The 72,089-nt window shown below is 37.2% G+C and overlaps 2 protein-coding genes and 1 pseudogene across 2 annotated transcripts; all 3 read right to left on the reverse strand.

The window, feature by feature from the left end:
• Positions 1 to 4,940: 4,940 nt before the first annotated feature.
• LOC128134264 (uncharacterized) lies at positions 4,941 to 5,339 on the reverse strand. Its single transcript, XM_052771805.1, has one exon. The coding sequence runs from the start codon at positions 5,337 to 5,339 to the stop codon at positions 4,941 to 4,943; it is 399 nt and encodes a 132-aa protein (XP_052627765.1).
• Positions 5,340 to 34,594: 29,255 nt separating this feature from the next.
• Positions 34,595 to 35,383, reverse strand: LOC111897199 (uncharacterized). Its single transcript, XM_023893149.2, has 3 exons — positions 35,300 to 35,383; positions 34,949 to 35,219; positions 34,595 to 34,809 (listed from the first exon to the last, which is right to left on the reverse strand). The coding sequence occupies exons 1-3, from the start codon at positions 35,381 to 35,383 to the stop codon at positions 34,595 to 34,597; spliced, it is 570 nt and encodes a 189-aa protein (XP_023748917.2).
• A 31,899-nt stretch (positions 35,384 to 67,282) lies between these two features.
• Positions 67,283 to 72,089, reverse strand: part of LOC111897197 (uncharacterized) — an 18,209-nt pseudogene continuing 13,402 nt past the window's right edge.

Here is a 72,089-nt window from a genome sequence, read left to right on the forward strand (position 1 = left end):
GGGCCATTAGTGGGATTTTATGGATTTTTTGGTTTTGGATCTTGTTGGATTCGGGCTTGGGCCTTAGTTAAGAATCTTGTTGGGCCAGGGGTCAAGTGGTCATTTTATACCAAGTATGGATTATGGATCATGGTTTGGAACCTAATTGCCAATTAGGTGATATTTTGCTATTGTTAGCTCGAGAAGTTGTTAGGGTAGCAGCTAAGGATTTCTTGCAGTGAGCTTCAGCGTTTAAGGTGAATCTCCCTTCGTAGAATTCGTGGGTCGAAGGCACCAATGCCAGCCCACTAGTGATGTCGATAGTAAGATAATTGTCTTTGTGATAATTGTTTGGTTTGCCAGTATTCATTGATGTGTACGTGATTATTTTCTTATGTTATTATGTGGTAGTGGTAGGAGGTGAAATAGACCCAGTATCCGTTTATAATAAACCGAAGGGGAGGCCAACACCCATTTATTCTCGACAGTATTCGGTTGAAATAGACCGAAGGGGAGGCCAACACCTAGATATACTTGGCAATATTTGGTTGAAATGGATCGAAGGGGAGGCCAACACCCAGATATGCTCGGCAGTATCCGGTTGAAATAGACCGAAGGAAAGGCCAGCTCCCAAATATGCTTGGAAGTGTGTTTATTGTATGGTATGCAATATTTGGAGATCTCACTAAGATTTGTGCTTACGGTTTTCATTTTATGTTTCAGGTACTCTAGTTTTTAGATGAAAGAGCTCAGGATGATCGCAACGCATACACCCCTGTTTTCCGCAATAAGTGATCTTTGGGAACGAACTCTGATAAATGTTTTTATTTAAATGTTTTTTCAATGTTTGGAAAAAGTCATAATGGTGTTTTGCTTATAATAAAAACAAAATTTTTACTTTGGATTTTTGGGATGTTTCAAGTTGGTATCAGAGCCTTGGTTTGAGGGATTCGGGCATACTCTAGGGTGTGCCTGAACTCAAACTGAGGGTTTGGTGAAATTTTTTATAAAATGAACATTTAATTAAAAAGGAATTTCTAATCAAAGAAAAAGGTCTGATGCGTGCAATTGGCCGAGCTCAAGTAAGTTTTCCCAAAATACCCATACATGTTATATGTTATGTTTTTATATGTGAATCTGTGGAATCGGATGCTAGTTAGGGCTAAGGATCTGCTCAGTTTTTGCAAGCTAGAATGCTAGGAGAGATGCATTTGTATTCCTATTGTATGATCTTGTCGACTTGCATGATAGTTCTGATTAGCCAATGATAGTTTGGCTTGATATGTGATGCCTAGTAGCATAGGAAGCATTGGATGCCAGTTTGGGCGTGATTTGTAGGAGTAAGGCAATCAGTAGCGGGAGTAGGAGCTCCTAGTATGAGTTGTATTATTTGGGATTGGACTGATACTACACGAATGTTTCTTTCTTTGTGCTTTGTGGAACTCATAATTGACGTGAGCTAGTTATTGAGTGAATATGTCAAGTCACATGTGGCAAAGGTTGGATAATCTCAGAGTGACGGATTTGACCCTATTGCACAGATCTCGTTTGAGTCTAACCGTTGTAGGGATGAGTCTGTTACTCAAAGGATTATCTAAGCTATGTTGCATGCGATTGTGTTCATAAGGTAGCTAACTGATATTATGAAGAGCTCTTCAGCAGCTGATAGCAGGGTGAGGTCGGGAACCTAGGAAAGCCTAGGGACTGCTTCAGTGGTTTTTTTGTGAGGGTTAGCAAGTGCTGGTGTATGGAATTGAGAAGGTGACTGTGACATCCCCAAATTTCACGGCCAGAAAAGACCGGTCTTTTTATGCTTTATTCTAAAATCAGAGTATATTTTTAAAGAAATGTGTTGCGGAATTTGTACCAAAAAATATGATAAAGAATTTATCAAAGCATTTCCGAAGAAATTTATTTTCATTAAATTACAAATCTCTGGATGTCAATGTCAGTACAGATCAAAAGCATAAACAAAAACAACATAGGCCTCACAAATATTCCTTTATTTTTACTGGCATATAATCCATAATCTCTCATCAGATCTTCGCATCTATACTCTTGTGTCAGTACCTGTAATACAAAAAACTGAGTGAGTCAGTCTTGGGAGCCTGGTGACCACGTAGGGTTTTAAACCCCCAATAAAGAAGTTTATTATTTTCAATAACCATTCAACCTGATTACCCATTCTCGTTACCCTTACTTTACGTCCCTAAAGCATCTATTATAAGGGACCTAGCCTAAGGACTTTTTCATCGGGATGACAACACTGCTTAGGGGATTCCTCAACAAACAATGTCAAATAAGGCAACCATGAGGGGGATGGAGTACACCTAGTGAACACATAGTTCAAATAAACACCTATAGGTTGCGAGCCAACTAGAGTTCCATTGGATTGTCTAGAAAAGTATGTGGTCGTCATCCATACTCCGCTAGATGACTAGATCATCGTCAACATCGAGGCCTCTCATCATTTTATTTCATCAATTATCAACTATTTCATATACCCATGTTTTACCCAACATATTTGTAGCTATAAAATACATATACAGTTTAGATCTGAAAAAAACCGGTTTAAATCTTTCATCCAACATAGATCTCAAGATATAAAACACATATACAATTTAGATCTGAAAAAAGGGTTTAAATCTTTCATCCAACATAGATCTCAAGATATAAAATACATATACAGTTTAGATCTGAAAAAAAAGGGTTTAAATCTTTCATCCAGCATAAATCTCAAGAGATATATATATATATATATATATATATATATATATATATATAGATAATATGCACACATATCACGTAATTTATACAAAATACTTCATATCTATGTTTAAGATGAAAGTAACTATGCATTCACTTGATAAGGTGGTGATTCCAACTTGGACAGCGCTTCGCTTCGATGAAACTGGAAGGTTTGCTTGAATACCGGGCTCTACGGGGGCAGAGTTCCTAGCCTAATAACGCTTTTTCTTGGAGGCTCCGGGTGCTCCAGGGCTTTATTATAGTGCTAGGGAAGTTTCCTATGCTTGGGGGTGTTTGGGAGGTTTCGAGAGAGAGAGCAGAGAGAAAGAATTGGTTTAATGTGTGAAGAATAAAGGAACTCTCAGTTGTTATTTATAGGCTGGAAATGAGTCCAAATCGTCGAGTTTTTCCTCCAATTCGTCGATTTGGTGCCACTTGTCACCATCTGGTGGCAAAGCATGGGGAGAAAGAAAGGGCTCAGATTGCGCCACGTCACCCACTTGAGAGCAACACCTTCCGACTTCTAAATTCCATAACTTTGGCATACGAGCTCCGTTTTCGACGTTCTTTATATCCACGCGTAGGTGGGAACGTACTCTACAACTTTCTCTTAGACTATGTCAGCTATTTTTGAATTTATTTTTAAAGATATATTTTTAACATGTCGGGACAAAAAAAAGTCCGTTAAAAGTTCATAACTTTGTCATCCGACGTCAAATTTCGTCTGTCTTTTTATCGTTGAGCTCCTATTGTCGAGATTTTCGATTCTTGTTTAGGTTGTGTCGGCTAAAATTCGATCAATCTAAAATTTGGACATTATTTTTATGCACGCTCTCGGTTTAACGTATACTACGACTTTCTTTTAGATCGATAAGGCTAAAAAGTAATTTGTCAAAAATTAATTTTTGTGTTACGCGGTGCCGTGTCGGTTTAGCCGTAAAACTTCGATACGTCATAACTTTTTCGTTATAACTCGGATTTCAGCATTCTTTATATCTCTTGAATCCTTGTCACAACCACTACAACTTTCTTCACAGATATCGGGTTTATCTATATATGTTTATTTTTTGACGCTTATTTCATTTTTAATTTGTTATATCTTATAAATAAGTATAATGCACATAAAATCACATAACTCACATAATACTCAAGTAATTCCTCTTTATTACTTCAAAATAAGTTACATTTGTTGACCCTAACTATTACATCATCATACTAAAGCTTAGCCTAGAAACACGGGCGTTACGATTCTCTCCCCCATAGGATGATTCGTCCCAGAATCATCAACAAAACGGGGCTTGTAAAATGACTCCATACATTATCTCTTCATCCTAAGTAATAACCGTAACTTCTATCTTCCTTCGAATGAGTATCTAACTCTTGGACTTCTTGACTGCTGGCGGTGCTCGATCTTACACCCAATCTCTATCTCATGTTAGACTTTCAATCGCGACCTTTTTAGTCACAATCTTGATCCCTATTGGAGACTCATTCTTCTTCTTAACAAACTTAAGAAAAGTTCTTTCCTTCGATTACCATAATAGACCGATGGGTCATGTTCTAATGACGTCTCATCGTATGATTCAATGCTTAGACTTAGGTCTCTTGGGGTTAAATTCTAGAACGAAATATACCTTCCTTCATGTTCTAATGTGATATAATCACATTCTAGCATGAATCACTTCTAGCTACAAGCTTCTTACTTTAACAACGATTGAGATACTTCTTTTGATCGGTTCGATTATCTTTCACTTCAATCGTCTGGTTTAAGTCAAATGCTACATCGATCTTGGTTCCCTGAACCACATAACATACTCATCTTAGTTGGAACCGATATGATATGACCTCTAGGGTCGGAATAACAATCATCTTAGTCATTACCAAAACGATGGTAACGACATACTTGAACAAAACGGAATTAATTACTAGCTTCTTGGTAACCTTGTGACTTTCCCTGATCCAAGTGCGAGTCTTGTGCTTCCGGTAGTATAGACCTCTACTACCATTCACACCTACTCATACTCATCCCAAGTATTATCTCGCAGCTTTCCAGGTCATCATACAAGAATTTCACATAGTCATTTATCACAATGGATAACATAATCAAGCTTTATATTATTTCTTGAAATGATTACATAGGTGTTTAAGTTCACCCTACACTAGGCCTCTTATAATAAGCTACTCCATATCCCGATATATGGATATATAGATCCTCACTCACGATCTATTGCATTGGCACCTTCTTCATCGAGGATCATGTGGAATGCTCTTGCCTTTGGCTTTGGCGGAACATTAGGCCTTAGTGCCTCCTTCTTATTCGGGCAGTCTTTCGAAATGTGCCCATCTTCGTTACATCCATAGCACACCCTCTTGTTGGATGTGCACTCGTTAGTGTAATGCCCAATCATTCCACACTTGTAGCAAGTCAACTCTTCACTATATTTACCGAAGTGTTTCTTTCTACACTTCTCACACCACTTAGCTTTGCCTCCTTCTCCTTCTCCTTCAAATATCCTTGAACCAAACTTGCTCCTCTTGTTGGACCTTGGAAATCCATCAAACTTCCTTTTATCACCAACTTCATCCTTGCTGGAGGCTCTTCCATTGATCATCTCCTCAACAGACTTGGCAGCCCAGATAGCTGCCTGAAGAGTAGGTGATTGGTGTACTAGCACGACATACTCCCATGGATGTCTCTTTGCGTACTTGTCGATTTTCGTCAGCTCGTCTGGGACGATGCACAAAGCAAACTCCATTTTGTCTGTGAAGGTGTTGGTCTATTCATCAAAGGACATGCTTTCCTTCTTCAATGTCAGGAATCGGTTCTCCAGCTCCAACAGATTTTTGGCTGAGCAATACTTGCATTTAAAGTGTACCAAAAACTATGCCCATGTTATTTGTAGTGGCTCATTGGGGCTTATGGTCTTCCCTATAATGTTCCACCAGCGAACAGCGCTACCTCTGAACTGACTTACTACATATGTGGTTTGTAGATTGCCCTTGCAACCACATGTTATAGAGGCCTACTCCATTTCCGAGATCCAGTCTATAAATCTAATTGGATCTTCTTTCCCAGTGAAAGTTGATGTCTTGCAAGTTGTGAAGTCCTTATGCTTGCATTCGTTCCTCTCAACACCTTCATCTTTGTTGTTCCTCCTAACCACTGGTGGTTCAGCTTGACCAACGGTCCTACTATAATTCCCTTCTTTCGACTGTCCTTCATTCAGTTCTAGTTGTTCAACAGGTATAGAAGTTTCATCCATATTGTTTAGCAACATTTGCCTCATGTCTTCCCTCTGTTCAGCCATCATACCTCGAATCATGGCTTGTACTCCAGCCATCGTGACTAGCTCAGGTGCAACTTCTTCTATCGGCACATGCTCAATCCCTTGGGATTGAGGCTGCTGATTTCTGTTCCCATTTGTGTTTCCGAGTGTACTTCGGGTTCTCACCATGTTTATATATACACCAAAGTAGGTGAACTTAGATATTTATTTATGATAGATGTTTAAATCCTCTTTATCACTCTGAAACGTTACATGTTAGTTCTAATATCGTAGTCGAACGTTTAGAATCCTGAACACATAAGGTTTCCAGATCCGGTCGACAGCAGACCATACATCCGATCAAATAATATCATATAAGGCATCTTTATAGCTATAACATAAATCATTTAGCACATAAAAGCATTTTAGGCATCTTTCCTAAAATAAACTAGTGCTCGTGTCGAAAATATGGTAGACACTCATCTCACGATCATCGCTTAGCATTATAAACTTAAGTCTAAAAATCATAGAAATCCCTAGTTCGCATAAACTAATGCTCTGATACCAACAGTGATATTCCTAAATTTCACGGCCAAAAAATACCGATCTATTTATGCTTTATTCAAAAATCATAGTATATTTTTAAAGAAATATGATGCAGAATATGTTCCAAAAAATATGATAAATAATTAACCAAATTTTCATTGAATTACAAATCTCGGGATGTCATTGTCAATACAAATCAAAAGCATAACAAAAACAACATAGGCCTCACAAATATTCCATTTGTTTCTACTGGCCTATAATCCATAATCTCTCATCAGATCTTCGCATCTATACTCTTGTGTCACTACCTGTAATACAAGAAACTAAATGGGTCAGGCTTGGAAGCCTGGTGAGCACATAGGGTTTTCAATCCACAATAAATTAGTTTATTATTTTCAACAATCATTCACCCGATTATCCGTTCCCGTTATCCTGACTTGACGTCCCTAAAGTGTCTATTATAAGGGGCATAGCCTAAGGATTCTTCATCGGGATGACAACACTGCTTAGGGGATTCCTCAGCAAACAATGTAAAATAAGGTAACCATGAGGGGGATGGATTATACCTGGTGAACACGTAGTTCAAATAAACACCTACAGGTTGCGAGCCTGCTAGCGTTCCACTGGACTGTCTAGAAAAGACTGTGGTAGTCATCCATACTCCGCTAGATGACTGGATCAACATCAACATCGAGACCTCTTATCATTTTATTTCATCACTCATCAATATTTATGTAACCATGTTTTACACAACATATTTGTAGCTATAAAATACATATACAATTTAGATCTGAAAAAAGGGTTTAAATCTTTCATCCAACATAGATCTCAAGATATAAAATACATATACAGTTTAGATATGACAAGAAAAGGGATTAAATCTTTAAACTAGCATAGATCTCAAGATATAAAATACATATAAAGTTTAGATCTGAAAAAAAAGTTTAAATCTTTCATCCAACATAGATCTCAAGATATAAAATACATATACAGTTTTGATCTGAGAAAAAAAAGGGTTTAAATCTTTCATCCATCATAGCTCTCAAGATATACAGATAATATGCACACATATCACGTAAATCATATAAAATACTTCATACCTATGTGTAAGATGAAAGTAACTATCCACTCACTTGATAACGAGGTGATTCTAACTTGGACAACGCTTCGCTTCGATGAAACCGGGAGGTTTGCTTGAAAACTGGGCTCTGTGGGGGCAAAGTTCCAAGCCGAAAAACTATTTTTCTTGGAGAATTTGGGCGCTCTGGGGGTTTCTTCTAGTGCTAGGGAAGTTTCCAAGACTTGGGGCTGTTTGGGAGGTTTAGAGAGAGTAGAGAGAGAGAAAGAATGGGTTTAAGGTGTGAAGAATAAGGGCACTCTCGGTTGGTATTTACAGGATGGAAATGAGTCCAACTCGTCGAGTTTGTCCTCCAACTCGTCGAGTTGGTGCCACTTGTCACCATCTGGTGGCAAAGCATGGGGAGAAAGCAAGGGCTCAGATTACGCCACGTCACCCACTTCGCAACAACACCCTTCCGACTTCTAAATACCGTAACTTTCGCATACGAGCTCCATTTGTGACATTCTTTATATCGACGCGTAGGTGAGAACGTACTCTATAACTTTCGTTTAGATTTCGTCGGTTAATTTTGACTTTATTTTTAAAGTTATATTTTTAATAGGCCGAGACAGGAAAAGTCCGTTATAAATTCAGAACTTTGTCATCCGACGTCCGATTTCTTCTGTCTTTTTATTGTTGAGCTCCTATTGATGAGATCTTTGAATCTCATTTAGGTTGTGTCGGCTAAAAATCTCTCGATCTAAAATTCGAACACTGGGTTGCACACTGCTATAACAAATCTTAGAAAATTCATAACTTCCTCACACGAAGTTAGATTTGGACGGTCTTTTTATGCACGCTCTCGGTTTAACATATACTACAACTTTCATTTAGATTGATAATGATAAAAAGTAATTTTTCAAAAATTCACTTTTTACGTTAGGCGGAGTCGTGTCGTTTAGCCGTAAAACATCGAAAGGTCATAACTTCTTCGTTATAACTCGGATTTCTGCGTTCTTTATATCTCCAAAATACTTGTCACGACCACTACAACTTTCATCATAGATATCAGGTTTATATTTTTTTTTTTATTGTTTGATGCTTATTCATTCTTAATTTGTTATATCTTATAAATAAATATAATGCGCATAGAATCACATAATTCACAAAATATTCAAGTAATTCCTCTTTATTACGTCAAAATAAGTTACATTTGTTGACCCTTACTATTACATTATCATACTAATGCTTAGCCTAGAAACGCGGGCGTTACAGTGACATAGGGGATTAAGGAGGATTCATAAGGAAGGTATAGATAGGTGTGGAAGGTAGTATTGAGCCTGTATTACTGAAAGAACAGTATCCATACTCGAATCAGGGAGAGTCTTGGAGAATCTAAGAAGCATTTGGGATGAGGATTTATGTTCAGATCTCTTGCATGTTTGTTTCAGTATGGTGTGGAGCATTTAGGAATGGGGTTCAGATTCTCGTTTTGGTTCAGCAGCGGGTAATGAACCAATTGAGGCGCAATCGAAAGGGTTCATCTCATGGGAGATTACTTGCAGTGTTTCGGATTGGACCTTGGCGGTCTCTAGTTCAGCCAAGGAAGGGAATTTGGGATCCTTGGATGGTTATCTCGGGGCCTTTCGGGCCAAGTTTATAGCAGGGAAGTTGGGGTTCATCTAGAGCCCAAAGTGTGTCATCTTTATAATCCTTCAGGAAGGAGGATCTTGTGGTTAGTTCTTGTAACACCTGGGTTTTGGGGCTAAGCATTTTTAGACAATGTAATAGTCTAGGTCAACTATTGTAACTCTTTCTGAAGTAATAAAGATGAAATATTTGAGTATTATGTGAATTATGTGTATTTATGTGCTTATTACTTATTTATAAATGTATAATAAATAAACGATAAAAATAAGCGTCAAAATTAAAGTGCGAGATAAACCCGATATATTTACATAAAGTTGTAGTGGTCGAAACAAGGATTTCGGAGATATAAAGAACGCCGAAATCCGAGTTGTAACGAAGAAGTTATGACTCGTCGAAGTTTCGCGATGGAACCGGCACGATACCAGGAAGCGTAAATAGTGAATTTACGATAGAGCAAGTTTTAGTCTTAACGATCTACACGAAAGTTGTATAATACCTTAAACCGAGAGCGTCCATAAAAAGAACGCCCAAATCTGACTTCGTATGAGGAAGTTATGATTTTTCGAAGTTTCGGCTTAGCAGTGTAAAACCCGAAACTCGAATTAAAGATCGAGCGGTTTTTGGCCTACACGACCTAAATGAGAATTGAAGATCTCATTAATAGGAACTCAACGGTAAAAAGACAGACAAAAATAGAGTCTGTATGTAAAAGTTATGAATTTTACGCGGACATTTAACAATATAATCTCCTCGTATTGTTAAATTTAGGATCGGTCGAGAATTAGCCGACGGAGTCAAAATGAAAGTTGTAGATCTTATTTTTACCTACACGTGGATATAAAGAACATCAAAAAAGGAGCTCGTATGTGAAAGTTACGAATTTTAGAAGTCGAAAGTGTGCTGTGCAAAAATGGTTGACGTGGCACAATCTTGACCATTGCTTTCTCCCAAGGCTTGCCACCAGATGGTGAAATGTGGCACCAAGTTCAGCCATATTTCATCCTATAAATACCACGTCTCCCACCCTCATTTTCTTCACACATTTCCCATTCTTTCTTCTCTTTACTCTCTCTATAACCTCTCTCTAGCCCCGAAATCCCCCGAAAAGCCTAGGGAACCTCCCTAACACGAGGCGGAAGCCCCAGAGTGCTCGACGGCTCCAGGAAGAAGAGCTTTTCGGCTAAGGAACACTGCTCCAAGCAAAGGCCGGTTTTCTATAAAACCCGCTGTAAGTGAGCTACGCCTACGCAATTTTTAACATAGCTTTTATTTAATTATAGTAACGTTATTAGGAGCTTATAATAAGTACTTGGGCTATTATTATGAGTTATATAAGTATCTTTTAACGCTTATATAATAGTAATAATAGATAGAGTATTAATTAGTCTCGGCAAATAATAAACTAAACTCTAGTGGTAATAATACTAGGTTTCGTCGAAGGAAATTATATTTAAGAAGCGAAACGTTGTCTAAGTTCAGAATCACCACCTTTTCAAGTGAGTGCATGGTCCCTTTCATCTTACACATAGATATGAAGTATTTTGTATAAACTACGTGCTATGTGTGTATATTATCTGTATACTTGCTATCTATGCTGGATGAACGATTTTATACAAGTTTTATATGATTTAAATTGTATATGTATTTTATATCTATAAAAATGTTGGGGTAAAACATGGGTAGATGTATTAGACGATGTGTGATAAAATGATGAGAGGCCTCGATGTTGTTGTTGTTGATTCTGTCATCTAGCAGAGTATTGATGACGGCCACAGACTCTTCTAGACAGTCCAGTGGAACACTAGCAGACTCGCAACCTGTAGGTGTTTGTGAACGATGTGTTCACCGGTGTACTCCATCCCCCACATGGTTGCCTTAAGGACATTTATTGCTGAGGAATCCCCTTAGCAGTAGTGTCCATCCCGATGATGATCCTTAGGATTGGTCCCTTATGATAGGTGTTTAGGGACGTAAAGTGAGGATAACGGGAACGGGTAATCGGGTTATTGTTGATTGATGAAATTAATAAACTTATTAATTGTGGTTTGAAAACCCTATGTGCTCACCAGGCTCCCAAGCCTAACCCGCTCAGTTTCATGTATTACAGGTAGTGGCTCTCGCTCATAGATGTGATGTTTTGGATGAGGTTACGGATATAGGCCTGTAGATATGAAATAATGTAGTAAGGCTTATATTGTGATGTTTATGCTTTTGATCTGTATCAAACATGACATCCCATGTCTTTTAATGAAATACATTTCTATGGAAATGCTTTTGATAAATCGTTATGATAAATTGTTTTGGGACAAATTCCGCATCACTTTTATTTAAAATGTTACTCTGATTTTCAAACATAGCATAAACAAAATCGGTCATTTCTCTCCGTGAGAATGGGGATGTCACAGTTGGTATCAGAGCATTAGTTTAAGCGAACTAGGAATTTGTAGGATGTCTAGACTTCAACTTAGAATGCTAAGCGATGATTGTGAGGTGTGAGTATTAGCTTATTTTGAGGAATTATGCCTAAAATGCTTTTATGTGCTAAATGCTTTGTGCCTGATATGTTGTTATTTATTCGGATCTATGGTTTGTTGCCGACCAGATCTGGAAACCTTATGTGTTTAGGATTCTAAACGTACGACTACAATATTAGAACTAGCATGTAGACGTTTCGGAGTGATAAGGATGATTTAAATGTCTATCCTAAATAAAGATCTAAATTCACCTTATTCGGTGTATAGATCAAAATGACAAGAACCCTTAGTGGAACTGGGAATGCAAATGGAAATAGGAATCAACCCCCAGTGATTCAGCAAATACCTGTTGTAGCAAATGCCCCCGAACCAATTACCATGGCTGGAGTACAAGCCATGATTCATGCTATGTGAGTAGAACAAAGGGAGGAAATGAGGCAGATGTTGCACGAAAATAGGGACAAACCTACTATGCCCATTGAGCAACCTGAGCTGATTCCTAAGTAATCGGAGGAAGGGAACTACAGCCGCCAAGTGAGTCAAATGGGGACTGAAGGTGAACGAATGGATGGCCCGGAAAGGAGAAACGACAAGGATGGGCGAATGTACAAGAATTTCTTGGGTGCGAAACCACCAAGTCTCTCAGGAAGCCCAAAGCCTATTGAGATTATGGATTGGATCTCCGAGATGGAGATGTTGTTTGAGAGCTACGACTGTAGCGAGAAACAGAAGGTCGTCTTCGCTATAAGACAACTGAAAACTGGAGTCTTGAGCTCGTGGAAACTATTGGCGAATACAATGCCGCAAGGAGAAGCTCAGAAGATGTCACGGGATGAGTTCTTAGAACAACTGAAGGCGCAGTACTGTTCGGAGATAGATCTAATTGATCTGAACAATGAGTTCCAAAACTTGAAGAAGGGGAGAATGAGCATCGATGACTATGTTGCTGCATTCACGGAAAAGATGAAGTTGTTTCCATACCTAGTGCCAACCGAACTATCCAAAATTGAGAAATTCGCAAATGGACTGCCAGCCAACTATGGCCCAACAGTCAAGATGGCAACCACTCTGAAATCAGCTGTTCGAGCGGCTAAGAATGTGGAGACCCAACAGAAAGAAAGGGGTCTGGAGAGGGCCAAGGTTGGTGAGAAAAGGAAATTTGACGGATCCTCGAGGTCCGGAAAGAAGAGTAAATTCTCGAAATCTGGTTTAGGAGGAGGAGGAGCCGAAGCAAAATGGTGCGACAAGTGCAAGAAGAAGCACCAGGGGAAATGTGACGGAGGATTCACTTATTTCAAGTGTGGAAAGCCTAGGCACTATGCCAACGAATGCACGTTCACTAAGAAGGTTTGTTATGAGTGCAACGAGGAGGGGCACATTTCGAGGGACTGCCCGAAGAAGAAAGAGACAGGAAGACCCAACATTCCACCGAAGCCGAAGGCAAGAGCCTTCCAAATGACGCTCGAGGCTGCGAAGGAGGCAACGGACGTCGCTTCAGGTACCTTTCTTGTAAATGGTTTGCCTGCCAATATACTATTTGATTCTGGAGCAAACTACTCCTTTGTGTCGCATAAATTTGGTGGGAAATTCGCATTGCTTGTAGAAAAACTTGATAATTCCCTGATTCTAGAAGTTGCCAGTGGAAAATTCGTACATGTTAGTGATTGTATTAGGAACATCGTCATCGACCTAAACAGAAACGAATTCCACGAGGAGCTATTACCCATAGAGTTAAACGGTTTCGACATTGTTTTGGGAATGGATTGGGTTAGCGCCAATGATGCTGAGATATTATGCCAAAAGAAGATAGTAAGAGTAAACCCACCCGGAAAACAGTCATTTATGGTGTACGGGGACAAACGTCGTGTAAATTCTGGAATCATCTCCCTAATGAAATCCAGAAAATGGTTGTCCAAGGTATGTGCATCATACTTGGCATTCGTAATCGATGATATGAAGGAAAAGAAGGAGGTGCAGAATATACTGGTCGTGTGTGATTTTCCGGAAGTTTTTCCCGAAGATCTTCCCGGATTACCACTTGATAGACAAGTAGAGTTCCTAATAGACTTGTTACCAGGGACGACACCAATAGCGATAGCACCATACCGATTAGCATCGACGGAGATGAACGAGCTTATGACGCAACTTTAGGAGCTGTTGGACAACGATTTCATTCGACCTAGTTCGTCACCATGGGGAGCTCCGGTGTTATTCGTGAAGAAGAAGGAAGGAAGCATGAGAATGTGTATAGCCTACCGAGAGCTGAACAAGGCAACGGTGAAGAACAAGTACCCATTGCCGAGGATTGATGACCTATTCGATCAACTGCAAGGTTCGAGCTATTTCTTAAAGATCAATATTAGGTCAGGATATCATCAGCTGAAGGTGAGAAGACTGCATTCAGAACTAGATATGGACACTACAAGTTCTTGGTTATGTCATTTGGACTAATCAATGCTCCAACAGCATTCATGGATTTGATGAATAGGGTTTGTAAACCATTCCTCGATAAATCTGTGATAGTTTTCATAGACGACATTCTGATCTACTTGAAAAGCTAAGAGGAGCATGGCAAGCATCTACGGAAAGTGTTGGAAGTGTTAAAGAAGGAGAAGCTTTATGCTAAGTTCTCCAAGTGTTATTTTTGGATCCGAGAAGTCCAATTCTTGGGTCATGCGGTTAACCAAGAAGGGAGAATGGTTGACCCAGCAAAAATCAAAGCGGTAATGAAGTGGGAACGTCCAAAGAGTCTGACAGAGATTCAAAGCTTTCTAGGATTAGCCGGATATTACCGACGATTTATGCAAGGATTTTCTTCGATAGTTGCTCCATTTACAGTGTTGACCCACAAAGGAGCTACATATATTTGGAGTGAGAAACATGATGAGGCATTCGAGAAGCTAAAGAAGAATTTATGTGAAGCACTGATACTTTCTCTACCCGATGGAGTTGAAGACTTTGCGGTATACAATGATGCATTTGGAGTCGGGTTGGGTTGTGTTCTGACCTAAAGAGAAAAGATGATAGCATATGCCTCACGACAATTGAAAGAGCACGAAAAGAACTACCCCACTCATTATCTACAGTTGGCGGCGGTAGTATTTGCCTTAAATATATGGAGGCATTACCTCTATGGCACGAAGTGCAAGCTTTTCACTGATCATAAGAGTCTCCAGTATCTCTTTAATAAGAAAGAATTGAACAAGAGGCAATGACATTGGCTAGAACTACTCAAGGACCATGACTGTGAGATACTTTACTACCCTGGTAAAGCAAATGTTGTTGCTGATGCTCTCAGTCGGAAAGTCAACCTTGAAAGGAAAAGGCCAAGAGCGTTGAGAATTGAAGTCGTCTCGACGACTATGGAAAGTATCAAGAAAGCTCAAGAAGAAGCTTTAGAGAAGAATGATCGAAATGAAGAACGTTTGGGCAAAACGTTAGTGTTCGGTACCAACAGTCGATGACTGAAGGTATTCCAAGATTGGATTTGGGTACCTAAGACGGGAGGAATAAGAGATCTTCTGATGGAAGAAGCACACAAGACCATGTACTCGATTCATCCCGGTAGAACTAAAATGTATAGGGACCTAAAACCCTACTACTAGTGGCCGACGATGAAGCTCAATGTTGCGAAGTATGTGGCCGAGTGTGTGACATGTGCGAGAGTGAAGGCACAACATCAGAAACCATATGGGAGTTTAGAACCTTTACCTGTACCCATGGGTAAATGGGAAGACATCGCCATGGATTTGGTGACTAAACTGCCCAGGACGAAGAACGGACACGACATGATTTGGGTGGTCGTGGATCGTTTCACTAAGAATGCACACTTCATAGCAGCCAATGAGAAGTGGTCTATAGATAAGCTCGCAAATGCTTATGTGAAGGAAATTGTAAGACTTCACGATGTTCCTCTAACAATTGTATCAGATCGTGATAGTCGTTTCACGTCAATATTTTGGAGAAGCCTACAAGAGGAATTAGGTACAAAATTGTGTTTGAGTACAGCTTACCATCCGCAGACCGATGACCAAAGCGAAAGAACGATTCAAACATTAGAAGATATGCTGAGAGCATGTACCCTCGAGTTCCAAGGGAACTGGGACGAGCACTTAACTCTAGTACAATTTTCCTACAACAACAGTTTCCACTCGAGCATCAAGATGGCACCCTATCAAGTGTTGTATGGACAGAAGTGTTGTACGCCGTCTTGTTGGCTTGAGGCTGGAGAGAAGTAGTTTATGGGCCCTGAGATAGTCCATGAGACCGCTGAGAAGTTGAAAGTGATTAGGGAAACGATGTTAGTAGCTCAAGATCGTCAAAAGAGCTATGCTGACAAGAAAAGACGATCGATGACCTTCAAAGTTGGGGATTCGCTTTTGCTTAAAGTCTCACCGTGGAAGGGACTTATAAGATTCGGGAAATGAGGAAAGTTGAGTCCAAGGTTTATTGGACCGTTGAAAGTTCTTCAGAAGATTGGGAACCAAGCTTACAAGCTCGAATTACCCGAAGAACTAGATGGTATTCATAACACCTTCCATGTGTTTTATTTGAGAAAATTCACGGAAGAAGTTCTCGACATAATTCCAATCTCAGAATTAAGAATGGATGAGAACAAGAGGCTGATTGAAGAGCCCGAGGCAATTATTGACCGTAAGACGAAGAAGTTGCAACGAAAGATGGTCGACTTAGTGCTAGTCCGATGGAAACATTCGAATGGGCCGAATCTCACTTGGGAAACAGAAAGTGACATGATGAGTCGCTACCCACATCCGTTTTTTGATCCATGATCTCGGGACGGAATCATCCTAAGGAGAGAATTGTAACGCCCGAGTTTTGGGGCTAAGCATTTTTAGAATATGTAATAGTCTAGGTCAACTATTGTAACTCTTTTTGAAGTAATAAAGATGAAATATTTGAGTATTATGTGAATTATGTTTATTTATGTGCTTATTACTTATTTATAAATGTATAATAAATAAAGGATAAAAATAAGCGTCAAAATTAAAGTGTGAGATAAACCCGATATATTTACATAAAGCTGTAGTGGTCGAAACAAGAATTCCGGAGATATATGTAACGCCGAAATCCGAGTTGTAACGAAGAAGTTATGACTCGTCGAAGTTTCGCGATGGAACCGGCACGATACCGGGAAGCGTAAATAGTGAATTTACGATAGAGCAAGTTTTAGCCTTAACGATCTAAACAAAAGTCATAGAATACGTTAAACCGACAGCGTCCATAAAAAGAACGCCCAAATCTAACTTTGTATGAGGAAGTTATGATTTTTCGAAGTTTCGGCTTAGCAGTGTACAACCCGAAACTCGAATTAAAGATGGAGCGGTTTTTGGCCTACACGACCTAAATGAGAATTGAAGATCTCATTAATAGGAACTCAACGGTAAATAGACAGACGAAAACAGAGTCTGTATATAGAAGTTATGAATTTTACGCAGACATTTAACAATATAATCTCCTCGTATTGTTAAATTTAGGATCGGTCGAGAATTAGCCGACGGAGTCAAAATGAAAGTTGTAGATCTTATTTTACCTACACGTGGATATAAAGAACATCAAAAAAGGAGCTCGTATATGAAAGTTATGAATTTTAGAAGTCGGAAGTGTGTTGTGCAAAAATGGTTGACGTGACACAATCTTGGCCATTGATTTCTCCCCAAGGCTTGCCACCAGATGGTGAAATGTGGCACCAAGTTCAGCCATATTTCATCCTATAAATATCACGTCTCCCACCCTCATTTTCTTCACACCTTTCCCATTCTTTCTTCTCTTTACTCTCTCTCTCTCTCTAGAACCTCTCTCTAGCCCTGAAATCCCCCGAAAAGTCCAGGGAACCTCCCTAACACGAGGCGGAAGCCCCGGAGTGCTCGACGGCTCCGAGAAGAAGAGCTTTTCGGCTCAGGAACACTGCTCCAAGCAAAGGCCGGTTTTCTATAAAACCCGCTGTAAGTGAGCTACGCCTACGCAATTTTTAATATAGCTTTTATTTAATTATAGTAACGTTATTAGGAGCTTATAATAAGTACTTGGGCTATTATTATGGGTTATATAAGTATTTTTTTAACGCTTATATAATAGTAATAATAGATATAGTATTAATTAGTCTCGACGAATAATAGACTAAACTCTAGTGGTAATAATACTAGGTTTCGTCGAAGGAAATTATATTTAAAAAGCGAAGCGCTCTCTGAGTTCATAATCACCACCTTTTCAAGTGAGTGCATGGTCCCTTTCATCTTCCACATAGATATGAAGTATTTTGTATAAACTACATGCTATGTGTATATATTATCTGTATACTTGTTATCTATGCTGGATGAACGATTTTATACAAGTTTTATATGATTTAAATTGTATATGTATTTTATATCTAAAAAAATGTTGGGGTAAAACATGGGTACATGTATTAGACGATGTGTGATAAAATGATGAGAGACCTCGATGTTGTTGTTGTTGTTGTTGTTGATTCTGTTATCTAGCGGAGTATGGATGACGACCACAGACTCTTCTAGACAGTCCAGTGGAACACTAGCAGGCTCGCAACCTGTAGGTGTTTGTGAACGATGTGTTCACCGGTGTACTCCATCCCCCACATGGTTGCCTTAAGGACATTTATTGATGAGGAATCCCCTTAGCAGTAGTTTCCATCCAGATGATGATCCTTAGTCTAGGTACCTTATGATAGGTGTTTAGGGACATAAAGTGAGGATAACTGGAACGAGTAATTGGGTTATTGTTGATTGATGAAATTAATAAACTTATTTATTGTGGGTTGAAAACCCTATTTGCTCACCAGGCTCCCAAGCCTAACCCACTCAGTTTCATGTATTACAGGTAGTGGCGCTCGATCATAGATGTGATGTTTTGGATGAGGGATTACGGATATTGGCCTGTAGATATGAAATAATGTAGTAAGGCTTATATTGTGCTGTTTATGCTTTTGATTTTTATCGAACATGACATGCCAAGTCTTTTAATGAAATACATTTCTATGGAAATGCTTTTGATAAATCGTTATCATAAATTGTTTTGGGACAAATTCCGCATCACTTTTATTTAAAATGTTACTCTGATTTTCATACAAAGCATAAACAAAAATCGGTCTATTCTGGCTGTGAAAATGGGGATGTCACAGTTCTTTTCATTTAGGATCAGAAGGGGAGTTTGGTACCATGCCCTCAGGATGGTCAGGGTAAGATGGGAGGAGGTCGGGACTCCTTTAAATGTTTTGCGGGTTTTTCATCTTCTGTTTTCTTCTGGGTTGTTATCGGGAGTTGGTATTTGTCACACCCCCAAACCAAGGATGGCGGAAACGTTCAAGGGTGGAGGACTTCATGTAGAGTATCACAACAACGAGTATAATAGTGCTCAAAGTAAATACAACCATCATAAATATAACTGAAAAAGTTACACCAAAGTATATGTTTACATGATTCGAATCAAATACATTATGAAACAAAACGAACTATTTGACGATTTATCGTCCCATCCTCAAAACGTTGTTGGTTTCCTGTTTTCACTGAATTCATGAGAATACAAGTAGTTTTGAAAAGTGTCAACACAGAGGTTGGTGAGTTCATAAGAGATTTTATTGAAGAAATAGACCGTTTTCCTTGTAAAAATGATATGATATGTATTCAGAAAATCCAATATTTTCTTTATAAAATTTATGTAATGTAGTCTTATAACCGACGACCAAAATGTATAAGTAACCTTTCTTATTAAAGGAAAATAAAATGTGCTTAAATTGACATAAACGCACTTGAATTAAATGATGTTCCCGCAAATTCTTATATTTGTTAATACTTAATGTATATGTAGTCCTAAGTCTCAGGACCGAGAAAATAACAAGTATCGTCTATACTTAAAGTTATAAATGTGGTTTCAAATGATGTGTAGTCATAAATACCAAAAACCGAATGTAGACAGTAATATCGGTACTTATTGAGATGAAAGGTGATTTTAAAATCGTCATAAAACCCATTTAAGTTTTATAAAAGTCCCGTAAACTTTATGTATTGTTATATCCTTATGTGAGCCGCTATAATCATACTTAAGACTAAATGAACCTGCCACGACGTTTCTCAGGCGTCGAAAAACTGAAATGACAATTATCACCCGTAGACCTGCAGGTCCAACTGTAGCTAGCAACAAGGTGTGGGGTGTCAAACCCAATATAGATCTATATACAACTATCACGTTCTCCCTCCGGGAGACTCTGATTATAACGTACAGGATTTTATATTCCGCACTCGGACGTACGGAAAGAGAATGTCTCACAATCTAGGTTAACAAGTTTACAAGTTGTATGCGGGAGTGTAAAACCTTTCTGTATGAATGTACCCTTTTCGTACGTGTGTGTTATGTGATGTATTGAAAACTATACCTATTATAGTTTTATCCAAAACGTTTGTAATATATAAGAACTCTTTTATGAAAAAGCGTTAGGATTATGAAATCCATTAAACTATGCTTATTATAGTTTATATATATGCGTGTTCTAAATGAATGAATAATCTTATCATGAATGACTTACTTTCAGTTTATGATGATAAAATTTGCAACGTATCACATTCAATACTTAGAACTTGACATTATACACTTTGCTCAACATAATACAAAGTGTTGTAAAAATTACAAGCTATTAACAAATTTTCAGCCTTTCTACACTGTTTTTGAAAATTTATAGAAAAATCATACGAAGTCGAAAACTAAATCCGTAAATTCTGGGAGTTCCCAAAATGTGTCTAGTTTACTCATAATTTTTATCATGATTTTTAATGACCTGCAACTTAGGTGAAAAAGTCCATAATCACAGACTGGTCCGGATCGGTGTTTGAAATGATAGGCAGTTTTGTAAAAATCACCATAAATTGTAGAAAAATCGTATGGAGATGTGCAAGTAGTCATTTTAAAGCTAAGAAGTGGAACTACATGCACCTAAAACAGTTTTGAAAACTAAAATGTTTAAGGTGTCCAAAACAGTCCGTGAATGGAGTCCAACTTTTCTGATGAAAGCTGTTGGAAGAATTTAGATATGATCTTGGTGTTTTGGCTTGTATTCCCCCCCTTAAAAACTTGAGAAAACATGAAAATGTAGGGGTATGAACTCACCTTGTGTGATTTCAGTAGATAAGTGTTGAAGAAGAGAAGTGTTCAACCCAAGAACACTTGAAGAATCGCTTGAAGATTCGAAGCTCTAACACAAATATAATGGAGTTTGTGTAAGATACCCATGATTTGAGTGGAAATAATTGAGATAATCTTAAAGGAAATGGATTATGCTTACCAAAGGTGGAGGAAACTCTCAAGATCAGCCCTTGAATCTCGGATTTCTAGAGAGAGAAAGTGAGAGAGAGAAAGGAGTTTGATCTTCTTGTGAAATGAGAACAAATGAGAGAAAATGAGGAGAGAGGATGGATATCCAGCTCTCAAAACATGGAGATGGCTTGTGAGGGAGGTAAAAAGTACAAGGAAGTGACAAGGTATGGTGGGGAGAAGTGTGGGTTAATCATGGAGTGGGTATGGGGTTGCTTGTGTCATAAAATAAGGTAAAGTCAACACTCTACCTTTGTACTTTACCTACTCTTATTTGGATAAGATTTTACCCTTAAAATGTGATTAAATCATTAATTTAGGGGTCTTATAATTAAAAATAAAGTTTTGGGTGAAAATCCTATGTTAAAATAATTAAAAATGGGTTTAAAACGCAAAAATACGCAAAAACGGGGTGAAAAATGAGTTTTCCAGCGAGATTCTTCGGACCTAGGCCGAAGTTCGGTCAGATGTGCACGGTTCGGAGGTGAAGGCGCGCCAGAAGGAAGAAGCGAAGCGAGAGTGATCCGAGGCTCGGTCCGGAGTCGGGCGGTTCGGTTCGAAGTTAGGCTAGAACCGAAGGGACTGTTGTGAACAGTAATGAACAGTACCTTCGGGTTCGGATCTTCCTCTTATGCGATGTTCGGTTCGGATGAACAGTAGTCTCGGTTCGACTCATAAGTCAACAGCTCGGTTCGGATTTATGAACAGTACTCTCGGTTCGGACCTTCATGAATAGTACTTTCGGTTCGGTTCATGAATAGTACTTTCGGTTCGGAGGGTTCGTTTCCTTAAGTCCGTTTTTCGCGTAGACTTCCGTTTTGGGCTATTTTCGCCAAATTCGGGGGTCGGAATGCCCCGAGTGATTATAGAAAGTTGGGGAGAGATTTCGAGAGAGATTTGAGAGAGATTCCACATACTCAGAGAGATTTGGGAGAGATTTGACATACTTGGGGAGATTTGGGAGAGATTTGACATACTTGGAGAGATTTCACATACATAGAGAGATTTGGGAGAGATTTCACATACTTAGGGAGATTTGGGAGAGATTTGACATACTTAGAGAGATTTCACATACAGAGAGAGATTTGGGAGAGATTTCACATACTTAGGGAGATTTGGGAGAGATTTGACATACTTGGAGAGATTTCACATACAGAGAGAGATTTGGGAGAGATTTCACATACTTAGGGAGATTTGGGAGAGATTTGACATACTTGGAGAGATTTCACATACAGAGAGAGATTTGGGAGAGATTTCACATACTTAGGGAGATTTGGGAGAGATTTGACATACTTAGAGAGATTTCACATACAGAGAGAGATTTGGGAGAGATTTCACATACTTAGGGAGATTTGGGAGAGATTTGACATACTTGGAGAGATTTCACATACAGAGAGAGATTTGGGAGAGATTTCACATACTTAGGGAGATTTGGGAGAGATTTGACATACTTAGAGAGATTTCACATACAGAGAGAGATTTGGGAGAGATTTCACATACTTTGGGAGATTTGGGAGAGATTTGACATACTTGGAGAGATTTCACATACAGAGAGAGATTTGGGAGAGATTTCACATACTTAGGGAGATTTGGGAGAGATTTGACATACTTAGAGAGATTTCACATACAGAGAGAGATTTGGGAGAGATTTCACATACTTAGGGAGATTTGGGAGAGATTTGACATACTTGGAGAGATTTCACATACAGAGAGAGATTTGGGAGAGATTTCACATACTTAGGGAGATTTGGGAGAGATTTGACATACTTAGAGAGATTTCACATACAGAGAGAGATTTGGGAGAGATTTCACATACTTAGGGAGATTTGGGAGAGATTTGACATACTTGGAGAGATTTCACATACAGAGAGAGATTTGGGAGAGATTTCACATACTTAGGGAGATTTGGGAGAGATTTGACATACTTAGAGAGATTTCACATACAGAGAGAGATTTGGGAGAGATTTCACATACTTAGAGATATGTGGGAGAGATTTCACATACTTAGAGATATGTGGGAGAGGTTTCACATACTTAGAGATACGTGGGAGAGATTTCACATACTTAGAGATATGTGGGAGAGGTTTCACATACTTAGAGATATGTGTGAGAGGTTTCACATACTTAGAGATATGTGGGAGAGGTTTCACATACTTAGAGATATGTGGGAGAGGTTTCACATACTTAGAGATATGTGGGAGAGGTTTCACATACTTAGAGATATGTGGGAGAGGTTTCACATACTTAGAGATATATGGGAGAGGTTTCACATACTTAGAGATATGTAGGAGAGGTTTCACATACTTAGAGATATGTGGGAGAGGTTTCACATACTTAGAGATATGTGGGAGAGGTTTCACATACTTAGAGATATGTGGGAGAGGTTTCACATACTTAGAGATATGTGGAAGAGGTTTCATTGGCGACCTTTTTGAGTGTCCGGCTACGCACTGCAAGGTCCTTAAACCCCGTTAAGCGTTGATTAGGGCTCTTGCATACTCCCGATGAGTATGTAACATTGTTTTATCGGTTTGGCTCTCCACGTACCACCGTTTTAGGTTAAGGAGATCTAAATGTATGCACTTTTCGATTTATGATTTCTCATTAGAATAGAGAGTTGTTTAGAAATTACATAACGTAAACTCTAGTACTCATGGCAAATTGAGTTGACCGGTTTGACTTGTTAACTTTTGTTGACTTTGACTTGACCGAAAATTGACGGTTGTCACAGTATTGCTTTGGGTTCTGCTTTGGTTGGATAAGTTATATCTCGGCTTGATTCTCTGATATTATCTGGGTTATCGAGGGTCATTATATGCCATTCAGCATGTCAGGGGTCTTTGGCGAATATTCAAAAGGGTTGTATCTTGTTGAGTGTGTTCAGTGTGTTCCGTTGTTGTTCCGGGTCTTTGTCGGGATCAATTCAGGAGTACTGCTTGGAGGATCTATGGTAAGGGTTATTAGGTTAGTTCTCCAATGAAGATAGGGTTCAGGGGTCTTATCATCTATTCTGGTAAGGTCGGTAATTTTCTATAGAAGAACTTGTGGGTTTAAGCACTACCGTTGCAAGGAGATGAGCGGTAGCAGGTAGATGGTGATTATAGATGCATGAGTTGATTGGTCATTGGAAGTGCCAGGGGAGTTTTATATCCGCATGGGTTGCAGTCGGTTAGAGTTCTGTAATTCTTTGAGGATGGAATTTGGAGTGGATATTCTTTAGAATATGGCAAGGGTTATGGTTCTTAGTTGTAGGTATAAGAACTCAAGGAATTGGTATGGTACCATGGGAGGTGATTTGGATCGTCAGACTGGTTAAGGTATCAAGAGTATTTTTTTTGGATTCCAGGAGTTGGGTAATCGTTGAGACTGGCTAGTAATGGAATGCTAGTTTTGGTAAGCGCATGTCACAGGCGGTTCCTGCTTTATGAGGTTGATGGGTTGGGAAACTTATAGGATGAAAGAACTTCGTCGAATCCAAGTGGGGGAGAATCGATCATAATTTCCAGGAGTTGGATCGGGTGTGGAACTAGGGCAAGTTTCACATCCCAGTCCGGAAAAGAGACGACCCAAGTGGCCATTTAGAATGGGATTGTGTAAGTGGGAGTTTAGGGGACTCCCAATAGCTAGTCGACATCTTCTTGTTATGCATAGCAAGTCGGTGGAAGGATCCAGATCGAGGGTTGTGTTAAAGCCTCGCCGCTTGTTGTAGTCTGATGAAGGCTTTGGGTTTCGAAGCATGACTTGAACACCTGATTGATTTTAGTCATATGCTGGTTCGATTTAGGATATTTGGGGTTGAGAAGGTTTTATTGTGATGGAACCCGGGGTGGTAATCATGGTTGTTAGAAGTTTTGAGAGACTGTGATGTGATCATAACATTCCTCAGTTGAAGTAGCCTATCGATGAGGTGGTCACGAGTGTCTGATGGGATCAGTTCACAACGTGGGCATGACGGACGGGATTGTCGAGGTACGTTTCACTGTTTTGGAATGAGGACCATTGGGGTCCGAGGTGGAGTTGGGCCTGTGTAGCTTTAGCTCGGGTGGGACCCGTGGGCGAGGCCCGTGTGTTTATGGAAATGCAGGTAGGACCTGGTAGAGACTGTAGGGTCAAGGTATTGGATCTTGGATTTCAGGATCAAGTGTGTGGTTAGTATGTGGTGTAGAGGGATGTTTGGGCTGGGTAGCCTTGTTATCTGGACTCTTGGGAACCTGGTGGTTGGACCAGGTACGAGAGTGGTAGTTTCAGCGTTGGTTTGGGAACCTTTATATCTTAGTCTAGAAAGGGTTGTCGTTATCAGAAAATCTTGGGTGAAATGCAAGTGCAGATATGTGGATTCTCGTTTATGAGTTGAGTATCGGGTTGGTTTTGGTTGAGATCTCGATTCGAGTATTGCAAGTGTTTTGTGCTGAATTTTCATGTAAGTGGATTGAGGGTTAGGGTATCAGTATGTCGAGGGCATCCATCGAAGGGTTCAAGGGTAATGAATGGATTTAGTTTGATGATGGATCCAACTCTCGTGATTGTGCCTTGGACTGGTTTTATTGGTGAAGGCAGTCCTATTGATTTGGCACTTGTGTGTGGAGTAGCTTGTATTCGAAAGAAATGTTAGGTCGCTTGCAGTTGCGATCAAATAATCTCAGAGTAAATCATTTGACCATGTTGCGCAGCTTTCATCTGAGTCTAACCGCTGCAGGGATGAATCTTCTACTCGAAGGATTATCAGAACCTTCTGTCGAGTATAAGTGTTTCGTAGTTCTATATGGTCAACGACTTTGCTCCTTTTGAAGTAGCATTGTAATAGGGGGTAGGAAGCATTTTGTTGGGTTTGAAACTCTATGACGTTGGTATGGTGGCAGCTTGATGTGGGAGGTCTGACAGGGAGTCAGACCACTGAGACTTTAGGTTTCGGATTTCAGGTAGAGTAGGATTGGTTTGTTTCAAGAGAACTAAGGATCAGTTCTTCTTCAGGCTTAAAGAACTACTCTAAGGATGGTTTCAGTAGACCTGGAGCAGTCGTGGTAGGACTACAGCTAGAAGTGTTATCTTTGGTATGTTATTCGTTGAGGGTTGTCATGGAGTTGTTTCAACATGGGCAGTCTATTGGGGGAGTCATGCTAGTATAGACTTCAACTCTAAAAAGTTAGAAGTGGTTTGCAGGGGTTGAAGGGTTGGATGTTATTTTCGGGATAGAAGTTTCGGTTTGGGTTTTGGTTGCCTTGGGAAGATTGTTCTATGCACATAATTTTCGATTGGGTCCCACAGGTTGTTCATTTTGATAGGAGTATTAGTAAGGACCAATTTTGAGGACGAAATCTGATTTAAGAGGAGGAGAGTTGTAACACCCAGAGTCTAGAAGTTTAATTGTGGAATTATGCCAATTTCAAGTTGAAATTGGCGAGTTGGAGGAGCCAACTCGGCTAGTTGAAGATGATAAATCATCAGGATTTAATGGGTCTACTCGACGAGTTGAGGAGCCTCAACTCGGCGAGTAGAGGTTGTTTTGGTCGCGAGATTAATGAGACAAATCTGCGAGTTAGAGGAGCCAACTCGACGAGTTGGGTGTTGTTTAGGAAACCCTAATTTTGGGGTTTTGCACTTTATTTAAACACCTTAAGTTCCAGGTGTTGGCCTCATTTTCAGCCTCCATAGCTCCTTACCCTAATCTCGAAACCCTAGGGCCTCCTTGAGTGTTGTGAGCTCATTGTAGGTGTGTTTTGGTGTGTTTAAGACTCTTTGAAGGAAGAGAAGCTGGATGCAAGTTGGTGGTTCAAGTTGGAGCTTTCAAATCTTGGTTCTCTGCTCCATTTCCATCACATTTCTGGTATAAAGCTCTAACCTTGCTTAGTATTGGCTTAGATCTCTTCCTGGGTTTATTTGTATGCTTTCAGGCATGGATGGGTGGTTGTTGAGGAAGTAGAAGTCCCAAGTGTTTATCCTTTCTAGATCTATGATCTTTATGAGCTCTTTTGGCATAAAGGTGCCAACTTTATGGTCCTGGGGGCTTCATGCATTCATTTAGTCCTTCTTTTGGTCTCTTTAAAACTTTTGAGCTTCTTCTAATCATGAATAAGTGTAAAGTTGGAAACTTTAAATGGCCATCTAGCCTCATATGGTGAGATTTGCATCTCGGAGTTGTGTCCTTGTGGAATAAGTGCTTAATGATTAAGTCCTTACCCTTTTAAGTTTACGGTTTGGGTTTTGAACCCATTTTGGTGGTTCTTAGGGGTAAATTTGGAAACTTTACCGTTCTTGAGGCCATTTTAGTTAAGATCTAGGTTGAGAAGCCCCTAGTTTTGAAAAGGTCAACTTAATGAGTTAAGAGGTTGGATTTGGTGAACTCGGCGAGTTGAGGGGGTTTTGCCCGATCTTTACAGTCTAATGAAGAAACTCCATGATTTGGGTCAATTTAGGTCGTTGACTTTGATTTATGACTTATGCCTTTGATCCAGTTTGTCCCAAGGGATGTTTCAAGCAATCTGAATTGTAAAATATGAGCTTAGGATAAGCCCCGTATGGGATTGGGCCCAATTTTATGATTTTTGTAGTTTCGAGTCTTGTTGAATTTGGGCTTGGGCCTTAGTTATGAATCTTGTTGGGCATGGGTAAAATGGTTATTTTACCCCAAGTATTGATTATGGATCATGGTTTGGAACCCAATTGCCAATTAGGTGATATTTTGGTATTGTTAGCTCGAGAAGTAGTTAGACAGCAACTAAAGATTTCTTTCAGTGAGCTTCAACATTTGAGGTGAGTCTCCATTCACAGAATTCGTTGGTCGAAGGAACCAATGCTGGCCCACTAGTGATGTTTATAGTATGATGATTGTCTTTGTGATAATTTTCTGGTTTGCGAGTATTTGTTGTTGTTTATGTGATTATTTGCTTATGTTATTATGTGGTGGTGGTAGGGTGAGACAGACCCAGTATCCGGTCAAAATAGATCGAAGGGTAGGCCTGCACCTAGATATGCTCGACGTTATTCGGTTGAAATAGACCGAAGGGGAGGCTAGCACCCAAATATGTTCGACAGTATCTGGTTGAAATAGACCGAAGGGGAGTCCAACAACCAGATATGCTTGACAGTATGTTTATTATATGGTATGCGATATTTGGGGAACTCACTAAGCTTTGTGCTTACGGTTTTCAGTTTATGTTTCAGGTACTCCAGTTTTCAAATGAAAGAGCCCAGGACGATCGCAGCGTATACACCTGTGTTTTCCGCAATATGTGATCTTTGGGAATCAACTCTAATAAATGTGTTTATTTAAATGATTTTCAATGTTTGGACAAATTCATAATGGTGTTTTATTTATAATAAAAATGAAAGTTTTACCCTGGATTTTGTTTAGGATGTTTCAGATTTTATTATCGCAAAACCTATATATATATATATATATATATATATATATATATATATATATATATATGTATATCACCCTATTTCGAGTCTGTTGTGACAAAGAACATGGTTTGGCATGCGAAATTTAAGTTTGCACAATTGAACATGGTGATTTGGGTGCTAAAAGATATATTCGATCATAGTAAATGAGTACAAAAAGGGATCTAGTCTAGAGCTTCATAAATATCTCACTCACTAATCACTATGACTACATCTCTCAAGCACACCTCTACAAGTGGACAAACCCACCTTATATAGAGGTGTTTACATGTCTCTCTCTCTCACTCTCACTAATACATGTGTCAAAAGGCAAATACTCCACATGCAAGTGGGTTTTACAAAAGTCAAACATTTACAAAGTCAATCATGAATAACTTTGCACCCCAACATTCTCCCCCTCAAAGTTAGGAATGAATGACCCACTTCAAATCTTCCAAAATCAAGCACTACGCGGTTCGAGCCTCAAAGGTGACACATGTCGAAATGAACTTCAATCTTCAATTCTTCCATGACTCTTTAATTTGGGCTCTAGGATGTGAGACCATACAATCCGAGCAGCAACGAATGATCAAGAGTATTCCAAACTCCAAATAATCACCCAAAAGTTACGCATAAAAACACACCCCAAAAATCTTCAATAAAACCAAATCCATTTCGAATACATCACTTCCGAACTTCCAATTGCATCATCTCGTAAGCTTCAAAACTTCAAGATCACTTCGGTCTTCAAATCCACGTAATATGAAAAAGTCAAGTTCGAATTTCCATATAAAACTTCTCCCCCTTTTTATAATCTAAATTTGATTATAAAACTCCAAGGAAAAAGAACGTGCTCTATTTGAAATTTTTCGTGTCAAAACTCCCCCTTAACATGTGGCATAAACTTTGTGCTTCAATCCGAAAAACCCAAAAAAATAATCAATTTTTATTGTCGTTCACGGATCGCCTTTGGCAAAATTTCTCAAAAATGGGTAGAAATTGTCAATTTCAAAATTCTGCAGTGACCCGGTGCGCCCAAAATAGCGAAATATGCAAACCTCTCCCCATTTTCCAAATTTGGGTAGAAAGCGTTAATTTGCACAAACTGCAGGGGCCTGAAATGCACAATCTTCAATTTCCAGCAAAAATTAGTCCATTTTCGAATTTGGGTATGAACCGCCAAACATTCGAAACCTCAGGGACTATTTTCGAAACTTTCACTTTTGTCTTCAAAAGATACGAAACATTCACACTTCGTACGAAACTTTAGTTAATTTTCGAAGTGTCAAATATTCGAAACTTGAGTGAATTGATGAGGTTAGCCAAACATTTGAAATTTCAGGGGCTGAATTCGAAAATTTTGCTTTTTGATCAAAATGTTCGAAGCCTTTTGCAAAACATTCCAAGCCTTTTCCCAATTGACAACCATTCGAAATTTCAGGGATGATTTTCGAAAATTTTGCTTTTTGAGCCAATCGTGCGAAAATTTTATCGATCATACGAAGCGTTTCCCCAACATTTGAAGTTGGACCATTTGTGTCACTTTGTTAAAAGATTAGGGAACCAATTCGAAATTGAGTTTGTTTTCTTCTTCCCAAATCATACATACTTATAAAGCTAGCATTTTTTATTGAATCTCATGCATTTGAAACCACCATTCTTTTTTCCTTTCACCACATTCATTTGAAACTTCCATGACTTTTCAATTTCTTTATAATAATAATTATAATTTGGTAATTAGGTTAAATAAATATAAAATCAAAGTGTATTCATATATAAACTAAATGTCAATATTAAAATAATATCTTTAATTCTACTTATAAAACTATGTTTTTTTTAACTTTTAACATATTATACTTAATTTATTAGTTTTAATATATTGTTGGATGTAAACCATTATCATTTTAAAGGTATAATTTTTGAACAATTTGTATAAAATACTTAAAATATTAATTAAAATATAACATTATAGGCTCAACTTAAATATAAATTTTATTTAACTTAAACAACCCAAAGATTATTTTATAAATAGTTAAAAGTGATAAATTGTAGTGTCTTTCTAATAATGATTGTAAGTTGGTTAATAAGGTTAAATAAATATCAAACCTAACGTGTAATCATAAATAGACTAAATTTCAATTTTAAAATAATATCTTTACTTCTATTTATAAAGTTATGTCTTTAAATTTTAACATATTATACTTAATTTATTAGATTTAAAATATTGTTGCATGTAAACCATTATCAGTTTAAAGCTACGATCTTTGAACAGTTTGAACAAAATGCTTAAATTGTTAATTTAAATATAACATTACAGTGTCAACTTAAATATAAATTTCAGTTCCACTAAAAAACCAAATAATATTTTGTAAATAGTTAAAAGTGATAAGTTATAGTGATAAATGCAAAAACGAAATTGTAATATCAGTTTAACTAAAATATTTCCTAAATATATTTATATAATCGTTAAAAATTTTCAAATAAGTAGCTTAAAATAACTTATAATAACAATAGTTAAAAATAACTCTATATAAATGATTATATTGTTACCTTTAAAATCAAAAAATAATGTTTGATGTTTTAAATAATTATAATGATATAAATTAAAACATTAAACAAATAAATTTTAAAAAATTAGTTAACAATAACAACTATAAATTATATTAAACCATATATAATATTTAATTTTATTGATGTGTAACTCGCGAGTAGAAGTCATTCAAACGATTGAGATTATGACGTTATAATAGATTTATATATTATTATATAGTTCAAAATAATCAATATACTATATCAAATTAATATACGAATTATTATATCAAATTTAACAACAACATTAGTGTTATATTTTAAAAAATATATATTTGTAAAGAATTCAACTATATAGGTGTTTCTGTGCATTACAATGTCAACTCAAATATAAATTTCAATTCCATTTAAAAAAACTAAAGAATATTTTATAAATAGTTAAAAGTGATAAATTGTAGTGATAAAAACAAAAACTAAATTGTAATCTCAATTTAACTAAAATATTTCTTAAATATATTTTTATAATCGTTAAAAGTTTCCAAATAAGTAACTTAAATTAACTTACAATAACAACAGTTAAAAACAACTCTATATAAATGATTATATTGTTAGCTTTAAAATAAAAAAACAATGTTTGATGTTTTAAATAATTATAATGATAGAAATTAAAACATTAAGCAAATAAATTTTAAAAAATTAATTAACAATAAAAACAACTATAAATAACATCAAATCATATGTTATATTTAATTTTATTCATGTGTAACTCGCGGGTAGAAGTCATTCAAACGATTGAGATTATGAAGTTATAATAAATGTATATATTATCATATAATTAAAAATAATCAATATATTATATCAATTTAGTATATAAAAATTATTATATCAAATTTAACAACGACGTTACTGTCATATTTAAAAAATCATATATTTGTAAAGACTTCAACTATATAGGTGTTTCTGCGCAACGCGCGGGCATTCGCCTAATTGAGTATACAAGTAACGCACGAAACTCTCAGGCAACGCTTCGTACGAAAGCTTAGGTACCAAACACACGAAATTTTTTCACCCAAACATACGAAGATTTTCCTTCTCTCTCCTCTTTGTATGAAAATCGTCTTCCCAAAATTTTTCCCAAACACACGAATGCGAAGCGTTCGAAGCCTTGTATATGAATAGTAATGAACAGTAACCCTTCGTACATTGAGATCACTCTTCGTTCCTTATAGTTCTTCTCCAATTCATCAATCCAAAACACAGTCAATAAATGAAATCAAGTAAACCCATTTATCGAGTCCAACACCTTCCGAATTTTCAATCAGTCTTCATAGATCCTTGATATCGATTTCAAATCAAAATCAATTCCCAGTAACATACTCGATATCAAATCTTAGTAACATCAAAGTCGTTGATTTCAATTAGTCCTCTTTCCAAATCGATTATTGTTCGTCCCTAACCATCGACTTAGAACCATTGAACTGCCTTCACTCATAATCGATTTTGAATTTATACAAACCAGATAAAATTGATTCACAAGACAGATTTTAACAATATAAAAGAATCGACTGTTAAGAATGATGAGAGGAAAACGAATTCATATGAACACCCGTCAAGAACAACGATATGTACAAACACTTAAAGCTTATGTTTAGAAATAATCGAAGTGAATACAATAAGAAGGATTATCAAAATCGAATTTGTTAATGACTTCTGAATCCTAATTGCGAGACCAAACAACACCAAAGATCAATTTCGATTTTATAGAGTAAAGATCGATATTATCTCGAACAAATAAGTTTGATAAAGAAACAATTCCACGTACTGTAAACAAACTTATGTTGGACTTAAAGTAAACAACAAATGATTTAATATTTGGGCTCAACTTTGGATTGAATGAACAGTAATTGATCGATCTTTTACTTAATCAAAGTAAATCGAATTTGGGCTAAAAAATAATTGGGCTAGATTTTGTTTCAAATGTATATTTGTAAATTTGGAATCGAATCGAACAAAATAGTATGGAATTGGATCTGGATATGATCAATGAGAAATTTATTGGATCTCAACAAATGGGTTTTTCAAAGAAAATCTGATCCAATGAGTCAAATGATCACAAATAAAAAACGCAACGCACGAATTCAATGAAATTAAGAGAGATCATAGAGAGAGAGAGACTCACCAAAATTGCTTTCATTGTGACAAAAGTTGCCAAGCCGAGAATCGTTCTTCAAAAATCACCTTGATCTTGAAGACCCGCTCTGATACCAATTGTTGTGACAAACACTACTAGAAAAATAGCCTTTTACGACACTCATTGCGCGTCGTAAAAGGCTCAGACGACGCGCAAATGCGCGTCAAGGAAGGCCCTGTCATAAAGAGAGACGACGCGCATTTACGACGCTCATTTACAACGCACAATTACATCGCGCGTTTACGACGCAATGCGTATCAAGGAAGACCCTGTCATAAAGGAAGACGACACACATTTGCGTGTCGTAACCTTACGACGCGCGTGTTAATGACACACAATGTGTATCAAGAAAGCCTCTGTCAAGAAAGGCCATGTCATAAATGAAGATGACACATATTTTTGCGTATCATAATTTTAAATGTTTTAAAAAAAATATTATTTTATTCATTTACTAATTTTCAAATTAAATAATACATTAAAAATCTCATAATACAAAATAAAATACCATAAATAACAAAGATAATTAATTTCACTAATATGTCAAATAAAAATAATTATTCCAATATTGAGTAATTGTAATAAAAGAAATGAACTCAAGAGAAGTAGAATTTATATACAATTGCATTATCTAGCTTACTATGTGCCAACAACTCTCTGTGTGTTTGCTTTTGCTTGAGTCTTGTTTCCTCCAAAGCTTCTAGCCATGCCAAAGTATGAGTCTTGATTTTGCTTGAGTCTTGTTCATGTCCAAATCAAGTAAAATATTGCTAGCTTATATTCATCAAGTCCTTGCCGTGAAGTCTTAGATAGATGCTTAACTGCAATATCCAATCCTTCTAGCAGGCCATAGAGATCAACCTGCCAAAATAGTACACCAAATTAATCAGAAACTGAGATGCTAACTATAGGACAATCCAAAAACACAATAAATCCATGGACTTACTGTGGATCAATAATTACATACACCAAAGTAATGAAAACAAATGTTTGTTGGCCACACAACACACATAACAAATGTAGCAGAAATGACACATACCTTCCTGGAACTAAATTGAATTCACCACAGACTAACATTGGAATATATGCACTTGCAACTATCTTTTCCAATCCTTTTAACAGTGTGTGGACCTTCAATTTTCACATTTATATAGTTTTTAAGTTATTAAACAAGAAGAAAAAGTGTATATATACAAACAACAAGAGATACTTATCTTCTTTGTTGTCATTTCTCTTCGACAAAATCTACACTAAAAGAAATGTGCCCATGTATGTTAATGTCAAAATTCCTATCAGGGCAAAATGGTCATAATAATTCGGAACAATCCGGAAGAGTATTTTTGTCCGAGTGGAAAGTGAATCTTGATTTTATACATACATACATACATATATATATATATATATATATACACACACACACACACACACACACAACACATCACAACACAATATCAATGTATGTCAGTGTGTGTGCTAATAACCGAGAAGCTAAAGAGCTTCCTAACATGGAAGATAACAACAAAGTAGCAAAAATGAAACCATGTGGAATGTCTTCACCATTTGGGCTTAAAGCAGGTGTCTGTAGAAACACAAAAGTGTACATTGAACCCTCGAATAAAGATTGTATTACACCCAATAATGCTATCTTTTCATCTGTTTTTACACACAAAAAAAAGAAACTACTAGGTCCAAATTTAGAAGGTAGAATGATATGTATGCATAATTACAAGATTGCCACTTTGGATTCTTCATGCTTCTCTTGTATATGTATGAGAGAGAGAGAGAGAGAGACCTGATGTAATTGCAATAGCAGCACCCTTGAATTGGGTCATTAGATCTTTGCTTTCTGATGAGTCACCATAATTTTCAGTCCATGATGATATGATGATGGCCATTCCAATGGCAAGAAAGATTGAAGCTGCATCAAATGGAGCAACAGGTCCCATGGCCAATGAACCAATTAAAAGATTTCCAAATAAACCAGCTAAAATGGCAACCAGTCCATTCCCAAGAAATATTGACTTGGAGAATGTAATTGATAGCCATTGTTGCTCAAAACCTCTCTACAGGTGCATCAAAACAAGAGCATTAGAACCATACACAATATAAAGGGTGTATTTAGAAATGTAATATTATATCTCACCTTGTTGTGTTCAGTAACAAGCCATGATTCGAAGGCTAAAAAGAGGAGAGAGGTGGCAATCCCTCCCAATATATGCCCCACCATTAGAATTTTACCTCAAATTTAGTTCATCTTTCCTCATCTTTAAGTTTAGCTCAGAACCAATATGTCGCAAGACACGAGTCCTAATTTTTATACCAAATTAATTCCAAATCAAATAAATTAATTTGATCAGAATGTTAAAGAAGTACAAAAAATGAAGCTGAAATTAATAAAATTGATTATATATACTATTATTTATACTTACAAGAGCCTTCCAAAAGCATCAATTATGTGGTTCCCACGTGCACCACCACCACCATTGTTAATGGAACCCATGATTGATCGAGGTTATTTCTCTAAATTTGATGAGTAGAGAGTTGGAAGGGTAATGTCAGTGCATCCTATCTACTTCAGTAGCAGGGTACGAGGTTGCACCCTATGAACTCAGGGATGGGGTCTGCAAGTCCAGTAAAGCTAACGCCACCCAGAGGCATATAGAAGTCAAGCAAAAACATTTAAAATTTCATATATATATATATATATATATATATATATGTAGGTTGTACTAAATTTAAGGAAAATTAATCACAATGCATGGTACTTATAACTCCAACTAAAAGTATCCAATTAATGGGTTATTATTTTTGATCTCATAAAGTAGGCTATTTTTTTTTAGCTTTTTCCCTAGTTGAAAATTGAAAAGTTTGATTCAAGTGACAACATGCTATGAAAATAACAATCAAAAGAAGTAACAGATGAACCAATAACTCACTTAGAACCATGAAGAACAATAATCAAATGGAGTAACAGGGAAAGATTCCATTGAAAATCGTGCTAGACTAAGAAAAATGATAAAGAAACAAGCAAATTGAGAATAATCATGCGCTTACAGGTACTAAAATCCATGCAATTCCAACTTTTGACAAAAAATACCTAAAATACCCTTTCCTGTTTTGGCTTTCCTTACATGTGTGAACTTTAATGGAATGGGGGTTAAGCACAACATGAACTTCTACTGAATCTAGTGTTATGTATTTTACTTGGCATGTTACTTTCTTAATTAGATGATGCCAATTAAAGAAATATATACCTGATGAAAGTTAAGGTTGGATTGTTGATCAAGAAAATTGTGGTTTTGGTTTTGGTTTTAATTGAATGATGAGGCCTCCAAACTGATCTCCAAGCCCTCTATCAGCCGAAGTGTATAAACTTGACACACTTCTTTCCTGACTTGAAAGAATCATCATTTTACAATAGGAACAACCAGTTTGAACTTGAGAAGAAAAGTTAATCAAACAAGAAAGTCTTGATGAGTTACCTGAGGATAATATGTTTTTCCACTATCATAAATCATGTTATTTACCCTAAAGGTATAATATATTTAACATGCACTCAGAACTAAAAAAATAAAAAAAATAAAAAAAAAATAAAAAGCAAACTTACATAAATATTATGTGTTTTTATACAGGTTTCAGGAGCAGGGTTAAGTACATTAGCATTTTAGATCCAACAAATATGTGTTACTACATTTCAGAGATCCAGGATGGAGGACATGATAGACCTCTGTTTATGGTATTTTTGAAATCATCTATCATTCTAATTACACGCTTCATTTTACTATCTATACGATTTTATATTAAGTTTTTTTGATGGTGGTTTCATTGGAGGATTGTGAGAATGAAGTTTTTATTCGTTTATCAGCTGTAAGATGCAGAAATGAGCAGGGCCATGACCTCACCAACTTTCTTCATTAACTCATTCGTAGATTCAATCAAATAAAGCACTTCATAATTGTCCATCTCAAGCAACATATCTGTTACACTTGTAGCATTCTAGTGCTCAATTTGCTCCACCAAAGGGTACAAGTATGTCCTAAGGAACTGCGATTTTGAGAAATCCAAGAACCATAAATATTTCACAAAGTAATCTATATTACTTGACAAATTAATCATGTGACAAGGAATAATACCGGATGTTGGTTTTCTAGACTAGTAGAAGCCAAAACAGAAGCAAGTTTTCTAGTATCGATTGTTCTAGAAAGATGAACATCAGAGCACGATGTTACTTTTGTTGAGACATCAAAAGGTAACTAAACCATGTTAAGCATGCCTGAAGAAAATAGATGATAAAACACATATAATAAGCTCATGAATCGGGAAAAGATAAGTTGGAATGAATACCTTAATTGCCTTAGGCATTTCATCGAATGACTTATAGGCGGCCGGGGTTTGGATAGGCTATCACTGGCGGATCGATGATGGCTACTGCCCATAGGACTACCAGATAAACACTAAAAACATAAACATAAACACAAGAGATTTAATATTCAAAATTTCATGTGTCTGTCGAACTAGATTACTCACCCTCTCGGGAACCTGAGAGCTTAGCAACGAGGCAATAACTCCTGTTATCTTCTCTATCCAATCCATTTGATCAAGGTCGTGTTCCCCTTATTTGCTGAATGGATGAAGAAAAAGGACCAAGGCTAGAAGCGCAACTGGACTAGGGTTTGTAAATGTGAGGAATCGTTGTAGATGGAGTAGGGTAGAGGTGAAGAGGAGTTCAGTTACCAATTTTATGTTGAGATTATTGTGTCTAAATTTCGGCATAGAGATACGATCGAGAGAGAATGGTCTTCGATTTCTGGAAGGAAACGAGGGTGTTACAGAGAGGGGGGATCAGACTCGCATGGAGATCTAAGGAGAGAGTGAGCGGTCTTCGATCCGATCGAGAGAGAATCGTCGCCATAAAGATACGATCGAGGAAAATCGTCTTGAGAGGGGAAGTTATTTGGGAAGAACTTGAAGCATTTGAAACCCTAGACATTGATTCGATGTAACTTGACAGCGGCCATTGTAGATTGATAGATTGAAGACCTGGAGTGATCCCTTGTGAAGAAAGTTGCGCGATTACAGAGAGTCCTTGTTGACTGAATCCAAAGATTCTGTCAATGGCTCTATCGGGTTTGGTTGAATCCCCAGTTTGGAATGTGCTACATCTGGTTCATGAACTTGCCAAGTCAATTAGGGTTTTTTTAATGAAAAATGAAAGGGGTTAATGGATTGGGATGATGTCCTACCTGAGAAAACAAAGAAAAAGAAGGAGACCTCGCAGTTCAATTACGATTCACCTTCGAGGTTTACAGAGAGACGGGAGGTAGAGAATGAAGGGAGATCTAGAAGAGAGAGTATCAGAGAGGGGAGAGTGGATTGCAAGGATGAAAAGTAGATAGAAGATAAAAAAAAAACAAGGCGGGTTTTCAAAATTTTGGGGATTTCGTTTCCCCCTTCATTAACTAAAAGCGCGTTTCATTAAAATTATAAAGCGACAAGTACAGATGACGCGCGTTTAAGATAAAGCGCCCTCCGTGTTTTTAATTTTTTTTCTTGAGACACTAAATTAAGGGCACGCAATAATGCGTGACGTAAATCCTTAATTTTTTTGGAGAGATGACACTATTTTAAGGGCACGTCCTTTTGCGTATCATTAATCAACGCGTGTCGTAAAAAGCGCGTCATTAAAGGTCTATTTTCTAGTAGTGAAAGAACATGGTTTGACATGCGGAATTTAAGTTTGCACAATTGAACATGACGATTTGGGTTCTAAAAGGTATATTCGATCATAGTAAATGAGTACAAAAAGGGATCTAGTCTAGAGCTTCAAATATCTCACTCACTAATCACTATGACTACATCTCTCAAGCACACCTCTACAAGTAGACAAACCCACCTTATATAGAGGTGTTTACATGTCTCTCTCTCACTCTCACTAATACAAAAGTCAAACCCACCTTATATAGAGGTGTTTACATGCAAGTGGGTTTTACAAAAGTCAAACATTTACAAAGTCAATCATGAATAACTTTGCACCCCAACATAGTCGTTTCATGATTCAGGGTCGTGACCCAAAGATCAAGTATCATAAGGCTTCGGGCTTTCGCATCCAAAAGTTCGGTTTGTACTTTGGAGCCCAAGGGCATAATGGTAAAAGTGATGCTTTTGGCCTTTTATTCAATTAAGGATTTTAGTTCTAAGATTTTTAAGTCAAAAGTAATTTGATAGGGTTATAGAGCTCCTCAATACCTTTCCATGGATATAAGGATCATACAAAACGAAGTCAAAACGAAGAAGTTATGACTATTTGAAGTTATGAGGGTTTTGGGCTAAGCCGAGTACGTTGGGTGTACAAGGAGTACGTCGGACGTACTAGGTTGAGATGATCACGGATGTGTTATCCAGTATGCTAGGCTTACTTGGGTTTTGATGAACCATGCAAGAGTTGGTGTTCATATTATGGACTTAGGTGGATAAAAACAGGCATTGGGACCCTTTAAGACATGCAAAGGAGCAAAGTTGCCACCTTTATGGATTAAGACCTTATTTAGAGGTTAGATTTGAGTTTAGACCTTTTGTTCTTAAGAATTAAGTGCTCAATGTGATGTTTTGGTCCTCTGGTGAGTATGATCGGCGTATGTATGCGTACGATCAGCGTACTGCACAGATTCCCCGATATTCATGTTGTGGTGAGTTGTACATTTGGCATCATCGAGAGGTATGCAGGGCATACAAGTCTGGTATGCAGTGCGTACTCTCAAGGTTCCTTTTTTTGGCCTTTTAGGCCTTGGGTCTTTTGGGAGTTGGGCAATGAGTTGTTGGGTCAATATATGGGAAGGGAAAAATAAAATTTTACCCATTGGATTGATAGAAAATGAATTGGACCTTGGATTTTGGGAAATTTCCTTAGTTGTTGATTAGGTATAATTTGGTTGTGTTCAATGCCAGGAATTTGATAGCAGCAGTGCGTGTATTTTGTTATCTTGGTTTGAGGTTCGTCTCCTCCCAGTGTTTGACCAGTCAAAAGCGCCAATACCAAACCATGGATTATTGTTATTTGAATGCTAGATGTCTATGTGACTCTACCATGTGTTGCTTGAGTTTGTATGTATACCGGGTGGGGCCTGATACAAGGTGGGGCCTGATGAGTGTGTTGGGCAGGCCCCATCGCATGTTACTGACAAATCTGTATCGGGCGGGACCCGATAAATATCAGGCGAGACCTAATTTCGGGCGGGGGCATGATGGATTCTAGGCAGGGCCCGACGTATGTATGATATGTATGATATGTGGTATTTTGGGGAACACACTAAAGCTTTATGCTTACGGTTTATACTTATGGTTTTAGGTACTTACGGTTCGAAAGGGAATGGTTGGCTTGATCGCAGGGCATCTACCCATGTTTCCGCATATGATTTTGGGATTGTATTTGATTTTTACTCTGATATACTTTTGAATGATTGAAAAGGGTAAATGGTATTTTATGATTGAATAAAAAATGAATTTTTTACCTTCGGGTAGTTATATATATATATATATATATATATATATATATATATATATATATATATATATATATATATATATATATATATGGAGAATCAATAAAAAATGCATAAATCTAAAAAAATCTATAAACCCTAAAAATACATAAAAATACTTTGAGATTTCTAATTTTTTTGACTTTACAACCTTAAAAATCGTATCGTTTTATTCAAAATCGTTGAGAAAAAATTGCAAAAGAAATAATAAAAATTTTAATATTTTTTTTAGCAAATTGTTATAAAAAGTTATGAATTTTTAGCCTTGTATATTAATAAGAAAAATTAAATATCTCAATATATTTTTTTCTATGTATTTTTATTGATTTTCTAGGTTTCTAAGGTTTATGTATTTTCTATTGATCTCTCTTTCTCTCTCTCTCTCTCTCTCTCTCTATATATATATATATATATATATATATATATATATATATATATATATATATATATATATATATATATATATATATATATATATATATAGAAAAATTCAATAGAGAACCATAATTATTGGTTTTCCAAGAATCCAATTTTTTTTTTCAAGTTCTAGAGCTTATTTTTTATCGAAAAAAATAACTAAAAATATCTAAATTGATAACTTAACATTGTGAATGTTAAATATAATTTTTTGGATTCACCGAGTGAATTTAGATTCACATTGTGAATTTTCAAAGATTCACATTATGAATTTGATGAAAAAAATAATTTTTTTATTGAATTTGAAGGTGTTTGGGATTGTGATTGAAAAGTGTTTATTTGCTTATTGGCTTCTTGAAAACCTAATAAGCCAAAAAAAAAAAAGTGTTTGCCAAACTCAAAAGCACTTTTCAGAATAGTTTTTTCCATAAGCTTCAATAAACACTTTTTAATAAGCATGTAAAACGTGTATTTTTGAAACTGCTTATAGCTTTTTAACCAATATAACTTCAAAAAACACTTTTAAGTCAAACACTTTTTAACTTATTGACTTATTGACTTTTTCACTATAAAAGGTTATCCAAACACTTTTTAAAAAACTCCTTTTACCACCTTTGTAAGAAAATAAACACTTTTATCTAAAATCACTTTTCTAGTTCAAAAAAGCACTCCCAAACACCCCTTGATATCATTGGAAAGTGGATAAAAAGTTATGAATTTCTGTATTTTAGTTTTTTTTTTAATAAAAAATATATTGTAAAAGTTGAAAAAAAAAATTGGTTCTTTGGTTGATTATGGTTCTCTATTAAACTTCACCTCTTTTGTGTATATATATATATATATATATATATATATATATATATATATATATATATATATATATAGTATATATATATATATATATATATATATACTATGTGTGTTGTAAAGGAGCAAGTGATGTTTGTGATAAAGAAAACAATCAAAAGATATATATATATATATATATATATATATATATATATATATATATATATATATATATATATATATATATATATATATATATATATATATATATATATATATATATATATATATATATATATATATATATATATATATATATATATATTATATATATAATATATATATATATATATATATATATATATATATATATATATATATATATATATATATATATATATATATATATATATATATATATATATATATATATATATACACTATGTGTGTTGTAAAGGAGCAAGTGATGTTTGTGATAATGAAAACAATCAAAAGATCCATCCAGAAATAGGTAAGATTTAGTAAAAGACTAGCAGCCAATCAGATGAAACTATTGCTTACCCTCGAAGGGTGATGTGCTTACAAGGTTATCAACTCTAAAATGCAGGAATTACCCACAGTGCAAAACGACGTCGATTGTTGGAATGTGTAAGCTTAGAGCACTTAAAACCCAAATTAGAGCACACAGCTTAGAAGTACCACCACTTGTAGACATAGATCAAATTATGTTAACTTTCATGAGGACAGATTTACATGCAATATCGTGTTAGTATATTTTAGTATATTTTATGTTGGATTTTAATTTCCCGTATGAGAAGCTTTGGTCGGTTGATATGTTAACTGCAAAGTTATTTTTTGATTTAATGGGTTGAATGGCGACCTTTATCGTTTATAAATATTTTTGAATATATTTTTAATGTAAAAATACATTGGATTTAGAGAAGAATGTGGTTTAAACGAAAGAAAATATATTTATACGGGTTTAAAATGTGTTAAAAAATAGTTATACGATTTGAAATGAAAAATGATCAACACTGAACAAAACTGGAAAAATTGATATTTGATTTGGAATAAGAAATAAGGAAAACTGCAATAAAGTCCCTACATATTGGCCTTATAATCGATTTAGTCCTTATATATATTTTTTATTCAATTAAGTCCCAAATACCGGTAATCGTATTCAATTTAACCCTTTGACCCGGTCAACAGGTCATCCAACTTTCAAAAATTACATTTTTGGCCTAGATTTCAAAAGTTATTACAAATTTGGTCCAAAATTTACACTTTTGGCCTAGATTTTAAATTTTTTTACAAATTTGGTCCAAAATTTACCCTTTTTGCCCACATTTTAGAATTTTATTATGAATTCATCCTGACTTTAGTTTTTTTTTTATAACTTTTTTTTCTCAAAAAAAATTTTCTAATATCTTTTTTCTTTATAAACTCATATTTATACAAAAAAACATATTTTCACATAAAAATCTTATTTTTTCTATATAAAAACTTTTTTAAAAAGTTTTTTGTGTATAAAATATCTAGTTATAAAAATAGGTTGGGATTATTTGAGTGAGATCTCTTAAAAAATCAATTAAGAATTTAAAAGTAACCATAAATTATAAAAACACGTTTGGATTATTTGATCTTTAATCACATTTATATGAAAGTTTAAACTAGTTACATTGTATATGAAAGTTTAAAAAATATATAATATAATAATATTATATTTTATTCGTAAGAATTTTTTTAAGAAAAAAGTTAAAATCATAACTTTGATATATTTTTTATAACTTTTTAATAAATATATTATCTAAATAAAATATATCCATTCATGGCACGTGTCCAATCTAAGTTGTGATTTTTTATTGCCATTCAACCTCTTCTTACTTGGATTATTTATAATCTTGTATTTCTTTTATTTTTTAATGTCTGTTATATGGAATATCGGTTGTAATTTATTATCGATAAACATGTTCTTATGGGAGTGAGAAATGACCAAAAATACAATAGCAACATAAATATATAAAATATTATAACTATCAATAACACAATAGAATACTTTAACTAAAGTTCTAAAGAATTTACACATGAGTTTGGTTAAAAAAAATTACTCAAACACCTGAAACATGATTGAGTTTAGCTTCACAAGAAAAGTATCACAACCTACTCAAAAACATGATGTCAATGGTTTTTTTTTCTATGAACTACAATTAAGAACTAACATCATTTGTCCTATAAATGTGATTAAAGAACAAATAAATAATATTAAAATGAGTGTAACTAGTTTTTGACAAACTATAATTTGATAGTATAATTTAGGGTTACTTTTAATTTCTTAATTGATTTTTTTAGAGAAATCACACAAATAATCCAAACCTATTTTTATAAGTAGATATTTCATATACAAAAACTTAAAAAAAATCTTTATATATAAAAAAAAAAAATAAGATTTTTATGTGAAAATATATTTTTTTTGTATAAATATGAGTTTATAGAGAAAAAACATATTAGAAACAAATTTTTGTGAAAACAAGTTGTAAAAAAACTAAAGTTAGGATAAGATCATAATAAAATTCTAAAATTTGGGCAAAAAAGGTAAATTTTGGAACAAATTTATAAAAAAAAAATTTAAATTTGGGCCAAAAGTGTAAATTTTGGACCAAATTTGTAATAAAATTTGAAATCTGGGCCAAAAATGTAATTTTTGAAAGTTGGATGACCTGTTGACCGGGTCAAAGGGTTAAATTGAATACGGTTACCGTTATTTGGGACTTAATTGAATAAAAAATATATATAAGGACTAAATCGATTATCAGACCAATATGTATGGACTTTAATGTAGTTTTCCCTAAGAAATATTGTCAAAATTGAAAAAGAAATTAAAACTTAGTGTTAAAAAAAAGGTTGAAAACTTATTTTCTTTTGTAGAAAAAAAAATCAATGATGACACGTTAGAATATGATGTCTGTATGTTAGGTTATCAAAACTTACACGTTTTGTGCAACATTAGCAGACAATCGGGTGACCGATAAAGTGGTTAGATTATAACAATCTGGAAAACACAAAGTAACAAATTTGAAAAAAAAATATAGTGTAAATTTAATGACTTTTGTTTTATTTTCCCATTTTGAAAAGCAGTAAAGAAAATGTGTTTTTTGAATTGGTATAACTGATTTTTTATTTATTGCCTGGATCGTTGGAATGTGGTGTGATATTCTTTTTATAATGCAGCTGAAGAAAATCATGTACCAATAACATTGTGATATGGGAGTAAAAAATACTTAATTTAAAATTGAAATTATATATAATAAAACATTATCTATTCTAATAAATGAAAGTTTTTTTTTTGTCATTTGTCACACTCTCATTCAATTTGCCAAATATCATTTTGTGGTTATTTAGAATTAATTTCTTTTCCACGTGTCATTTCATGAGCTTTTCTATTTTAATAAATTTCATATAATACTTTAATGTAAAAATTACTATAAATGTAGTAATAAATGAATATCAATTTCATTAATAGACTTACCTTTTTATTTCAAAATTTCTATATTAAAGTTCATTAGGTTTATTTTGTTTATTTATTTAAATTTATAAGATAAAAAAAAACAATTTTAATAATTCATTGTTTTTCTTATTTTTTTTTATAAATCCAAAGTTCTTAATATTCAGATTTTTATATATATATATATTTTTTTTTAATTAACCCATGTAATACATGGGTATTATACCTAGTTTTTATGAATAGAGTTATAAAAAATCGCAGAGTTTAAAATGAGAAATCTTCATAAAAGTCTATATATTTTGGCTCTATTGACGAAAAGAGTCATTACTTTTTTTTTGTTTTAGCTATTGAAACCGATGAACATTTGTAAAATAACCTTTGTAACCGGTTAGTACCGGTTTTAATGGTTAAATTGCAAACAAAAAAAAATCATGGATGACTTTTTCATTAATATGTTTAAAGTTTAAACACTTTTCTTGACATTTTTCTTATATATATATATATATATATATATATATATATATATATATATATGTGTGTGTGTGTGTGTGTGTGTGTGTGTGTGTGTGTGTGTGTGTGTGTGTGTGTGACTCATGTATTACATGCGTCCTACATTTCCTTTAATCTCTCATCAGATCTAAACATCAAATACCTTCCTATCGATACTTGTGATATAAAAAAACTAAGTGGGTTAGGTTAGGATACCTGACGAGTACATATGTCTTTCAACCCACAATAATATAATTAATATTTTTAATTATTAAACAGTTAGCCCGACTGCACATCCTTATTTTTTTTTGTTTTTATCTTAAGGATATATGTTAGGGATCATCATAATCATTGTTGCTAACAGTACTATTTCAGGGATTTCTCCGCAATACATATCAGTAGGTTTTCTTTTATATTCATTCCTAAGGATCTATCATAAGGATCATTAAAATCATCCATGATAATGGTACTGTTACATGGATTTCTCTGCAATATATATATATATATATATATATATATATATATATATATATATATATATATATATATATATATATATATATATATATATATTAGTAGGAATATACTACATCAAATGAACACGTAGTTTAACGCTTATAGGCTATGAGCATGTAGGCGTTCCATAGAATTGTCATCAATAGTTTGGTGGTCGTCATCTATATTGTGTTAGATGAATACATCGCTTAGTATGGTAGTATTGGTAAGTCAAGGCCTGTTATTATTAAATTCATCTCTCATCATCCATTTCCTATATTATTCTAGTCATCATTCATTACCCATCACTATCCAGTATAATATATATATATATATATGAAAATACATATATGGTATATTATTCTAGTCATCATTCATTGCCCATCACTATCCGAAGGGAATACGCTTACGTGTTATTGGGCCTTCTATGACCCAATTCCATGTAAAAGGACTTTCAATAGCTCTAATGTGCTATTGGGCCTTAGTAGCCCATTAGTGCTGCTAGTGAGGTCGACAAGTCAAATGCGACTTGGGCCAAGTGTCTTTCGCATTCCCGATAGCCTTGAATAACTCATGGAAGTAAAGGGGGCTTCGTATCCTCCTTTCACCTCGGTTGTTGGGCTTATGAGAAATCAAAGTAAACAGATTCAGGATGATAAACAATAGAAATCAGGGTGGGTGGATTAAGTGAGTAGTCACGGCCGACGCCTTTAAGGATTGTTCGTAATTTGTAGTTATAACCTAGTCATTTTCTTAATGCGTGATTATAACAGCTCACAAACCCTAATTAACCCAACACCACCTGGGTAATAAAAAACATTCGATGTATCCGTATAACAATAAACAAGTCATGTAATTTACGTATTGGGAAAACATCGGGTTTTCCTAGGAAGTTCAACATTTTCACTTGTGTGATGTATACAAAGTTCAACAGTTATACCTGTTTTGAAAATCAACAAGCATATTTACGGATCTTCACACTTTTTATAAACAAATACTATTTTCAGAAAATATTGGATTTTTTGGGTTTTACAAACTTCACCAAATCATTTTACCATAACATTACTTATGAACTCACCAACATTTCATATGTTGACGTTTTTCAAAATAACTTGTATTCTCAGGTAACAGGTAAGCCGAAGAATAAGTACCAAGTTAAGTCATGGTGTCTTGCTTAGATTATCTATCGAACAGTTTATGTTATGGATTTGTAATGTTTAAAACAATGTAAACAATATCAGTTATAATATTTCAATGCATGGTGATGAATTATGTTATAATTCATGTATATTCATTGTGATGGTATTCAATTTAAGTCACAAGAGCCCTCAGACGTTTTCGCCGTCTGGTTCGGGGGTGTGACAGGTTGGTATCAGAGCTCTATTTATAGTGAACTAGCATATCTAACCACCCATTGATATGCAACTATAAACCAAAAGAGGGACTAACATAACTCTGAACAAAACAAGTAAAACATAACAATAAAAACATCCTTGCTTGTATTAGGAAAAAGAACATAATACCGAACCAAACAAGATAATGCTAGCATCTCGGTTAAGCCAGGACTGTTCTTAGTCGTATCAAGGAGTGGATGTAGCCTGATCAACTACATTTCCTCCAAGGTACAACTATCACATGTCCCGAGGAAATCGTGATGACTAGGGAACCTAAAAACATACCCCTTTATCACCAAGAAGAGAACATCCGTTCAATCTATACAATAATTGTAGTGTCTTAGGAATAATGTTAGCCTATTTACACACTCTCACAGACAGCATGGCTGGTTTCCATTACCCCGGAGATCCTTATTTCCCTAACCAGGGGAATAATGGATGGTTGGAAGAGTCCGAGGAGGAACCCGAGGAGGAATCCAAAGGGGAACTTGAGGCGGAAGCCGAAGGCGGACCTGCCGAGCCAGTGGTGGACCAAGAATAGGAGGAAGTCGAAGGAAATCTCGAGGAGGAACCCAGCGATAAAGAAGAGGGTGATTCGGACGCAGAGTCCGAAGTCATTAACCCCCTTATCCGATTAGAGTGCCTGCTCACCGGGTGGGCCCCACTGGTCCTACACCCCCCTGGGGTATTGATCTTTGGAGGTGGAGCAGACAGCAGGGATATCGACCCCCGTTCGGCATGTCACGCAAGTTCTTTGACCTGAGGGATGGAGGACCGGCCGATCGTTCCCTTCTGTTCATGGTGAGACGATTACGGAACACAGGCGACCTAGCTCAGAGTACCACCGATCAGGTATGTCAAATGTGGACTAGGGTCAAGCGTGCAGAGCAGGAGACACGAGACGTCCTTTGGGAGTTCCACATGAGGCAGGTGAGGTGGGAGTGCTGACTCCAGGATGCAAAACGACAAGTGGCTCGTCTTCAGGGAGCATCCACTTCCTCAGCACCACCCCTGGGCACATCTCACCGCGACTAGGGTTAGCTGTATCAGTCTTTAGTACTATGTCATTAGGATCTATGCTATGTACCCCGACTCTATGTTTAAGTGATTACACTACTCATAGAGCCGTTATGCTGTCAAACTTGTATGCTCTTTCGAGCACAATTTTCATGTATCAAAATGCGGATAATATTAGTAAAAATTTTATATGTTTTACTCTGATGTTGTAATCTGCTATGTGTTACATATCTATGATTGTATGCTAAATTATGAAATTACTTAAGTTGTGCCACACACCTAGTGTATAGGATCACAACCCCACAAAAACTGCAAACACCCAACATCTTTCCATTCCATGACAGAAAGATGCCTCGACGACCCACTCGCAGAAACCCTGAGCCAAACCCTCCCGAGTTCAACTCTGTTGCTTTTCAGGCAGCGGTATCGGCTGCAGTCACCGCGACTATGGCCCAAATTCACCAAGGGAACAATGGAGGAGTCAACAGACCAGGAGCTGGAAGTTAAAACAACGGGATGAATCAAGGACCTACCAAGACATGCTCCTACAAGGACTTCACCAACGCCAAACCACGAACGTTCAACGACACTGGAGGAATGATTACCCCGAAACGATGGATCGAGAAGGTGGAATCGGTGTTCGAGATGAAGGTCAAATATGCCGAATGCACTGTTGTTGACCAAGCGCTCACTTGGTGGAATGGACACATGGAAGCCATGACACTCCCCGTAGCCAATTCCATGCCATGGGCAGAGATGAAAGAAATGCTGATGGCCGAATACTGCCCTCGTGGCGAAATTCAGAAAATGGAACAAGAGCTGTGGAATCTCACTGTCTGGAACGCTGATATAGATGCATACATATCAAGGTTTAGTGAACTGTCTCTGCTATGCCCTGGCATAATCACCTCAGAAGGAAAGAAGATCGAGTGATTCATCTAGGGACTAACCTCCCTGATCCAAGGAAACGTGATAGCTGCAAATCCTGAAACTTTTGACATTGCCAAGAGATTGGCCAAGAAGCTGTATGACCACAACAACAAGAAGGGTGAGAAGCCAGTGGAGGCTGAAGTTAAGAAGGAAAGTGACAACAAAAAGGGAAAGAACAGTAAGTGGAAAGGACGTCAAGGCTCCAAATCATCCAAGAAGCAGCAAACGGTGGCAGGTAATGCTGCAACCACTCAAGTTCCACCCGCACCACATGCTCCAGCCTTAGCTGCTCCAAGCGCCCTTAGGCCTTATTCCGGTAATCTTCCCAAGTGCAACAAGTGCGGTCTCCTTCGGAATGGAGAATGCAGAGAGATGCAGTGCACCAGTTGCAATCAGAAGGGGCACACGACAAAGTACTGCAGGACCTACCCTCCTCAGAACCAACAACAGGGAAATAACAACAACAATAACCACAACAACAACAACACCAACAATGGTGGAAACAATGCAGGACCTAGCCACACCTGCTATGGGTGTGGAAGGACTGGGCATTTCCGTCGAAACTGCCCCAACAACAACAATCCCAGAAATGGAGGAACAGGAAGGGTGTTGACCATGGGTCAGGGAGAAGCGGTTTAGGATCCCGCTGTTGTAACTAGTACGTTCCTCCTAAACCACACTTATGCATGCATCCTATTTGATACCGGAGTGGAGCGAAGTTTTGTGAGCAATAAGTTTAAACATTTGTTAAAACAACAACCCCAGAAGCTCAATGAAACCTTTACGGTGGAAATGGCCAATGGGAAAACAGAATCCACTGGGGAAATCTACATCGGATGTACCCTAGCCCTAAATCAACACGTCTTTCAAATAGACTTAATGCCTGTTTCCATTAGGAGTTTTGATGTGATTATTGGCATGGACTGGTTAAGCCCCCACCATGCTGAAATTATGTGTCACGAGAAGGTCGTTCGCCTTCACCTTCCAAATCATGAAACCCTAGTTATTTACGGAGACAAACCTAGCACGAACCTTCGTCTCATATCGTGCGTCCAGGCACAGAAGCATCTGCGAAAGAACAATTTGACGTTCCTGGCCCACATAATGGATAAAACCAAGGAAGAGGTTAACGTTCAAGACATTCTTGTAGCACGTGAATTCCCAGACGTATTTCCTGAAGATCTTCCTGGAGTACCCCCAGAGAGACAAGTTGAATTTCGAATTGATCTTGTTCCAGGAGCTACTCCCATCGCTAAATCACCCTACCGATTAGCTCCTGCTGAGATGCAGGAATTGTCCAGCCAACTCAGTGAACTCCTGGGCAAAGGATTCATCCGACCCAGCTTCTCGCCATGGGGAGCTCCGGTTCTCTTTGTCAAAAAGAAGGACGGATCTTTTAGGATGTGCATCGATTACAGGGAACTAAACAAGCTCACTGTCAAAAATCTCTATCCACTCCCACGAATCGACGATCTATTTGACCAGCTCCAAGGAGCTAGTTACTTCTCTAAGATAGATCTTCGATCCGGGTACCATCAACTCAAGGTCCGGGAAGAGGATATTCCCAAAACCGCTTTCCGAACTCGCTACGGATATTATGAATTTGTCGTAATTCCCTTCGGTCTAACGAATTCCCCTGCCGCATTCATGGACCTAATGAATCGAATCTGCCGACCATTCATCGACAACTTTGATATCGTTTTCATTGACGACATTCTAGTTTATTCTCGAAGCGAAGAGGAGCATGGCCAACATCTCCGACAAATCCTGGAAACCCTGCGAACTGAGAAGCTATACGCAAAACTCTACAAGTGTGAGTTCTGGCTCCGTAGCGTGAACTTTTTGGGTCATGTCGTTAGTCAGGAAGGGATACATGTGGATCCTTCTAAGGTCAAAGCCATCGAAGGATGGGCAGTCCCGACAACACCCACAGAAATTCGCCAATTCTTAGGTCTAGCAAGTTACTAGAGGAAGTTCATTCAAAACTTTTCTAAGATCACCAAGCCACTTACCTCACTTACACAAAAGGGCGTACCATTCAAATGGACGGACAAACAAGAAGTTGCATTCTGAACTTTGAAGCATGCACTCTATAGTGCCCCGGTACTATCACTACCAGAGGGAACGGAAGATTTCGTAGTCTACTATGACGCATCAAATCAGGGTTTAGGTTGCGTTCTCATGCAGCGTGGAAAAGTGATAGCTTACGTGTCCTGGCAACTAAAGACACATGAAGTGAATTATACAACCCACGATCTGGAATTGGGAGCAGTGGTCTTCGCCCTGAAGATTTGGAGGCATTACCTCTATGGTACGAAGTGCACCATCTTCATGGGCCACAAGAGTCTCCATCACATCTTGAATCAAAAAGAGCTGAATATGAGGCAACGAAGATGGGTTGAACTATTAAACGATTATGAGTGTGAAATCAAGTACCACCCAGGCAAGGCTAATGTGGTAGCTGATGCCTTGAGCCGGAAAGAGTACTCTAATCGTCGTGTAAAAACTCTCTTAATAACCATCCAATCTCACCTAACCACTCAGATCAGGGCAGCACAGTCAGATGCTATGAAGGCGGAAAACAGAACGAGCGAAGCGTTACGCGGAATGGAGAAGAATCTCGAGGTGAAAGAGAGCGGAGTATATTATTTCATGAACCGTATTTGGGTCCCTAAACTTGGAGGATTTAGGGAGGTAGTCATGAATGAAGCTCACAAGACGCGATACTCCATCCATCCGGGTTCGGACAAAATGTACTTGGATATTAAACAACATTATTGGTGGCCTAACATGAAGGCAGAAATTGCCACCTATGTTAGCAAATTCCTTACTTGTGCCAAAGTAAAGGTGGAATACCAGAAGCCCTCGGGGTTATTACAGCAACCAGTAATTCCTGAGTGGAAATGGGAAGGGATTTCTATGGATTTTGTGACCAAGCTACCTAATTCGTCAGATGGATTGGACACTATATGGGTAATAGTCGACCGACTGACGAAATCCGCTCATTTCCTGCCAATAAAAGAATCCTACAAGATGGAGAGACTGACAAGAATATACATTCGAGAAATCGTGAGACTTCATGGAGTGCTAGTGTCTATCATCTCAGATAGAGATAGTAGGTTCACTTAGTGTTTTTGGCAATCACTTCAGAAAGCATTGGGAACCCATCTGGACATGAGCACTGCTTATCACCCACAAACGGATGGTCAAAGCGAACGAACCATTCAGATGCTCGAAGACATGCTTCGCGCATGTGTGATAGACTTTGAGAAGTCCTGGGATACCCAATTACCCTTACTTGAATTCTCATATAACAACAGTTACCATTCAAGCATCAAAGTTGCTCCTTTTGAGGCGCTATATGGACGTAAGTGTAGATCACCGTTGTGTTGGGCTGAGGTGGGTGACACCCAGCTAGCAACGGAACTAGCATCAGACAAGACGTTAACGGGACCGGAGATCATACGTGAAACCACGGAAAAGATAGTTCAAATCAGAGCTCGACTACAAGCATCGCACGACCGACAAAAGAGCTACGCTGATAAATGGCGAAAGCCCTTAGAATTTCAGGTCGGGGATCAAGTGTTGTTGAAAGTTTCTCCCTGGAAAGGGGTCATTCGTTTTGGAAAACCGGGAAAATTGAATCCACGATACATTGGACCTTTCGAGATCCTTGCCCGAATTGGTCCAGTAGCGTACAGACTGCAGCTACCGGCTGAGCTCAGCAACGTACACCCCCGTGTTCCATGTTTCCAACCTAAAGAAGTGTTTATCCGACGAAACTCTCGTCATTCCCCTTGATGAAATTAAAATCAATGAGAATCTCCTGTTCGTCGAAGAACCAGTCGAAATCATGGACAGGGAGGTGAAGCGTACCAAGCAAAGTCGCATCCCGATTGTGAAGGTACGGTGGAACGCAAAGCGTGGACCAGAATTCACGTGGGAACGCGAAGATCAAATGAAGCAAAAGTACCCTCATCTATTCTAACATTCTCAAATCTGGCTTTCAAAAGAATTTTGGGACGAAATTCCCTCTAACGGGGGGATGATGTCACAACTAGGAATTTTGATGCCTTGTAAACATTGAACAATGATAACAAATGTGAACCAACAATGTGAAAACATGTAAGATGCTTATTCAATAACAACAGAATTTCAATCAAACCCTTTATACAAGCACTACAAATAGTCAAGAAATAATTGGAAACCCTAGAAATCCTTGTTTAAGTCCATTTTGGACTAGGATTTCCTTATTGGGCCCAATGGACCAATAAGCTTCCAATTGGACTATCTTGGGGTTAGAACTCTTGAATGGGCTTTAATTGGACCCGCATTCATTTTTTAATATTTTGGGCCATATTGGGCCTAGAATGAAACAAAAATATTTAAATGAACCTTATTGGGCCATAACTAAGCTAATTTAGCCCTAATAGGTCATAAAAATCACATTTATATTTATTTGGACCAAAAATCACTCAACATAACCATGAAATTGGGCTTAATCATTTAAGGCCCAAAAACTCTCTCCTCCCCCTCCATTCTCGCCCCAAGCCCAACCCATGAAGAAGAGTTGACATAGGCTTGCTACCTCATTTTTACATGGAGCACTACTAGAAAAACAACCTTTTACGACGCGCAATGCGTATTGTAAAACGCTCAGACGACGCGCAAATGCGTGTCAAGAAAGGCCCTATCATAAAGAGAGATGACACACTTTTGCGCGTCGTCTATTTACGATGCGCATTTACGACACGCATTTATGACACGCATTTACGACGCGCAGTTATGACACGCAATGCGTATCAAGGAAGTCCTAGTTATAAAAAAAGACGACACGCATTTGTGTGTTGTAACCTTATGATGCACGTGTTTATGACACGCAATGTGTATCAAGGAATCCCCTGTCAAGAAAGGCCATGTCATAAATGAAGATGACACACATTTTTGTGTATCGTAATTTTAAATGTTTTAAAAAAATATTATTTATATATTTACTAATTTTCAAATTAAATTTGCATTTAATGTCTCATAAGAAAAAATAAAATACCATATACAAAAAATACAATCCTGTGACAACCCGAAATTTCCATTCTGTACAAACTATATCACTTCAATAGAAGTTATAGCAGTCACAGTTAATTTTCAGACTTTTTCATGTAAGTTTGAGTAATTCAAGGTTTACACTTCAGGAAATATCAGGAGAGTGGGTGCACTTGGGTTTTGTGCAACACTGTTATTCCAACACTCTATTATATTAGAGATCATTTCAGGAATAAAAATATTTTCTGCCACGGAACTAACCATTAGGTTAACGCTTGTATTAGGAGTCGGCCACGGAACTAACCATTCCTCCATCCTGCTGTTGCAATAGAGGATGAGATGAAAATCTTCGGATGATCATTAGGTTAATGCTTGTATTAGGAGTCGGCCACGGAACTAACCATTCCTCCGTCCAACTGTTGCAACAGTGGATGAGATGTGAATCTTCGGAGGATCATTAGGTTAACAATCTGTATTAAGAGATCGATATCGGGACTAACCCTCCCTCCACCCTGCTGCCGCTGCAGAGGATGAGGGAACACTCTTCGGATGTCCATAGGGTCTATCTTTCGCTTCGGCGATGTCGTGTTTGTCCTGGTAACCCAAGATAATAACACTTACATGATTATATTTTCCTGTTTACTTTATTTTGTGATACTTTCACATAAACGAGGAGTTAGACTAAGTACTCTAGTACTAGTCAATAGAAGGGAAAAGCTATCATATTACTTACAAAACATTCGAGTCTTGGTAGAAGACTACATAGTCATAACAAAACATTCGGGTCTTGGTAGAAGACTACATTTCTTACTTATAGGAAATAAGGGATTTTCTAGGGTTCTTCATACTTACATCAACATTTTCATTTAAAGGTTTACATGGCCTTCATAATAGATTTTCATAAGCAAGACAATGAGACTTAATTACTTATGAATTCACCAGCTTTAAAGCTGATACTCTCTTTCAAAAGAACTTGTATTCTCAGGTCAACAGTAGACAGGTACGATGGCCAGGTTTTGAGAAGACGGAGTAGACAAGTCTCGTCTTTTATTTTGATTGTATATTTTTGGTGTCTTACTACAATGAAAGAACACACATGTATTAAAACTTTACTTATAATGTAATGGATGATGTTGTTGCTTGTTTATTATATTACACTGTTGTGATACTGTACATTACGTCCTCCACCCCTGAACGTTTCCGCCGTTCGTGGTTTTGGGGTGTGACAGATTGGTATCAGAGCATTGTTTATAGTGAATATAGTATATCAACCCATAAAAGATATACTAACTATAAATACATCGGGATTAAAACACTCTGTCTAAGAGTTATACTTTTAAATAATAAAATATTTAACAAAGTATACGTGCCTACATTCATACTAAAATCAGTGTCACAATGACAAGAACAAAAGTATTACGATTGTTGAATATCACAAGTAAGCCTGGGGATATATAGTCAGTCTTGGGAATGGCATAGCCTGATCAACTATGCTGGTCCGAGGAGTGATTAGCATATGCCCAAGAATGGTTGTGATATGGCAACAAGTCTAAAAACTTACCAACACAACCATAAAGAAATACCATATGGGTATTTGGTCTTACTGTAATTATCTTAGTTAGTTCGTCTATTTTAGCTATTTCTTATATCCCTTTTCTCGTGTAGATTAAAATGGATGGATTTCACCATGGCGATCCGTACTTCCCAAACCAAGGCAATGCTGGTTGGCTAGAGGCAGAACCAGAAGATGATCACCCAATCCCTTTGGATGATCACCATGCTGAGGGTTTTTCCGATAGTTCTGACTTAGAGCCTGAAGTCAACAACCTACCCCCAGCTGCTCAAAACCCAAACCTGAACCCCCGTCCCGCGTTTCAAGGACCCATGCCTCTGTGGGCCACTAACTTGGCTAGTTGGAGCCAGGAACAAGGTCATCCCATTCGCTACAATGGAGACCGAAGTTTCTACAACCTCACTGAAGGAGGTTCTGCTGATAGGGTCCTACCTATCATGGTTTGTAGAATTTCCAAAAACATGATACTGGGTCAGGCAACTATTGACCTGGTCGTGGAGATTGAAGCCAACTCTGGCGTTAACACTGTCCACATTCGCCAACTAGAGTCTGCTCATGAAAGGACTCTGGTCCGCAATGCAAATCTGCAGAGGGAACTTGCCGAAACTCAAGCTGAAGTTAGGGAACTTCGAGCTCAGCAAGTGAGAGCTGACAGGCGTATGAGGGACATGGAACGTCTACTGTCAGGATTGAGAACTCATGCTAGCAGTTCTCTTCGCCGATAGAATCTCGTCGAATCGTCTTTTGGATATAACCTAGTTTATGTAAAACTTTGGTCTAATTTCTTGTCTTTATAAATCTTAGATCTGTTAGGTATTGATCTAATCTTAGTTCTGTCAAAATTTTCCATCTTGGTTGATGTAAGGCCTACTTCTAGGCCATTTTCCCCGAACTTGTTACATCTGCAATTCCAGTATTATTGAAAGATATCTAATCTTATGGAAATTATTATCCAAATGCTATCTTCTTTATTTAGTCATTCTATTCATTCAGTTGTTGGGCTATGGGGAGTTAGTCCATGAGACACATTCATTGTTATTTATTCTTATCCATGTCGTCATCTTTTAAACGTATAGTTAAAGATGCCGCCACGCAGAAGTACAAGACGTAACCCAAACAACAAATCACCGATACCACCACCTTCACCACCACCTGAACCTCTTCAACCACCTAATCCTTTCGATGCCAACATGTTCCAGGTAGCCTTCACAGCGGCGGTTGCAGCTGCTGTGTCAGCAATCAATGCTCCTATCCCTAGTGGATCGGGATCAGGTGCACCTCCCTCCAACCACGGCGAAAGCCATTGACACTCTTGAGAATGCACCTACAAGGACTTCACAAACGCCAAACCCCGCAGCTTCAATGGTACTGGTGGGGTTATGGTGTTAAGGTAGTGGATTGAGAAGATGGAATCTGTCTTCGAGATCTGCGGATGCCAAGAAGGCAACAAGGTCAAGTTCGCAGCTTGTACCTTCTCTGACAGAGCATTAACATGGTGTAACAGCCATGTTAACTATCTGACCTTGGTGGTGGCGTATTCCATCGGCTGGTAAAAGTTAAAGGACATGCTGATGAAAGAATATTGTCCTCGAGGCGAAGCACAAAAACTCGAGCAGGAATTCTGGGGTCTACAAATGGTTGGATCCGACATCACGACCTATACAAATAGGTTCTGTGATCTGGCAAACTTATGCCCTGACATGGTTGCTCTCCAGAGCAAAAAGAAAGAGAGATATATCTGGGGACTGTCGCCTCAGATCCAGTCAAGTGTGATAGCTTCCAGTCCTATTACTTTCGATAGCGCCAAAGAGCTAGCACAATCTCTCATAGACCACAGGAAACCGCAAAACCCATCAATCCCTATACCAGTACCACAAAAGTCCAACCCCGACCACAACAGGAAGGGGTGGAATAAGAGGAAAAGAGGGGCTTCGCAAGGATCCTCCAAGAAACAACAACTTGTGGTGATCAATGCTGCCATAGTTACTCCCATTGTCCCTGCGAACCCCTTACCAGCAAAAACATATGCTGGAACTCTCCAGAAGTGCACCAAGTGCAACTTCCACCACCACGGACCTTGCAAGGAGATGCAGTGCTCCAACTGCAACAGGAAGGGACACACAGTCCGTTTCTGCAAGACTCCAACAGCTCAAGCCACCCAGGTTCCTAACGCCGGTATGGGCCAAGCTTGCTACGGTTGTGGCGAAGTGGGCCACTACAAGAGGAACTGCCCTAAAGCAGGGATGGCTGGAGGAGTAGGAAGAGTTATGGCCCTAGGCCACGAGGAAGCAGTAGCTGATCCCATGATAGTTACTGGTACGTTCCTCCTCGATAACTCATATGCTTGCATACTTTTCGACAACGGAGCAGAGAGAAGTTTCGTAAGTCACAAATTTGCACGCCTGCTTAAACAAAAACCATGTGCATTAGATAATTCATTCACGGTAGAAATGGCTAACGGGAAAATAGAGAGTACAAACTGCATACACGTAGGTTGTACCTTAACATTAGATAGCCATACTTTCAAGATAGATCTCATGCCAGTCCCAATTAAATGTTTCTACATTATCATCGGAATGGATTGGTTGAGTCTTCTTCGTGCCGACATTATGTGCTTCGAAAAAGCAGTTCCTCTTAACCTTCCTAACAACGAAACCTTAATTATCTACAGTGACAAACCTAGTACGAGCCTTCGCATCATTTCGTGCATTCAAGTCCAGAAGTGTTTGCGAAAGGAGTACCATGCATTCCTCGCACACGTCGTTGATACAAGTCAAGAAACGAAAAACATTTAGAACATCCCTAAAGTACGCGACTTCCCCGACATATTCCCAGAAGAACTTCCCGGTTTACCACTGCAACACCAAGTCGAGTTAAGAATCGACTTAGTGCCAGGGGCTACCCCCGTAGCCAAATCTCCTTATCGTCTGGCACCGGCTGAAATGCAGGAACTTTCCAGTCAACTTAACGAACTTCTCAAGTAGGGATTCATTCGACCAAGCTTCTCACCATGGGGAGCACCGCTCTTGTTCGTCAAGAAGAAGGATGCATCGTTTCGCATGTGTATCGACTATAGAGAACTCAACAAACTTACCATTAAAAATCGTTATCCCTTACCCCGCATTGACAATTTATTTGATCAACTTCAAGGAGCCAACTACTTCTCGAAGATAGATCTACGATCCGGATATCACCAACTACGAGTGTTAGAGGAGGATGTCCCCAAGACAGCCTTCCGAACTCGTTATGGGCACTACGAGTTTGTAGTGATGCCGTTCGGATTAACTAACGCGCCCGCAGTATTCATGGATCTGATGGACAGGGTGTGTCGTCCTTACTTGGATCAGTTCGTCATCGTCTTCATTGATGACATACTCATCTACTCTCGAAGTAAGGAGGAACATAGCCAACATCTCCGTAAAATCTTAGAAACATTGCGATCGGAGAAGCTCTACGTGAAGTTCTCCAAGTGCAAATTTTGGATTCGGAGAGTAGAATTTTTGGGCCATGTTGTTAGCGAAGAAGGTATACACGTGGACCCTTCCAAAATTAAGGCCATCGAGAACTGGTCAGCACCAAAGACACCTACTGAAATTCGTCAATTTCTAGGTCTAGCTGGCTACTATCGCAGGTTCATTCAGAACTTCTCACGTATAGCAAAACCTCTTACAACACTTACCTAGAAGGGCGTAGCCTTTGACTGGGAAGAGAAACAAGAAAGAGCGTTCCAAACGCTCAAACGAGCCTTGTGCACCGCACCAATACTGTCCCTCCCCAAAGGGAAAGAAGACTTCGTGGTCTATTGTGACGCATCAAACCAAGGGCTCGGATGTGTTCTGATGCAGCGAGGTAAAGTCATAGCCTATGCCTCGAGACAGCTGAAGACACATGAGGTTAACTACACAACCCACGATCTTCAACTAGGAGCAGTTGTGTTTGCTCTGAAGATCTGGCGACATTACCTGTACGATACAAAAACCACGATCTTTACAGACCATAAGAGTATGCAACACATTTTCGACCAGAAGGAGCTCAACATGAGACAACGACGGTGGGTTGAGCTACTCAGTGATTACGAGTGCGATATTCGTTATCATCCGGGTAAAGCCAATGTAGTAGCCGACGCCCTAAGTTGGAAAGAATATTCTGGTCGTAGGGTCAAGTCTTTGACTCTAACCATCCATTCACACTTGTCCACGCAACTAAAGGAGGCTCAGCTCGACGCTTTGAAACCTGAAAATGTGGCTGGTGAATCCCTTAGAGGGATGGATAAGAACTTGGAAGTCAAGGGTGGCAGAGCCTTGTACCTCATGGATCGGATCTGGACACCGAAACACGGTGGCTTCAGAGACTTGGTCATGACCGAAGCTCACAACACTCGTTATTCCGTCCACCCGGGTTCAGATAAGATGTATTTGGATCTTAAAAAGTTATACTGGTGGCCTAACATGAAAGCAGACATTGCTACCTTCGTGAGTAAATGCCTTACTTGCGCAAAGGTCAAGGTCGAATACCAGAAACCCTCCGGTCTTCTACAACAACCGGAGATACCAGAATGGAAGTGGGAGCGGATCAATATGGACTTCATAACCAAGTTGCCCAAGACGACGGGTGAAATTATTCCATATGGGTCACCGTCGATAGACTGACCAAGTCTGCACACTTCCTACCGATCAAAGAAACAGACAAGATGGAGAAACTTACCAGAACTTACATTAGGGAGATTGTAAGGCTGCACGGTGTTCCTTTATCTATCATCTCGGACCGAGATAGTAGATTCACTTCGAGGTTCTGGCAGTCGTTACAAAGTTCCCTAGGAACTAGGCTGGACATGAGTACAGCCTACCATCCACAGACCGACGGAAAAAGTGAGAGGACTATCCAAACCTTAGAAGATATGTTGCGTGCCTGTGTGATTGACTTTGGAAAAGCTTGGGATACCCATTTACCCCTTGTTAAATTTTCCTACAACAACAGTTATCATACGAGCATAAAGACAGCTCCATTCGAGGCCCTCTATGGCCGAAAGTGCAGATCCCCTCTGTGCTGGGCTGAAGTGGGTGATACCCAGTTAGCTAAGGGATGAGTTCCCGAAAGCACTCTCATGGGTCCAGAGATCATTCGGGAAACGACAGAGAAGATCATTCAAATACGTGAACGATTGAAAGCCTCTAGAGACTGACAGAAAAGCTACGCCGACAAGCATAGGAAACCATTGGAATTCCAGGTGGGCGACCGAGTCCTACTGAAGGTCTCACCCTGGAAGGGCTTGATACGCTTTGGGAAGCGTGGGAAGCTCAACCCAAGATACATAGGGCCTTTCGAGATTCTTGCGAGAATCGGCCCTGTAGCTTACAAACTCAATCTACCGCACGAACTCAGTAACGTACATCCTACCTTCCACGTCTCGAACTTGAAAAAGTTTCTGTCCGACGAGACTCTTGTTACTCCACTCGACGAGATCGAGATCAACGAGAGCCTCAACTTCATGGAGGAACCAGTAGAGATCATGGACCGAGAGGTCAAGCAAACAAAGCAAAGTCGTATCCCGATAGTGAAGGTGCGCTGGAACGCAAAGCGTGGACCTGAATTCACTTGGGAACGAGAGGATCAGATGAAACTTAAATACCCTCACCTTTTCGCTTAGTTATTTGTAATTTCTTATTTTCTTAAATTCTAATTTCGGGACGAAATTCCTTTTAACGGGGGGATGATGTGACAACCCGAAATTTCCATTCTGTACAAACTATATCACTTCAATAGAAGTTATAGCAGTCACAGTTAATTTTCAGACTTTTTCGTGTAAGTTTGAGTAATTCAGGGTTTACACTTCAGGAAATATCAGGAGAGTGGGTGCACTTGGGTTTTGTGCAACACTGTTATTCCAACACGCTATTATATTAGAGATCATTTCAAGAATAAAAATATTTTCTGCCAAAAACATCTCAGGACTATAAATAGAATTCTGAACCAAATTCATTCATTATTCGCATTTCCAACTAGAGAAAAGCTATTTTCTCTCTCACGGATCTTCGGGTTTTTATACCAAAACGTGAGTACCTCTTTCTAGTAGTGTTAGAAAGCTTAATATGTGTTTATAACATGATTTAGAAGGCTAAATCACTAGATTTAGGAGTTTACTCCCCAAGGTGTTCTTGGGCGATAAACTCCCGAAACAAAGCCTAGACCGACCCTTGTGTTATGCTACTACCTTAGACTCATTTGTATGCGTATTAGGGACAAGAAAACAACCAAGAAGCACCCAAGTTTGGGAGTTCACGGCCCAAGAGTATCTTAGGCCGTAAACTCCAAAATCATGCAATAAAGGGTGCTTTTAAGGCACCTAAAGCATTGGATATTTACTAGAAATTGTTCCCACTTAAATCAAGGACCAAAACACATCAAAATCACCTTCCAAAGTGAGTTTATAACCAAGACATGGTTCTTGGGCCGTAAACATGAAAGAAGGGCACCAAAGTGTGCCTAATGCCTTCATATGCTTTAGGTAAAAGTCTAGAACCTATCCTACATATGCAAGACTTGAAAGCAACAAAAACACCATTCCAAGGGAGTTTAGGGCTGTAAACTCCAAAGGAAATGGCCTTGGGGCCGTAAACTCCTCTAAGGAGTGTTTCTAGGCCTTAAAGCCTTCCAAGAATTTAACCACCAAGTTGGAATAATTCTAGGAATCATTTGGAACTTCAAAACACACAATACACCCATGGTTGGGAGTTTACGGCTGTAAACTAAAGAGTTTACAACCGTAAACTCCATGTGTGTTGGTATATGAGGAGTAAACTCATATATGGGGTCCTTTGGAACCCTAAACACAAGTGCCTTGTCCCACAATAGCTTAGATGCAATCCTTAGGACTTAAAACACTTATATAAAGTGTTTATTATGTCTAGGATGTCTTAAATTTATCAATTAGTAATTTGAGACTAATTGAGTGCATATATGTGTGATTATATGTTCATTAGGATCGTAGTGTGTGTATAAGTCCTCACTTGACACCTAGCAATCCTACACCGTCCAGTTCATCCGAACCACCAACTACAGGTGAGTTCATACTCCTTAATCAATGTTTTAAATGATTTTAAATGCTTTTAATGGGGGGGGGGGGGGAATACAAGTAGAAAACAGTATGTTATTAAATCAATCTTATGTATTTTATAACTGTGTTTTCACTCAGTAGATTTCACATATTTCAAAAGGTGTCACATGAAATGGTTTTCTATCTTAAAATACCTTGATAACAAGAGTATTAGTTTTGAAATGTTTATTAAAATGACATCAAGTCATTCTTAATTATTGTTCAAAACTCCTAGATATCTTGCAAAACCATTATTTTTACCTTCTTGAACAAAACTACACTTATACGCATATGTTCTTATATATGTATTGATGTTATAGTTTCCATCCTTCGTTCAGTTTCCTACACCCTGGTGTATCGAGGGTGCATAAATCTACTTTAACAATCAATTACTTTCCAGTTCATTATCATGGGGATAGTTAGAAGAAACAAACATTTATTCCTATTACAAAGAATCACACAAGAGTCAGTTCATTCATGAGTCTATACCAATACCTTACATGATACATGGGTACACTTACTTAGGATTACATGATACATGAATATGTTTACATATACTTACCTGTTACATGAACACACTTACATGAATACCCTACATGAACACTATTACATAGATATATTATCCTGTATTCACTTACCTGGATACTTGTATCTCAACTTGTGAGGATGATTTATTAGTATTTTTTGTATAAATTATATTTCTTATCCCGGTTCAATGGGATATCTCCACGGAACTAACCATTCCTCCATCCTGCTGTTGCACAGAAGATGAGATGAAAATATTCGGATGATCATTAGGTTAACTCTTGTAGTAGGAGCCGGCCACAGAACTAACCATTCCTCCATCCTGCTGTTGCAACAGAGGATGAGATGAAAATATTCGGATGATCATTAGGTTAACGCTTGTATTAGGAGTCGGCCACGGAACTAACCATTCCTCCGTCCAACTGTTGCAACAGTGGATGAGATGTCAATCTTCAGAGGATCATTAGGTTAACGATCTGTATTAAGAGATCGATATCGGGACTAACCCTCCCTCCACCCTACTGCCGCTACAGAGGATGAGGGGACACTCTTCGGATATCCATAGGGTCTATCTTTCGCTTCGGCGATGTCGTGTTTGTCCTGGTAACCCAAGATAATAACAATTACATGATTATATTTTCCTGTTTACTTTATTTTGTGATACTTTCACATAAACAAGGAGTTAGACTAAGTACTCTAGTACTAGTCAATAGAAGGGAAAAGCTATCATATTACTTACAAAACATTCGAGTCTTGGTAGAAGACTACATAGTCATAACAAAACATTCGAGTCTTGGTAGAAGACTACATAGTCATAACAAAACATTCGAGTCTTGGTAGAAGACTACATAGTCATAACAAAACATTCGGGTCTTGGTAGAAGACTACATTTCTTACTTATAGGAAATAAGGGATTTTCTAGGGTTCTTCATACTTACATCAACATTTTCATTTAAAGGTTTACATGGCCTTCATAATAGATTTTCATAAGCAAGACAATGAGACTTAATTACTTATGAATTCACCAGCTTTAAAGCTGATACTCTCTTTCAAAAGAACTTGTATTCTCAGGTCAACAGTAGACAGGTACGATGGCCAGGTTTTGAGAAGACGGAGCAGACAAGTCTCGTCTTTTATTTTGATTGTATATTTTTGGTGTCTTACTACAATGAAAGAACACACATGTATTAAAACTTTACTTATAATGCAATGGATGATGTTGTTGCTTGTTTATTATATTACACTGTTGTGATACTATACATGACGTCCTCCACCCCTAAACGTTTCTGTCGTTCGTGGTTTTGGGGTGTGACAAATCCATTGCATAAAATTTAATGTCATACAAATAATCGATCCATGGAAAGATAAAACAAATCAATAGAAGTTTTTTCCCTATACATTATTATCATATACTAAATAACAAACTTTATTTCATATTCATACATATGATTATATTATTCATTAAAAAAACATATACCTACATCATCGCCTAAAATGTTTTTACATGATGCAAGTTGGCCACTTCATTGATGGATCACCAAGAGGAAGACCAACAACTGCTGTTAAATTTCACAGATATGATAATATTGGATTAATAAAATATTTAAGAAAACAGAAGGCCAGAGTTGTAAATTGTAATAAAACCTACTCTGTGGATTCAACTTTGATCTCGGCTCCTAAATTTCAGTGGCGGTGCCTCTTATTTGGCTCCATATACAAGCTTCATCTAGTGGCTCCACAAGCTTTATATCTTGAAGGATTTCCACTTTCATCCGTATGTCTGTCCTGCCTGTTTGTTTCATAACAACACACCATGATTTTACCTAATATGTTTTTACTAAAGAAAAATAGATACAATGGTGAAGTGAAAGAGCATGTAGTAGAGGCAGTTAATTTATTACCTGGTAACAAGCTGAAATGTTGAATATGATCCGCACGAAGTCCCAAGACACCAAAATTTTAAGCAAACATTTACATACTCCTATTAAAGATTCTATAAAACAAAATTTTATAAGAAAGAATGTTCAAAGAGAAGATGAAGATCAAATTCAACTCACTTTCCAAGAGCTTTCTCATGTACAACAAGGCCAATTCTAGTTCCTTCCAACCCTACACAAAGTATCACATCCAATTAGTAAGTAAACATAAGCATATCTTGCAGGGGTAAAATGGTAATTTGTGTAATTTTATAACCAAACACAAATTACCAGGCAAATACATAAGAACAGGAGAATCTTTTAGAGGCCTGTTATAGGCAACAGGGCAAAACCACCTAAGTGGCCCACCATCACTACTAATTAAACGACTCAAATCCATGGCTATTTTAGTGTAATCTTTCATGGTTTGTGTCCCATAACCATCATCCCACAAAGGTTCCAACTTCTCAGGGGCATTTTTGACACTATTTTTTCCACTATTTTCATAAGATGCTAGTGCTACAACTATATTCTTTCTGTTAACACAAGAAGCTCCATTGATCTTGACTACGCTCCTAAGCGAACCTACACCACAAGAAAGAATGTCCGGTTTATTAGAGTGATAAAAAACTCATACCCCTGTGGAAATTCCTGATTGTAGACAAAGGCTAGGCAAGAACTTGTGTCCAGTCATCCATACTGAATTCAGATATGGTCGACAACCATTTGCATAAAGCCACTGACCTTTCTCAATTTTCCTACAGTTTGGACATTGCATCACTCCCTTCACATTAAATGTAGGCCCAATGCCATAGAAAATAAAAACACAAACTTTTCACTTCCTGGCTTATTGAGCACTTTTGCAATTCCGAACTTGCCCTTGCTCTTGTAGTCTTGATCGAATCACCTACGAGACCCATGATTGTAAAATTTAAAACCACATTGGAATTAGAACTCGCCATAACATCATAGGGGAAATTTAGTCATTTCGAGATTAATGAGATAAGTGAATTGAAGTCACCTCATGTGGGTAGGTCATTAATGAGGCAAGAACTTTAGACATTGAGGAGGCGATTGCGAGTTTCCTAGGGCTAAGTTCGTTAGTAGTTGTATGATCTAACAACTTGAAAAAACACAAGATCAGAATTACTTAAATAACATGTACAACTTTTAATGCATGATGTACACAACTTAATATAGAAGTAACAGAACAGCAATTTTTTTTACTGATAATAGCAATGTACTTTATTTTTTATTTATAATAAAAGTATGATGTTATTAATTTAACATCGTTTATTAAAAAAAATAAAATAAAAATAAAAAAAGTAAAATACTTGGAGTCGTGTCTTTATGACCCACAATGGATTTGTGGTGATTGCAGTGGCGGCTCCAGCACCAGAAGTCGCTATCATGTTTGCCCTGAAAGTAAGGTGGCCCATGCCGTCTCCTTAAAAAAGATGATTTAAAAATTAAACATAAAATAAAAAATAATAAAATAAATGATTTTTATTTATTTATTGAAACATATAAGATATTTTATATAGTGGTATGGTATTAAAGAAATATATATGTGGCAGAACATCTAAAAATGCTTACAAGAGTCCTATTTTTCTAACAATGTTGCAATTGTTCTTGTTGTGTGCGTTTAGGAGCAGTAGAATGGCCCGCACCTGTTGAATTGGAGACATGATCCCCTGTGGCGAAATCCGTCTCTTCCAGTGTACTACAATCTAACGGTTTACACAATCCAAAATCTAATAATCTCAAATGTCCCTATATATCAAGAAACAAATTATCTGGCTTGATGTTTTTGTGTGTTGTTAAAATCCTGTATATAACAAAAAAGGTAATAAAAATATTATTATTTATATATATACTAATTTTAAAATACATGATGAACAGTTCTTGGTTCCTATTGGACAACTTTATTTTTGTTTTTCGTATTTTTTTTGCTACGTGTTATGTTTACAATAGAGATGTGCTACGTGGTATGTTATACTCCCACCTCTACTACTTCCAATTACAAACAGACAGCAATGATCTACCACCGCTGAATACGCCTTCTTCTGACTTTCAATTTCCTTTCCATCATCCAACTCGCATTTCCTTCACTCCTATTTCTTTTCTCATCAGCTTCCAATTTCCCTACCATTTCCTCCTCCACCGCTTCTCCTCTACTTCTCATTCTCTCCCGACAGCACGAGAATCGTTTACTGTTCCGGGCTGGATCAAGGTTGGGTTAGTGTACCCTCCACAACAGGTCATTGTTGGAGAAAATCTTCACATATTTGTTCCATATTTCGGGCTTAACCACATGATCTGGAAAACCCTAGCTTATAATCGACCTGCCAGAAGCTCTCCAGACCAAAAACTACCTACTGAATTCAGTCACCTGATTCCCTGACTACAACCGTTTACTAATACCCGAGAACTCAAATCAAGAATGGTTTAACATCTCAGGCAACATGAGAACTAAAGTAAGAACTAATTTTCTTTGTTATTTATGTCAACCTTTCTTGATTACATGGTGATAAAATACATTTTTTTGTGAAACATCAGTTTTCCAGTTGATGACCAAGGCACTATGAAATTTGTGGTTGAATACTTTAAGGAAACTTATGGGTTTTCCATTCAGCATTTTTAATGGCCATGTCTACAAGTTGGGAAGAGACTCATATAGCTGCCAACACATTTAATAAAAGATGTTTGTACCTGTTCTCAATCCATCAATACCGTATATGAACAAGGTGCTTGAAAGTTCAATTTTCAGCTCACTTTATGATTTTTGACGACTTTAATCTATAACATTCATACTATTCGTTTGTGTAGGGTTAGTAGTAAGGGGATAAGGAGGTGGAATTGATACCAGACCAACAATTTCAAAGGAACCAACTGCCTATTTATGTGAGAGTAAGGTTAGCAATTACTTTCATGCTTACATGTTGGATCTTTTGTATTTTAAAACCATCTTTATAAATTTTCAAGCGAGCACATAATTGCTTTGGGAAGTGGTTTCAAGTTCAACAAAAGGTATGTAAATCTCCTAAAAATATGAAAACCAGTTGTTATAGTGGTTTCTTAAAATAAATTCACACCAAATATCATGAAATTGATGAAAAAAAAATGATTGACTTTGATTATGAAGTAAGAAGGTATGAATTACATTCTGAGTATTGTACAATTGGGTGCTTAATAAACCTTCATATATGGCTCGGATCAAGAAGTAGAGATAGAAAACAACCAAGAAACAACTTATGATGATTTTATAATTATAGAGATTGTAAAGAGGGTATTTACCTACATAGGAAGACCACTGGTGTCATTGGTGGAAACACTGATTGTTATAATTACTATTCTACCATTTGACTTTTTGAAAAGACAGAAGAATGTTTATCCTACTAACACAGTGGAAGATGAAGCACGAGAGAGTTTAAATCCATTTGTTCAGAGACTTGAGAAAATTGAAGAGCTACTTGAGGAACTTAAAAGGAGACCGACTCAAATACCTGTTGAAAAAGTGAATATGTCGTATGATTCCTTGGAGAGGATTAAATTAGTCAAATTTAATCATAATAAAACCGAAAGTGTAAGCCTATTCAAAATGCTCTTAATCATGAAATTATTATTATTATTTTAATTACTATTAAAAATTAAGATTTTGGAATAATGATCGTGTGTCTTGCAGGTACTTCATGCTAGGATCTTTGACTGTTTGGGACCATACTCGCATAAATGAGGTATGCTCAGGGACAAAAAATTCTTTCTTAACTTGAAACATGGACCAAATATGTTAAAGAAGAACTGAAATTGCAAAAGACGAGTTGTACCCATGACCAAAAATGTAATTTAGTTTAATATTCTATTAAATATTGAAATTTAATGCCATTTCAACTTTTTGCCCTCTTTGTCTTTATTTTTTTGGATGAAATACTCACATCTACACACTCTTTTTTCTGTTAAGCTCTCATTTCTCTTATCAACTTGCAGGTATACTTCCATAATTTCCCCTCTGCTTTAAAAATATATATACGCAATCACAATTATTGCCAATATAAATGTTATAATTAATAAAAGTAATATTTTAGAAACCAAATAAGCAACATGTAAAGATAGAAAAGGTGGTGTTGGTTGTGATGTTGGAATCACAAAATCCTTTCACTAACGGATTTGAACATTCCATATAAACCCATGTAAATTATTTATAAGCCTCTCCCGACTATGAAAACATACCCAAACACCCTTTGATTTTTAAATGGAAACTTCGATATTTATAATTTATTTCTGTCAAAAAGTACCTAAATACCCTTTAAAAGCAGTTCAATATGTTTTTTAAAAAGAATCTTTTATAAAACTTAATAAGTCAAATTTAAATATAAATTGTGAGGGGGGTTTTCTGTTTGATTTGGCTCATCTGGATACTTCACAGAAAAGCGAAAAAAATGCAAAGAAGAAATATGGTAAAATACTTTTTACCTTTTATAGCACCCTACTTTCATTTCTTCTTATTAAAAACAGAAGTACAATGCGCTAATCGGTATGTTTTATTTCAGGATTTCCAAACTTCACCTTGATGTCGGTGCATGAGTATACTTCACCTTTACCTTCCATTATTTCTTTGGCAAGTACATCCCCGCAAAGCGGGGATTCTTCCCTAGTTTGATAACAAAACAAAACAAGAATCAAGCTTATAAAACATATAACATATACCTATGTACATAATTATGTTTATAGATGGATTCGATCCCTAAAATTGTTTATGCAACATAAAATCTTACTTCATCTTCGGTTAAGGTATCTTTTCTCATGAGCAATGTTATAAGATACAGATACTCATTGTCTTGGAAAGAACAATATAGTTTCACTATGCAATTGCTGTCCACCTCAGCAAGGAGATTCCTTTTGGATTTTACATGTTCAACCTGAAAATGGGTTTAATAATTTAAATAAAGTTGAAAAGTATTGATGAAGAGATATCAACTTTTATGAATGGAAAATTACATACTTGACCTCTTCGTAAAATTTCTGATTTCTTAAGCTTTTTCATGGCGAGTATAGTGGCCGTTGTTGTCTCCCTGCAGATTCTAACCTCACCAAATGCACCCTTTCCAATCATTATGAGTAGTTCAAAATCTTCAACTCCCATTTTGTGTCTTTGTAAGCGCATGTATTCATTTTCTTTTTTTCTAGAAATCTATTATATTTGAGGCATCTTCATCCATGGCTGGGTTATTTGAATCTTCACCATCACTTATTGAATCCCTCCTTCTAGTATTTGATCTCAACCTATCTTTAGGTTGAAACTTATGTAGCCAACTTCTTGCTGAATCCATCAAGTTCCCTCAGTTAACCCAAGGGTTGCCCTAGAAACCCACCCAAATAGATATTTCAATTCCCACCCACCCAAATAGATATTTCGTTTTAACATGGCTCTCTACAATAAGATTAAGATTAAATTCAAATTCATGATGAAGATTAAATAAGATTAAGATTAAAGTCAAATAAGATTAAGATTGAAGTAACCATAGTCAAATTCATTGCCCTAGAAACCCACCCAAGGTTTTCTCTTGTCTTACCCTCTCTTAAGACGAATCCTAATCTTCAATTAGCTAACATGATAACTGCTTCCAAAAAACAAACAAATATTATTTAGAAATAGGGCTATAGTTTAATAAGATAAGTAGCTACATAAAATAAGAAAGTTTTACCAAAATCACATAACAAAGACACAAACTAAAGTCATATTTGGAAGAGAAGGGACGAACTAACAGGTTCATCATCTGATTAAAAAAAACTTTCAAAATACAGAGTTAGAAATGAAATTAGGGTTAGAAATGAAATTAGGGTTCTAGCCCTTTACCTGGATAGATTCCAGACATGATGAAGAAAAGATAATACACATAGGGCTTCAACATATATTCACATGAAGAGAATTCCAGGAGATGGATTAAAGTGAAACGGGTTGAAAAATTGAAAGTTTAATACGAAATACGACCAATATCTAAGTAGACCTCATGAATTGGATTCCAAATTGAAACTCTAATTTATGTTGAAAAGAGGCAAGAATCAAATGAAGTGGAATATACAATATTCGTTCTTTCAAATCATGTAAAAAGAAAAGATAATGAAGATGAATCATACGGTGTTCAAGAGAAAGAGAGAAACAAAACCCTAGAACGGAAGCGAAGTCCAGAAGATGGTCGGACCAACTAAAAACT

The sequence above is a fragment of the Lactuca sativa genome, chromosome 5, assembly GCF_002870075.4.
Source record: "Lactuca sativa cultivar Salinas chromosome 5, Lsat_Salinas_v11, whole genome shotgun sequence".
In the NCBI taxonomy this organism is placed as follows: Eukaryota; Viridiplantae; Streptophyta; class Magnoliopsida; order Asterales; family Asteraceae; genus Lactuca; species Lactuca sativa.

Bases quoted from the DNA above. Each gene is read 5' to 3' on its own strand.
- LOC111897199 (XM_023893149.2), bottom strand. From the start codon at position 35,383: ATGGTGGGGCATATATTGGGAGGGATTGCCACCTCTCTCCTCTTTTTA. The intron at 35,220-35,299 runs GTGAGATATAAT...ATGCACCTGTAG, and splicing joins TTGTTACTGAACACAACAAG to AGAGGTTTTGAGCAACAATG. The intron at 34,810-34,948 runs GTCTCTCTCTCT...GTGTAAAAACAG, and splicing joins TGCTATTGCAATTACATCAG to ATGAAAAGATAGCATTATTG.
- LOC128134264 (XM_052771805.1), bottom strand. From the start codon at position 5,339: ATGATCAATGGAAGAGCCTCCAGCAAGGATGAAGTTGGTGATAAAAGG.